The sequence below is a fragment of the Apium graveolens genome, chromosome 5 (genome assembly GCF_009905375.1).
Source record: "Apium graveolens cultivar Ventura chromosome 5, ASM990537v1, whole genome shotgun sequence".
In the NCBI taxonomy this organism is placed as follows: Eukaryota; Viridiplantae; Streptophyta; class Magnoliopsida; order Apiales; family Apiaceae; genus Apium; species Apium graveolens.
In genome coordinates, this window is record NC_133651.1 from 214,641,348 (window position 1) to 214,713,436 (window position 72,089).

General features: G+C 37.2%; 2 protein-coding genes across 2 annotated transcripts; one reads left to right on the forward strand and one right to left on the reverse strand.

Annotated features, from left to right (window-relative positions):
• Positions 1-18,613: 18,613 nt before the first annotated feature.
• LOC141724811 (uncharacterized) lies at positions 18,614-19,383 on the reverse strand. The gene has a single exon (XM_074527086.1). The coding sequence runs from the start codon at positions 19,344-19,346 to the stop codon at positions 18,771-18,773; it is 576 nt and encodes a 191-aa protein (XP_074383187.1). The 5' UTR covers positions 19,347-19,383; the 3' UTR covers positions 18,614-18,770.
• A 30,594-nt stretch (positions 19,384-49,977) lies between these two features.
• On the forward strand, positions 49,978-50,385 carry LOC141660681 (uncharacterized). The gene has a single exon (XM_074467667.1). The coding sequence runs from the start codon at positions 49,978-49,980 to the stop codon at positions 50,383-50,385; it is 408 nt and encodes a 135-aa protein (XP_074323768.1).
• Positions 50,386-72,089: the final 21,704 nt, after the last annotated feature.

Consider the following 72,089-nt stretch of genomic DNA (forward strand, 5'->3'; position numbering starts at 1 on the left):
CTGCCATGAGTGCATGAAATTCATCATCATTATCAGTTCCTGATGAATCCATCCAGTTTCTAATGGATTTTTTATGACCAAAGCTTTTCCGGTTGTCTCGGGGCACTCACTAGCCAGGTGTCCCCTTTCATTACAGTTGTAGCATGTCACCTTGGTCTTGTCAAACTTCATTTCCTTGTCGTACTGACCATCATTCTTTCTGAACCTGTCTTTGCCTTGACCAGAGAACCTTCTGTTGAAACCACCTTTTCTCTGTGGTTTTCCAAACCTCATCCTTCTGAAACCTTTCACCGGCATTGCATCCATTTCAACCACTTGAGGATCATCCATATCAATCTCAGAATCCTCGTCAGTATCTGTGTCAAGATCTAATACATCATCAGTATCTGACTCTTCAACAATGTTCCTTCTCCTTGACCTCTCACTCATCTTTTCCTTGCTTTTGTGAGTCTAAGCATTAAGAGCCACAACCTTCATCTTTTGACCTTTTCTATTCTTTCTTAGCTGGATCTCCAAGTCATGAGTTTTCAACATCCCATACACTTCATCCAGAGTCAGAGATTTAAGATCATATTGATGCCTGATTATTGAGGCATGAGTATCCGAATCTTCTGGAAGAGCTCTCAGAAAATTGGTATTTGAGTCTTCTCTATCATATTCTTTTCCAACCAATGATAGATCATTCAACAGTGTTAGAAATCTATCATATATATCAATAATTGACTCATCATCCTTGGCATCAAATTGCTCATATTCTTGCATAAGAACAACTCTTTTGTTTTTCTTTATTGCCATCGTACCTTGGCACTATGTCTCCAAGGCATCCTACATTTCCTTTGTAGTCTTGCAGGCAATAACTCTGTTTAACATGACATTGTCCACACTGTTGTGCAGAATATTCCTGACTTTAGTATCATTAAGCATCGCAGCTTTTTCAGGATCTGACCACTTTGATTTTTCCTTTATGGCATAGTGTTTAGGAGCATCTAGAATCATAGCCACAGTTTCCATGGGATATGGAGGTCCTGTTTTGATGATATCAACATATGAATCATCAATGGCTTCAAGGAACATCAACATCTTTACTCTCCATGTAGAGTAATCAGCCTTCTTCAGGATGGGAAATTGGGAATTTTCATGCTTTCATACTTACTTCCAAACATCTTGATATTTGCAAATTAACAGTTTAATTTGACCGCTCTGATACCACTTGCTGCCCAGTAAAGTAATTGTTTAAGGGGGGTTGGATATAATTACTAAACAAATCGATGTATTATGAAAGTAAAGTAAGAACAGATGAATCAAATAACAGTTTATATTGATCTTTAATAAATTGTTACAATTCTCTCTCAAGAACGATATTCTTAAGAGCTTCTAGGTTATACGAATACTCGAGTTGTGCACCACACATTGTGATAATCTATTCTGTGTTTATATACTACACAACTACAAATCAGTCCTCTATCAATTATAAGATATGTTACAATATAATTTTAACACTTTACATATCTAAATCAACTACGATCCTATAAATCAGCACCTTCTGATTTATCTTGCAGTCTTGAGTTATCATCCAAGTCATTATCAATGGATAGTCTTGATCAACGGATAAACCCGAATTTTTCGGATTTTGTAAAACATTTGATGAATAGTAATCTTGATGATCGGGGAAAACCTTTTAGCCCACACTATGTTATGCGTGAAAAATTTAGTTTCCAAGACGATATTGTGATTATACGTACCAAATGAGTGTATTTAAAAGTCATTAGTATTCGAAGAAAACCAACTTCGTAAAACGACCTTATCTTACGAACTATCAAAGAATATGAGAAATTCTATTACAATCACGAATCTAGAATTCTACAAATTAAAACCCAAGTACAAGATCATAAAGCATAAAGGACTTATAAGAAAAGGATTTATCCTGCGAATCGCTTACGAGGATTTATCACGATAACGAATAAGCGATCAAGCGAATACGTAAACGAATAAATAAACGTATCAAGCCCATACAACTTCCCATGCAAGCCATGCAAACTAATTAGTATTAAATACAACCAAGGATTGGTAATCAAATAGTAACCATCTAAGAAGCATAGTAACCTAGTTGGAGTGAATAGTAGCAAGCATGTAGTAGTAGTACTTGGCTAGGTTTTTAGCATTTGATAAAGGTTATACTGCTTGATTTGATTCAAAGATATGCATATATAATTATATACACCAAATCAACCAACATTTATCCAATAATCAATTAAACAAGCAATAAAAACCTTTCTCCCTCTTCCCCACAAGCACCATTCGGCTTTTTTGAAGAAAACCAAGAAACCAAAATCAAATCATCAACTTCTAGCCATGGATAAATGCTACAATTAATTAATAAGTTCCTCATCATTAAAATAAGGTAAGATAAATCTTTTATAGCATTTCCTTGAGGTTTTAATGGTAAAATAAAATGATAAAAGTGATGATGAATGGTGTTAAATAGTGACTTTTGTTGATTTCTTGAATTTCTTGGAAAGATCTAGGTTTCTTAAGCACACCAAGGACTCGCCAAGTATCATACATCAAGAATAGAACCTCACAAGCTATCAATAAGGGTATAAACCCTAATCCAAACTTTGTTTAAGCTTTAATTTTCAAGAAAAGTAAGGATCTTGGATGTAAACCTAGTTTTGGTGATTGTTTTGTGATTTCTTGAATATTAGTTAGTTAGATGCTAAGGTTGATGTTGTGGCCTCAAGAACTTGATGTTCTTGAGATGATTAAATAGTTAAATGTTGTAATGATGATTGTTGGTTGGTAATTAGTAGTTTAGAGTAAAAACGAAATACAGATCGTAAACGTAACGACGATTAAACGACCGAATCATGATATTAAATTTTTTGCAGAAATACAAAAAGTTTAAACTGAGTTTTCTAGAAAAATAAGACTTGATAATGATATATCTTGTTTTAAGGATTGTTTAGGCGCTTGAATCGCTTAATTTCGATTTATGGTTCAAAAGTTAGGTCCGTTTTAGTGAAAATGATTTACGCGACAAAACTACTATGAGTTACGAACTTTGAAAGTACAAATGATCAACTTAAATTTATTCAAAAATCTTAAATTTACTACTACGAGTAATAAATGGAGTATACTAACTGGCATAAAACATTCAAGTGAAAATATGGATTTTTCAATTTTATAAAAATGTCGGGGCCGAGATCGCGCGAGTAGAAATCTATAAGAATCGTGAGAGGAGCCGAGTGGTAAAGGCGAACGAGAATAATAGACATAAAGGATCATGAAAATAAAAGGTACTGGGGAGACTACTAATTTAATTTCCGCATGATAAGGTACCATGTGTACTGAAGGACATGCGAAGTATGCAAAATATATCTGGGAGTTGGGAAGCATATATGGCCCAAATGCGGCTAGCGTGACAATCGGGTGTAAGGAAGTCGTCCTTCTACACGTAGAGAACAATAATAACATTCTTCTATACGACTGATCATCGTATAGTAGGGCTCCGATGAATGGCCTATTATTCCAATTGGAATTAAGATGTGATACCGTAACCCAAGCCTATGTGTTGGGTTTACCATTAAGGTATTTGCAGATTGATAAGTAAATCAAAAAATTATTTTGAAAAGAGATGTGTATCACCAAGAAAACTTACTTTTATTAAATTTATATCCATATATGGATTCAGATATAACTTCTTGTACAGTCTTTTCATATTGTCAATTATTATGCTGGGCATTATAGCTCACACTTGCTTTATTAAAATGACACAACGCAATAGTGAACCAAGATGCTGGTCAGAAAGCTCGCAGCCCGGAAGCGAGTATGAAATGACCAGTTTTTCCGTAGGTTGTTTGGTGCAGTGCCACAGTTAGACCACATGAGCTGGATTAGTTTTCAGTTATTTTTAGTCCGGCTTATATATAAGTATGACTTATGTAAGGTAGTAAGGAATAAACATATAGTTTGGCCGTCGATCTAACCTTAAGTAAATGTTACATTTATGGTAAGACATAATTAATTTTGGTCTGTAATAACTGTCCCCTTGCAGATTTAATAACTCTAGTAATGTTTTGTTCATTTCTAATACAATAACCTGTAAGTGTGTGTGTGTGTGTGTGTTAATATGTGTCGGTTTTTAGATGCGTGAGTATTTATAAAGTTGTGTAATTATAGGAATGACACATTGCATATAATTGTTAAAGACAATTTCAAAAAGAAAAATGTAGGTCGTGCTGAATATGAATTCATTCGGTTTACATCTCCAAACATTAAGACTTACATCTACATGATTAACTGATTTCTGGATTTTAGTGAAATTCTCTTTGTTGATACATTATATTAGTGAACTGATAACAAAAATCCTACTTTTTCTTTATACAGTCCTTATTTTTTTTATACAACTTTGTAAATTACTCAAAAAGAAACCCAAACCCTAGAATGAGTCGCCGCTTATAATTTCAAGCATTGTTCTCTGATTTTTGAAATATGATGTTTCAAATATTCACTTCTAATCATATCTTGTATATTCGGTTTGAAAATCCACTTGTCTGAGTATTTTTAAAATGACATTCTTTTACTAAAATATTTCATTTTATTTTCTACTCATCAGATTGACAAATTATGATATCAAACCCATAGAACTTGACATACATTGTCGAACTATTATTTTTAAATATCTATAATTATCATATTTATAATTAAAAAATATAAAATAAATGGTACTGTTGCATTCACATATAAATATAATACATTTATTGCACATGTCATCTTTCATTTGAAAAATGATATTCTTAAAATTTAAAATTATTTAAATAATTATGATAATAATAATAACGTACAAAAATTTAATAGATTATCAAATATTTTTATATAAAATAATATATATATATACACATATGTATAGCTACTTTAACGAGACATTTTTTAAAGTTAGAACTTAGTATAAGCTTAAAAATAGGCCCAATAGACCAAAAGCATGGCGATCAAATACACGCAAAACATCTATTTCTCCATTACTCACTTTTCTATGACAATCGACACATTATAGTTATTAAAAAACTTACAACCAATAATTATTATCATCATCATCGCCTACCCCAGTATTGCATATATGATCCTTCATGATACAGACATACCCACCTTCGCTTTATCACAGCCATTACAATTTAACATATTTTACCACATCTAGCTGTTAAAAAATCGTCATTTGATCGCTACTATTCCAGAATCACCAAATTTATGTCTTAATCACAAAATAATTCAATACAAATAACTGAATTTCAATATAAATCACCTAAACTTTGAAAGCAAATCACTGAATTTTAATACAAAATACTAAATATTCAGCGCAAAGCACCTCAAAATACCACCAAATTTTAACATAAAGCACATAAAAATTAACACAAAACACCTAAAACAAGACCACAAAATAGATAAAAACTAACATAAAGCATCTCTCTTTCAACCTCTCTCGTTTACTACCCCTCTACCTCCCCCATCCCCCGATCTTTTCTCATTGATATCTCTCGTATTCTCAGTGACTCGTGCGAAATAAATTCACCAAATAAATACAAAAAAGTACAAATTATAGATATAATATATGTATGCAGTGTTAGAAAATGGAAAGTTTGAGGTATGTCTTAGACATGTTCTTGATACAATTTCCTCACACTAATGGTTGTAGGTTGTTCCTTGTAATGAGGACTTAAACTTTCATGTGTGGATCTAAGTCATTTTTTAGTGTAATCCGTATAGAAATTGAGTTGAAATTAGTAGTTTGAAATGAGTTTGTGGGTTATGTCCCACATTGATTAAGTGAAGAAGAATTTTACTTAATATTTAATTAAAATATTTAATGACTTATTATATTGTTTAATGATGAATATTGAATATGTGTAACAGTAAAGATTTATTAAGCAACATTTGTTGATGCACAGAACTCAATATCCGTTGATGGATATCCGTTGAAGTACAATGTAAATTTATCCGTTGAAGTTCAGTGTGGATTATCCGTTGATGGATTGATCATGTGCATTATCTGTTGATGGACAGATTCTGACGTGCCTACATTAAAATTTGCTGAGTGCAAATCCTGATGGGCTGGCTGTTACGTTTCTGAAAATATTCATTAAATGCAATTTAAGTCTGAATATTTATTTTAATTAATTTAATATATTCAGTTACGTTTTGGGTTATATATTTATATATATATACTACAAAAATGTATGGAATAGATAGACTGATATTGTAAACATAGAATCATGAAACCCTAGCTGCTACATATCTCTATTTCTATCCTCCATAATATACAAAATATAACATATGTTTTATGGGCGAACTGAGGTACAAGTCGTTGTTGAGTACTACGTATCTGTGGACGAAGTACTCTGAGTTGTTGTATCCTGGAAGTGATATTGCTGCAAACCAACACAGCGTAAGTGGGGCAATAATTTCTTCAAGAACAGTCTAGACTTCTTGAAGGCTAGGCGCCTCAATTGTTCATAGTTCTTTCAGACTTGATAAAGTTTCTGTGAGAGTTAAGTGTTCTATTCAATCTTTGTCAATTCAGTAACTAATTTATTTTGTTGTTTTGCCTTAGTATTTTTTTCGTTATTTGGTTTAATTGCCTATTCTTATTATACCTTATTATATAAATAACTCGTTGTTGAGCGTAATGTAGTATTATACCCAACATGTAGGTATATGTATATACCATGTGACGCCCTCAATCTCGGGGTTAGGAAATGAGGACTCACACACCTTTAATCTAATAATTAAATAAGCATAAACCCCGATTAACTACTAACCAGATCAACAGGATAAAGTATGAGACAAGATTACAACTACCAATCATAAAATATAACTTACACCCCAAAATATTATTAAATAAACAATATCGATTCCATTTCTCTCCACCACGACTGCGCTTTAATCGGGTCTGGCAAACCTAAGAACTCTGGGGGATGAACAAATTGAAAGTGTTTGAAGTTTCCAACTTTGGGGGCCACAGGTTATTGCAAAAGCTGAGCAAGTCTGCTCATCATGGTGGTTTCTGGGTTTACTTCTGGGTCTTGGGTGGGAATTTCTTCTTCTTGGTGATCTGGTGAGTTGGCCATTTCTTACAAACCTGATTGAGCGATTATTTAGCAATACGATGGCATGGCATATATATATAACAATAGTTTTTTTATAAAATCTCTTTTGCGGGTTTTAAGCTTTACCCAATTTGCACATGCAATCCTATTACTACATAATTCTCATATCAGTGTTGTTTTAATATGGCACAAGGTAGGGTATTATGATCTTTAAACATGGTTATACGAAAACATGGTTATATAGGAACATGATATTGAGTACGGTTTATGAGATATTTAAGGTGCACAATGGAAAACAAGACAATGGATTCATTTAAACAAGGGTACATAAAGATAGTTCTGGCTATCACAGGTTCTGAAATAAGGTACAATAATATAGCAGGGTTAAACAGAGGAAAAACTGGAAAATATCCCCCTATCTACCCCTAACTTCTAACAACTACTGTTACAACACGGTTCTGAAATACAACAAAATAAATGAAAAGGGATCCCGGCATCTGACCAAGTATCCCAAAGCCTACCGGCGCTGAAAAACAACAATCTACGGGCTCAACCAACAGTCCCGTCTAATCATCTAGAATTTCTCTCAACACAACCAACATCCAGCGAATGATCTTATCCAGCCTCCGGGCCTCAGCATCAGCATCACTAGTGGATGGTCCCTCATCCAATCTCCTCCTGGCAACCTGCTCTACCATCTTCACCCGAACTCGCCACTCATCTTCCATAACTGAAGCACTCTACCTAGACTCTCTGGCTAGCCTATCCACCAAAGCTCCTAACTCAGGAATGCGGGAGTAAACAAAGTCTCGATCCTGGGCTAACTTGCCACCAACACTGACAGGTACAGTCTTAGGCATCTCAGACTCTGGCTCAGGGGAAGGGGTCTCTGAATCTGGCCTCAAGGGTGAAATCTGCATAGGGATCTCACTACTCTCATAAGGGTCCTCCTCTGGGTCTGAACTAACATACACAGGCTCCTCTGGAGAGGGTAGAATGGGGTCCACTGGGGTACCAGTCAAACTAATCTCTGAGTCTGAGTCACTACCACTACTAGGATCCTGAGAGAAAACACAAAACAGCAACCAAGAAATAATATTAGGGTTAAATAAAGCTTTCAGCTAACTCACACCCTAACTCTAGTTTCCACTTCACCAATAAACACTTTCCTTATACTATACCTAAAAGTCTAACTCAACTCTATATGAGTCGAACTCTCTCGCGATATAGATATATACCCAAAATACCCCTTTTTATTCCTAACTTGTCTCAGGGACTAGATCCTGTAGCTCTGATACCAACTTGTGACGCCCTCAATCTCGGGGTTAGGAAATGAGGACTCACACACCTTTAATCTAATAATTAAATAAGCATAAACCCCGATTAACTACTAACAGGATCAACCGGATAAAGTATGAGACAAGATTACAACTACCAATCATAAAATATAACTTACAACCCCAAAATATTATTAAATAAACAATATCGATTCCGGCTGGGAACCGACAGATAACTCATTGTATCATTAAACATTTCCTTCTAGGCGCGTGCTCACTCAAAAATACCACTACCTGCTCTGGTAACCGGAAGCCCTCAACACGGTAGGGACCACCAGGTACGCTCTTACGAGCAGTGCGCCTAAGCCTGGCCATCTTCTTGCTTAACTGCCATGGTTAGATTAAAACAAAACATATGAGTATAAAACTCAACAAGTAACTATAAAGCAGTTCTATGATATCAAATCACAATATACTTTACCAAACTCAGGGCATTCTACTTTATTTGTTCTAGGTGGCAGATTTCCAGCTTTTGGGTTAAGGAAAGGTTTTGAAGGATAATGTAAGGCTTTCAAGGAACAAGGCTCAATGCAGGACGAAAGCCGACATTCATCACAAATCATTAAAGGATCAGAATAGATCTTTCAAAAGAGGAAAGCAACAGTATTTCAATATATGGAATCAATCATATGATCAACAGATTTAAGAATCAGGGTTCTCGAGCTTTAAGCTTCACATTAACATAATCAACTCTTTTCAAAACAATATAAACCATTTTCATTTTCAAGAATCAATTTACTGAACAGAAAGTTTCAGTTCCCTTTTAAATAATCATTTAGAACCCTTGATTGGATCACTTTATCTTTCCATTTCATTATAATACGGGTGATCAGCCCGTACCGGCCTCCATCCGGTCTTTAAGGTACCAATCGGCATAATTTCAGCCTTAAGTTGGACTAGCCCCGCTAGCCTCTTACCATGACTGGACTAGCCCCGCTAGCCTCTTACCATGACTGGACTAGTCCCACTAGCCTCTTACGTCCCAATCCAATCCATCAGGAATTCGTTTGGAAAACCTTGAGTTGGAAAAACAAATAGGTTTTCTAAAATCCATTTTATCATTACCAAGAATATGAAATCATTCAGACTCTTTCGAGTTGAAACTCATTCTTAAGTCAGATTTTAAGAAAACATGTTCAGTGAGCGATTCAAGGATAAACAAGGAACAATTCTTAAGGATTTTGTATCAAGGATAACAAGGCATTTAAGTTAGAAGGATCAACATCTGTCTAGGGATCAATAGGGTGATCAGGAAATAAAGTATCATTAAACAGGGTTCACAAGGATAATTATAGGGTTCAATACGATTCATGGCTTAATAAATAACTTGAACAGAAAGGACAGTTTGTCAAAGGGTTGAAGCAGTAAGCTTATCAATAACAGTTTATCAAAATCAAAGGCAGGGTATCTCAAATCAATATCAGGGTTTCACAAGTTAAACAGTTCCATACTCTACATGGTATGAACAACATTCTCTTTATAATCATTTACACAAGTAATCAGAGTTACTTGCCTGAATTTGCTTTCCTGAAGGTTGAACTACTGCCACCTAGTATATCCTTTCCTTTCCTAGCCTGAATGCCCTCACGCTCCGAATCTACAATAAAACCAAAACCTTAATCAGTTTCTCAACTCTCGTTCCCAAAACGATCACTCATTACGATAACTCGATTATATCCTTGACTCGAGTATACGAATATAGCTTATACACATAAGCACATAGCACATAGCACATTCCTTTCTCGTAACTTTTATATCCTTATATACTTAACAAACGAAGCGCACTTGCTTAACCTTAGCTATTTCTCAAATCACACTAATATAACTCTTACGAGTACATTATTTATTCACAACCAAACCTTTACGACCATAACTATCACTTATAGCTCTTTTTAATAACAAACGATTTAATTCCCTTTTTCTTTTATTCCTTAATTCGAACCATAACAACAACCAATCACACAAATGAATCACATATCTCCTAGGATTTCACATGCAATCATTTAACAAGGTTTTGGAACCAAATCAGTCGCTTTTCTACTTATATATCATTCGACCATACACATAAAACACAACCATGTATATTCAATTTCAATCTCATATAATCAAACACAACTAATGCAAATCACAAGAGTCATTTACGCACTTAAACTTCATCTCTTTTTAATCAAAAATCCGAATCATAATCAAGTTAAGAATCGAAATCAACGCTTTCTTTTAATTATAAAAATTCGAACATAAACACCACCCAATCTTTGTCATGCAATCAAGTTCTCACTAGCCACTAAGATAATTGGCAAAAACCAACTTAATTCCTCTTTTTAAACCTAAGACTCATTTGGGTTTTCCAATAATCATGCATGCAAGGATAAATTTTGACATGCAAGGTCTTAAATTACATTCCCAACTTGCTTTAAACCTTTACTAAGTCATTCAATTCATTTAAACACCAAAACCAAGCATCACCTAGTGACTCCAACTTTAATTAACTCATTTAATCAACATGCATTCACTTAATCATCAAGCAAATCTCTTCTAAATCCATTTTCTATTCGGCAAAATCAAGATCCACAACTCAAGGATTAAACGTTGACATGCATAACTTGTTCTTCTTTAAAACTAACATGCAATCACATTTTTCACTAATTAGGCTTAGCATTTACTAAGATCAAGCCATCAAACCCAATTTCCTTTTTAATTAGCACAAAGCCGAATTATAAACCCAACATGCAACCTTAAATTTTGATTTCCTAAACATCAAATGACTTTTACACACATCAATAATAAAAATAAACCTATTTCCAATCACATATTCAAGTTTTAAAGGAATTATCAACAACTCTTTTGATCTTTTCAAAAACCAAACATGCAAGGCTTTAAAATTCAAATCAACATATCGTAAAAACTCTACCGGCTCTCCTTGGATCATAGCCGGTGGTGGTTGAACTTAAGAGAGCCCGCAACGGGTCTTCTCTCGAGTTTATGACCCCAAAATCTCTTGGATTCACTCTTATAATTTTGTAACAAGAAATCAATTTCCTTGAACACAACCATAGTGATCAATCATCAAAACACTTATACAACACTTACATGCAAATGGAAATTGAGATGTCTACCGAAGATAGAGACTAAAGAGAGTAATATCTTTCAGTTTGAGTGAGGTTTGAGTGTTGCATGCAAGAGAGAGAGATGAGAGATGGAGAGAGCCGAGAGGAAGGGAGTGAAAAAGAAAGAGAAGGGGAGAGTGGGGTGCACGGGGAACAAAAGGAAAAAGGGGGGGAGAAAGTGAATTTATACACCACCAAAATAAGGGCAAATTTGTACTTTACTAATTCCTTTTATGCTTATTTGTTCCTTTCTTTTTATTCAAATGTAACAAAAATCAAATATAAAATATATCTCTCTCGGAAAGTCGGAAATTATTGCAAGTGAAAATTTTAACACGTAGATCTCGAAATTAGCTTTTTAACCATTACTCATAGATTTTTGAGCGGACGGTTGATTTTATATGAATTTCGCAAGCTCGTCTTAATAATAACATTTTTCCACATAAAAATCAATTTAAAATGCAAAGACCTCCAAATAAATCCACTCATCATTTTTAAAAAGTCTCTAGGACTACTATGAAGATAACAAAACAAATCCCATGCTTTTATCTTACTCGGATAATTTTATAATAATGCGCGAAGGTTATATAAACCTTTATTTAAATCACATAATTCCTTTATATTCATAAAAATGTCACAGAGCACATAGTCATGCACACAGACAAGCACTCACACATATACGATCACATAACAACTCAGGTCTGATCATAGAATTTGTCCATCTTTAATCTTTATCCTTTTCTAAGTGTATTGGGTCACGTTCAGCCTGACGGCCCGACGCTCAGCGTTTCGATTACGCTTCTCATTATCTTTACCAATCGACACGTCACTTAGGACGAAATACTTTATTTACACATCCATTTCATTTAATCACACATAATTCACATTTTATATTCTTTAATTCCTTATTAGGACGGGTTCGCTTCTACCTGACGGCTCGACAACACAGCTTAACTTCTAAGCTGACTCTTTAAATTGGAACGTTTTTATTTACGCTCCTATATTCTTATATATAGAAAAGACAATTAATCAACACTTAGTCACATAATTATAATCACATCACATAAAGCATACTTTATTCACTTAATTACGTCGTAAAATTCTCAATCGTCACATACCAGGTGATTATTTGAAAGTATATGTTCAACCTTCTCTAATTCTATTAATCATAGTTTCGATCTATATAAAAGTATGTAGGTGGAGGGAGAGAGAGGGGGGTAGAGAGGAGAGAGATGGATATTATATATATATATATATATATATATATATGCATGCGCAGGAGATAGAAATGAAATGGGTGGGTGAAAGTATGTGTGGTTGAGATGAGGTCTAAGTTCTAATTTTAAGTATATATATATATATATATATATATATATATATATATATATATCATCATAACACGCCTACTCAAGTTACAATGTTTACTTTGCATGGACAAATGGAGGCTACCTTTTGTCTTAGTGAAAAGTTTCAATGTACAGTTATGATTTTATCTTAATCAACTCATAATGTTATAAGAGCTTAAAGTCTCTCATACGACAGTCTTGTGCATAATAGTTATAGAATAAATCAATTTGGTAAAAATTCAATGAAGATTGTTTAAGAAGCAGATTGAAGATAGAAGACCAATAAAGTTGCAAAAATTCTCTATGTCTAATATCGTGAAGTCTAGATATCGGGAAGTTATATTAGAGTTTACAACCATAAGTCTATCAGAGTTTACAGCTATATCGAGAAGTCCAAGTTTGGCCTATGTCGAGAAGTCCAAACTTAAACTAGATCGAAATGTCTAAATCTGCACTACACCGGGAAGTCTAGAAATATGCTAAACGCTGAAGTGCAGAATTGTTCTACATCGAGAAGTCCAAAATAAACTGGATAGAATAGTCAAGTCAAATGGAGTTCACGATATGTTCATTTGACGTCTTCGCAACATGACAAATAAAGGTACAAATTACCATAAATGAAAAAATAGTTCACTACAGTATTTTGTACATGGAGGTGGTCCATGTACATGTGTCAAGCCTACGACCAAACTTGGAGAGAAAGAAAACAAAGCACGCGGCAAAATATCAAGAGCGAGTAACGGATTGAAGGGGTTCTAACAAAGATGTAACGGTCCCCTAGCAGGATTAGATCGTTTTGTTGTCAGTGAATGTGCATACTAAATAGTAGAATGTTGTATTAATATTGTGCACAAGTTATCTTTAAGGTGAAGGACAAATTTAGCCTATTTTTACACAAAATTGACAAAAATAACCAATTTCTGAAAAGTTGGCCAACTTTGGCCGATGGGATACCCAACTGTCAGTGGAGTATCCACTTTATATAAGATACCCAACTGGCAGTGTGGAGTATCCCATATATGAAATACCCAACTACCAGTGGAATATCTTATACAAATTGGGATACCCAACTGACAGTGGAGTATTCAATCGGCCAAAATTGGCTACTTTTTTCAGAATGGCTATTTTTGTTAAAATTTTTCAAAAATAGACTATTTTTGTCATTTTTTCTTATCTTTAGTTGTGCGAAAATATTAAGTATAAACTAACTGTAATATTCTCACCGTAAACCAACTCAAGAATCTGTTCTCTATGTTTTTGTCCCCCTTTCTTCTTCTTGTTATTTTCTTTCTTTTTGATATCATCTTCGTCATCATCCGTTTGATCATCGGTACTACCATCACTAACATCATCATCATCAGAAGGCGGGGAAGGATCGAGAGCAGCAGAATCAATAACCCAACGAATCACCTCATCAACCTCATCTCCATCATGACCATCATTAATTTCCATTTGTTCATTTTTGTTGGAATAAGAAGGAAGTGTAGACTTCAAAGCAGCGAATCTCGCAAACAAATCATCTCCATCATCCTCATTAACTGATAACACGGGTGAAATCTTAGAACTAACATAAACATCCTTATGCCTTTTAAGAATAAAGTAACCGCCTCTTTTAGGCATAAGTAACATCACTAGTGATCTCGACTCTGCCAATCTCTCACACAACCTTCTTTTTTGCAACAACTTTCCTTGGTAATTGTTGTCCTGTGCTAAATTTAGTCCAGGCTGACATGTGAATTAAGGAGTTATTCCTCCTTTGGACACTCACCTCTCACAGGGACTTCAATAATAGTGTTTCACATTAAACTCCTTCTCTCTTTCAATTTTCCTCAGGGAAAGAGATACCGACAAAGATGATAATAATGGAGACACAAGTTTATATGGCGCCGTTCAGATCTATTTATGTCTTGAAAGAGATACCGACAAAGATGGTAAGCTCAATTTTAAAGAATTCTTCCATGGCATGGGCTATTGCATCTGGTACGAAACTATGAAGAGGAGGGTCATAATTTGTCAGAAGGGCTTGAAGACACCAGGGACGCTCCAGCAAAGAAGTTGTTTGCAGAGCTTGACAAAGACAACGATGGGTATCTTTTAAATTTGGCAGTATTCTTTTATCAACTGATTTAGTTCTTTTGGAATAATGTAATCTTTTTTTTTGAAAGCAATTCATTAAAAACAAACCCCTCCGATTGTAGCAGGAGGGTGAAGTACACACGACACTAACACACCATTGAACCAGATGCAATAAACATAGAAACAAAGACACCAAGCATACTGGAGCAACTACATAAACTGGAGATTATAGACACCTTTAAACTAGTAGAAAACATAGCAGGCATAAAGTGCAAGGAATAAACGGCTATGTGAAGTAAGCCACACAAAACCAAACACAAGGGAAATGAATCCTTAGAACCATTTTTCTATTGAATTTTTCCTCTCTCTCTCCCTTTCTTGGATAAATAATCTGCTTCTTGATTCCATTTACGATTTAAATGAACTATCTTAATATTAAGACAACACTCAACCACGTTTTTTATCTCCTCAAAACCCACTCTTTCATCACTGATACCACCTTTTGCTTTTTCGAACATCTCCTCCAAATTCTTGGAATCTACACACACCACTCCTCTTCCTGTAGCGGTATTTGTTCTACTGCCCATCGACATGCAAATAAATTTGCATGCTTCTATCTCCACCTCCAATGCACTCTTCTTTGATGCTGGGCCACATAATAAATATATAACAGCAAGATTTTTTGAATAAATGAAACCTCCAATGCCTCCTTTGCCTTGTTGTACTGACCATGATCCATCACTAAAAGCAACTACTTCAAAATCTTTAACGAGATTTGAAATAAACTGGGATTTATTGGAAATGTTGTACTTCTCTAAAGCTGCGCAGGGATCATGAAACCATAGAATAAACTCTTTTTGGGAAATCAAATTGTTGTTGTGGCAATTCTGCAACACCTCTCTTTTGACCACTGATGGCAGAAATTTAATATGCAACTTGCTTCCTCTGAATTTCTAATTTTCCACACATTCCATAGCACAAAGACTAATGTTATATGCCATACTTCTCTCATCAGGACTTGGTTAGAACCGTTGAAGAAATTTATGAAAAGGTTGTTAAGATCAAACTGATTCCCCAACTTAATATTCCACCATATCTCGATTTCTTTCCATGCATCTTTGGTATAATGACATTCCCAGAAAATGTGGTTTACTGTTTCCTCATGACTAAGGCAAAACGAACACATCTTATTCACGTCCTTGATAAACTTACCGAGATGACTTCTTACAGGGAGCAAAGAATTTGCCAATTTCCATAAGAATATTTTGATTCTTGTTGGAATTTTAAGTTTCCAAATTGTATGCCACTGACCATCGCTTCTATTATCACGAGACAGTTCCTTATAGAGGTCTTTAGAGCAAAGATCACCATCAGTCACTCTCCATTTGACTTTGTCTTTTTTATTTGAGAGGGATATCTGATCAATAATCTCCCCAAGGCAAACTTCATCTATTTCCCAACCTCTCAATCTCCTTCAACAATTAAAATCAGGAGTACCCCATGAGGGTTTCATTTCCTTGACACTACTGTTCTTATCCAAAGCTAGATTGAACAGTCTTGGAAATTTTATGTTTAAGGCCTGTGTGTGTCACACCAAAGGTCTTTCCAGAAACGGACAATTTTGCCATCACCTATGATCCACTTGAACATCTCATTAGATAGTAACGATTGAGCATTTGTATTGTTCTTGCAGTTCCAGATTTCTTTGAACATTAGAGACAAAGATTTGTTATCGATATGCCCATATATAAAGTCTTGACCATACTTATTTTCCACAAATTTATACCAGGCCCTGTCTCTCTCATTAAGGAACTTCCACCACCATTTCAATAGAAGAACTCGGTTTCTAACATCCAACTTGGATAAGCTAAGACCAACATTACCTTTTTCCGAACAAATGAGATCCCACTTGATATAATGGAGTTTCCTCTTACTGTCACCATTATTCACAATCTCACCCCAGAAGAACTTTTTCCTGAAGTTTTCCAGCTCTTTGCAAGTTGATTTAAGGTAAGAGATGAAGGCTGAACCAATAATTAGGAATGCTATCAACAGTTGATTTCAGTAAAACTGTTCTTCCAGCCATGTTAAGATAATTGCACTTCCATCCTCTAAGCTTCAAACTAATCTTTTCTTTTAACGGTTCCCACAGCTCGAGATTTCTTCTCCATCCCTACTACAGCTCCGAGATATTTGAATGGGAGTTTTCCAAACTTACAGTCGAACAGCTCCAAAGCACTCTCTACTGAATCACTTTCATTAGACACATGATAAATTTGACTTTTGTTAAAGTTGATGGACAGTCCAGAGGTTACTTAGAAAAGCATCAGCAGCTTCTTGGTATTACGAATCGATCTTTCATTATTTTCAATAAACAAAATCGTATCGTCTGCATATTGTAAGTGAGTAATCTCCTCTTCATGAAAAGGAAAGGAATACCAGAAATGATACCTTTTCTCTGAGCTAATTTGATCAATTTACTCAAAACCTCTCCAATGAGCAAAAAAAAAGATATGGGGCTAATGGATCACCTTGACAAATGCCCCTCTTGGGCGCGAATTCCTCCATAGGGGATCCATTAACAAGTATCGAAATTCTTGTCGAAAGAAGGATGTTTTTAATCCACATGACCCACTTCCGAAGTTTATGCACTCAACAATATGTAGGCAGGACCAATCAACTGTGTCATATGTTGCTAGCTTATATGTTGCTAGCTTCAATTTTACAGATATTTGTCAGGTCCAGAACTGCCAACTATAACTGGAAAACTTCATCCACCTGAGCATTAATATGCTAAACAACAGGCGGACTTTGTCATCCAACAGGTACTTAACTGAGTTAAAATTGACAAGGACCTTGTCAAATTTGGAATAAACGTATACAGGCTTTTCCGTAGAATTTGCACATTTACGTCATATATGACTGGGAGCAATGCACTCTGAGTGTATAGACAAGTTTCTTAGTCAATAATAAGCCTACCATTACTTCTCTCCATGGCTCGGGATATTATATATGTTTGTAAGCAACCACCAAATGTTATCATATGAATTGCTAATTTACTATTACTACCAATTAAGGTTTCTTATTATTATATAATTCTAAACTCTCCAGAATATAGTTTACTTAATCTGAAAGATGGGGCATCTATGCAGAATTTAGTATGGTTAACTGTCACTGGCGAGTATGTTTAGTTTCCAGACATTTGACATGTAGTTTTAAAATAGCTAACTCCGATTCTGCAGTGCAGGCAGAGTTAGAATTACCTTTACATTTCATTATTTTTCGGGGAATTTTTTTTTTGTGTTCTTATGGTTCTGTCTCTTTATTTGTATTTGCTATTTGATTCCGAGTTGGGGTTGTACATAACTAGGTAACACTGGTAATTACGCTTGCATATAATCTTATGCTCCGCACTGTTGCAAACCCATGTTTAGTACAATCAGTCTACTCAGCTGGAAGAAGTATCCACTTGGGAATCAGCATTGTTTTAATTTACTAATTTATTAGGAATCAGGATTAATAAGAATGCTTGGGTATTAGCGGATCTTTTGCTACTTTCAGGGTCTCAATTCTAATTTTAATTTTATGGGTACCATGAATTTTTTTTTTTTTTTGCTAAATAGGTACCATGATTTTAAATCCATTGATATTGAAATACTGAATAATTATATATAAATAGAAAGCAGGTATGAAGCAAAAAAGTAAGGAAGATCTCAGATACATTTCCAGAAATATTATATGAAATTGCAAGTAGCATTTCACTGAACACTCCAGAAACCTTGCAAACAAAAATCAAACTTACACTCATTTTTGTCCCCCTTTGTTCTTCTTCTTGTTATTTTCTTTCTTTTTGATATCATCTTCGTCATCATCCGTTTGATCATCGGTACTATCATCACTAACATTATCATCATCAGAAGGCGGGGAAGGATCGAGAGCAGCAGAATCAATAGCCCAACGGATCACCTCATCAACCTCATCACCGTCATTAATTTCCACTTGTTCATTCTGATTTGAATGCGAAGGAAGAATAGACTTCAAAGCAGCGAATCTGGCAAACAAATCATCACCATCATCCTCATTAACAACAGGTTCCTTGTTTAATATGGTATCAGATATAACACTGGTGGGCTTGGCAATAGATGCGGGAGGCTTGGAATTGGATTTGGATGATGATCGGAGAGCTTGGAATCGACGGTCAAGATCTGGATGGATAATTTGAGAAGAAGAGCCACGAGACATGTGAGAATCAACGCTGAGCTTGAGTAGTATATCATCTTCTGTTGCTCTTAAAAGCTTATCCACTTCGTCCTCTTCATCTTGGCGTTGTTTTCTTCTGGTGTGCTGCTTTTTATTAATTCCACCCCGTCCACTACTCATCCCTCTTTCTTTTTCCACCCCCTGTGTCTTCCTTTCATTTATATGTATGCCAAAATTTGTAAGTTTGATTTAAATCTAATTACTGTAAAATTATTTGAATAAATTTGATTTTTCACACATATCATTTTAGAATATCTTTTTTTTTTGGAGTTTATAAAAATTACCCAAGTTCTAAATTTATACTTCCTTTCTATTTAATCTTCCAGGAAATTTCATAAAGTTATTTGGTTTACAATAACGGGTACTAAACTTTGTAGGAATTCATTTACAATTTCTTTATTTACTTATTTCATTTGCTTATAACAATTTGATATGAAATAAAATAAAACCCTGATTGCGTAATTAAATATCGCATTAATTATGTCCGGTTTGGACCGACAATAAAACTCATTAGAAAGGGTCAAAACCCTGAATATTAATTAATTTCGTAATTAATTAATAAGGGGTAATGTTAGATATATTTGAGATGTCATGTCTAACATGATTCATGTTTAGTTTTCAGATCTTAACAAACAGGTTATATCAGGACTTACTGGAAGTCTGAATTTAATATCAGAACTTAAGGTCATATCAGAACTTAAGTGCGGGAAGACTTTCATATAAGGAAGGAAGCTGATTTACAGTTGAAGATCGAGACTAAAACAAAAGAAGATATGCATAGAAAGAGTTTGAAGACTGGAAGACTTGTAGAAAATATCTGATTGATATATTTTAGGAAACAGAATTATATTCCATATCAATTAGAAGTTATCTTGTAATTGTGTACTATATAAACACAGACATAGAGTTTACACTATAACCCACAGTCGATATGAGACTATTAGGGTTCTCATACTGAGACCTTCTGAGTATCCCATATGGAAAGTGAAGATGGCTATGTTTCTGGAAGCTACAGATCCAGAATACCTTGATAGAATTAATGAAGGACCACATAAGCCTACCAAGCTCTTTGTTGTAGTTTCTAATCAACCAGCAAAGACCATACCAAAGGAGAAAGGTGAGTACACAGCTGAAGACATCTCATCTATTACCAAGGATGCAAGGGTAAGACATTTGCTGCATAGTGCCATTGATAATGTCATGTCAAACAGGGTAATTAATTGCAAAACTGCAAAGGAGATATGGGATGCTTTGGAGACAAGATTCCAGGGAACTGATGCAATCAAGAAGAACAGGAGGACTATACTCACTCAAGAATATGAGCACTTTGACTCAAAAGCTGATGAGTGTTTAACTGACTTATATGACAGGTTCGTCAAACTCTTGAATGATCTGTCACTGGTGGACAAGGAATATGATCTTGAAGATTCAAATCTAAAATTCCTTTTAGCTCTTCCTGAAAATTGGGATTTGAAGTCTACTACCATAAGAGACAACTATGACCTTACTGAAACTACTCTTGATGAAATTTATGGTATGCTCAAGACTTATGAACTTGAAATGGATCAAAGGAGCAAGAGGTATGGAAGAAAGTTAAGGACTGTTGCTCTTAAGGCTGAGTAGGAATCTCCTAAAATGGCTGCCTTAAAAAGGGGCAAAGAAAAGGCTCCCATCATAAAGTCTGATTCAGAGTCATCATATTCTGATGATGATGATTCAGAAACTGAAAGTTTACCTGAAATAGATGTTGATGGAGAGAAAAAAAAATGGTGTGCTCTTATGGTAAAGGGTATAACAAAGATAGCCTACAGAAAATTCAGAAAAGGCAAGAGGTTTTCCAGGAAAAGTGGAAGTTCTGATAAGAAAGGGTTCAGAAAGTCTGAAGGCAAGGGAGGAAAGTCTGACAGAGGAGACAACTCAAATGTCAAATGCTACAATTGTGGTGAAAGAGGCCACATATCTCCTGACTGTAAGAAAGGAAAAAGTGACAAAGGCAAGGCACTTGTTATAAAGAAGAAAAGCTGGACAGACACTTCAGATTCTGAACATGATGTGAACTATGCCCTGATGGAAAATGCTGACAGCAGCCCTGAAACTGCTGAATTGAAGGTACCTCAAATAACTTATGCCTTCCATATTGATGATATTACTGAGTTGAGATTATATCTTAAAACCATATTTATTAGTTATAGAGATCAGACTTTAACATGTGAAAGATTAACATCTGAAAATCTTGCTTATAAAAAGAGAAATGATTATTTTGAAAAGGAGTTAGTTTTTCTTCATCAAACTAAGAAAGAAAAAAATGATGCTTTATATGTTAGAGATGAAGTGTTAAAATTGAATGAATCTCTAAAAGTTGACTTAGAAAAGGAAAGAGATATTATCAGAACTTGGACTAACTCTGGCAGAACAACTCAGAATTTATTAAGTAGTGGAAACTGGAAAGAGGGCTTAGGTTATGGAGATGATAAAAGTGAAAACGGAACTGAACAAATTGATCCAATTATTGTTAAACAGACTGCTAAGCCAAAGGTAAATCATGTTAAGTTTGTAGCAAAAACTGTAAAGTCTGATTCTGAAAAGATGAAAGAGTCTGTGAAGAAGTAAAAGAAAAATCAACTTCTGACAAATTAGAACAGGATAAACCAGCTGAAGTCAACATATGCCTAATGACAAAGAAGTAGCTTAAGCATAAGCTGAAAGAGATTAGGAATGTCAACAAGGTAAAGGAAGCTAGAAAAAATAGGAATGGAAAGGAAGGTGTGAATAAAAGCAATAACTATATGCCTGTTCCTAATACTCCTAGAAAGAAATGTTATAACTATGGAAACTCTAACCATCTTACTTCTTTTTGCAGGAAGAATTTCTAAAGAATAAAGTTTTGTCAACAGTACCTCTTGTGAAATAATTTTTTATGAGAAATTTTGACAAAGTGTCATACCGGGCTCTAGGTGCTTTTTTCAGTCCATAAAGTGCTTTCAAAAAATAGTAGACATATTCTGGAAAATTTGGATCTTCAAAACCAGGAGGCTGACTGACATAGACTTCCTCCTCCAAATCTCCATTCAGAAAGGCACTTTTAACATCCATTTGATAGACCTTGAAATTGGCATGGGCTGCATAGGCTAAGAAGATTCTGATGGCTTCAAGTCTTGCAACAGGAGCAAAGGTTTCATCAAAATCTATTCCTTCTTGTTGACAGTATCCCTTAGCAACCAATCTAGCTTTGTTCCTGACTACTATGCCATTTTCATCCATCTTGCTTCTGAATACCCATTTGGTGTCTATTAGACTCTTTCCTTTAGGCTTGGGCACCAGCTTCCATAATTTGTTCCTTTCAAATTGGTTTAGCTCCTCCTGCATAGCTAAAATCCAATCAGGATCCAACAAAGCTTCTTCTACCTTCTTTGGTTCTTCCTTAGAGAGGAAGCTGCTATATAGACATTCTTCTTGAGTTGCTCTCCTTGTTTGAACTCTAGAAGATACATCACCAATAATGAGCTCAAAGGGGTGATCCTTTGTCCATTTTCTTTGTTGAGGTAGATTAGCTCTAGATGAAGAGGCCTCATAGTTGTCTTGATGTGTGATTGAGTTTTGATTATTAGAAACTCCCCCTGAGTTTAAGGATCTTTGATTTGAGAAAGGGGAACTTTCTGTAAGTGATATATTCTGACTTTCAACTTCTTTTGATGACCCAATGGATGGTGAATTTTGAATACCGACGGATGAAGCTGGTTGTCTTCCGACGGATAAAGCAGATTGTCTCCCGACGGATGAAGCATTTTACAACTCGACAGATGTTGAATTATGTGCTTCATTGGTAGTAGATTTTTCTGTATTATCCTTTGATACTGTTTCTTGATCACTTTCATCATCACTGTCATCACTAATCATCTCCACATTGTCAAATTTGAGGCTCTCATGGTAATCTCCATCTTATAGTCCTTCAATATTTTTATCATCAAACACAACATGTATTGATTCCAAAACAATGTTGGTTCTCAGATTGTAGACTCTGTATGTTTTACCAACAGCATATCCAACAAAAATTCCTTCATCTGCTTTAGCATAAAACTTCCCATTCTGATCAGTTTGATTTCTCAAGATATAACATTTACAGCCAAAGACATGAAGAAAATTTAGAGTTGGCTTCTTGTTCTTGAACAATTGGTAGGGAGTCATGCATTTTTCTTGATTTATCAAAGAAATATTCTGTGTATAGCATGCAGTATTTACAGCTTCAGCCCATAAATATGTTGGTAATTTTGATTCTTCAAGCATTTTCCTTGCAGCTTCAATAAGTGATCTGTTCTTTCTTTCTACAACTCTATTTTATTGTGGAGTTCTTGCTGCTGAAAATTCATGCATAATCCCATTCTCTTCATAGAAGATTCTCATAACAGAATTCTTGAACTCAGTTCCATTGTCACTCCTGATTTTTTTAACTTTGAAATCAGGATGATTGTTGACTTGCCTTATGTGATTGATGATGATTTCACTAGCCTCATCTTTAGACTTAAGGAAATATGTCCAAGAGAACTTTGAGAAATCATCTACAATTACTAGGCAAAATCTTTTCCTAGAGATGGACAACACATTGACTGGTCCAAACAAATCCATGTGTAGCAGTTGCAAAGGTTCTTCAATTGTTGAATCAAGCTTCTTTCTGAATGATGCTTTAAATTGCTTTCCCTTTTGGCAAGCATCACACAGTCCATCCTTAGAAAACTCTACTTGAGGAATGCCTATTACCGGTCCTTTCTTTACTAGTTCATTCATGGTCTTGAAATTTAGATTGGATAGCTTCTTGTGCCACAACCAACTTTCATCTTGACTTGCTTTACTGAGAAGACAAGTAACAGATTCTGCATTTAATGAGTTGAAGTCAGCTAGGTACATATTTCCTTTTCTCACTCCAGTGAGAACCACTTTGTTGCTCCTCTTGTTTGTCACAACACAGGCTTCTGAGTTGAAGGTTACTGAATTGCCTTTATCACAAAGTTGGCTGATACTCAACAAATTGTGCTTGAGACCATCCACTAAGGCAACCTCCTAAGTGATGATATTGTCTTTTGATATCAAGTCATATCCCACAGTATAACCCTTGATGTGGTCTCCAAAAGTAATACTTGTGCCAGCTCTCTCCTTGAACTCTGTGAGCAGGGTAGAATCACCAGTCATGTGTCTTGAACAACCACTATCCAAGTATCACAGATTCTTTCTGTTTCCCTGCACACATTAAAATCAAATCAAGTTGATTTTGGTACCCAAGTTTCCTTGGGTCCTGCCTTGTTAGCTTTCTTCTTCTGTTTCTTAGGTTTGATCTCATTTGAATTGGGGATACGAGATTCATCCTTAGTCATTTGAGTTGGACCTTTGAAACCATTCATTAAAACAGAATTATCATGCACATTTTGATTAACAGGAAATGGCATGCTATTAGGAAACATGTTATTCCAGTAGGGCATGCTAAATGGCATTTGAGGCATACTAAATACAGCATAATAAGGATTAGGTGTAAATGGCATATTAGCAAATTGTGCATTCATACTCTGTGTAGACATAGCATTCATAGGCATAGAAGGCATGGCATTTATGTTGGGAAAAGGAGGTGGCACAGATATGGAAGTAGGCATAGTAGTTTTGCAATTAACAGACAGATGATTTACACTACCACACTTAACACAGATTTTTCTTGGAGCATACTTATCAGGTGTGTAGTTGTTATGTTTGTTAATCCCTACTTTACCATTTCTATTGTTTTTCCTTTTAGCCTCTGTTTTAACCTCAGTCTATTCTAGTCTGTCATTCAATCGCTTGATAGACATATGACCAACATTTACATTATTTTCCTTCTTCACTTGACTAGATTCTCCTGAAATGAAGTTTTTGGAAACTGATCCATATTTTTCATTTAACTTAGCAAGTTTGGCTTTACTCACAGGTTTGCTTACAGCCGACGGATGAGGATTTATGTCACTTGACGGATAATCCTTTTGGTTATCTGACGGATGGCTCTCATCATCCGTCGAGTCCACATCTGTTAGCAATCCTTCAACCAAATTGGATTCCAGCTTCTCCTTATTCTTCTTCCAGGATGCATCACAAAAGGACTCAATACCTTGAACTTTGGTGATTTGAGCATGAACATCTCTAGATGTTTTCCATGCCTTAATCACCTCATGTTCTCGTTCAAGCTGCTTCTTCAAAATCTCTTCTTTCTTCAAGGACTCAGTTAATTCATCCTTACCAATCTTACATTCAATTCTCAGTTTTTCAAATTCAATAAACTGAGACTCTAGCACATTATTTCTCTCACTTAAAAACAAATTATTTTCTTTGATTTTAGCATTTTCCTTAGTGAGGGACTTAAGTGTAACACGCAAATGATATAATTCTGTAGACATATCATTTATTGCATCATTATACTCAGCTTTAGATAAATGTGCAAGGTTAGTGGTGATTACCTGATTACTTGAAGAACTTGTCTCTGTTTCATCAGACTTGGCCATTAGGGCTAGATTAACATAGCTGACATCCTCATCCTCATCCAGACCATCTGCTGCCCAGTCATTTTCTTGTGTAATGAAAGCCCTTTCCTTTTATCTGAGAAACTTAAAATATTTATGTTTATAATCCACAGTCTCAAACTTCTTCTTGCTGAAATCTGACTTTCTACACTCACTGGCAAAGTGCCCTGCCAAGCCACATTTGAAACATTTGAATTTTGATTTATCCACCATGTTTCTATTTGGCTTAGCTGCTCCAAAGTTCTTCTTGAACTTGAGCTTGGCAAATCTTCAGGAAAGAAATGCTAGATGTTCATCAATGTCATCCATATTATCTTGGCTCAATGAATCTTCATTTTCTACTACCAGCCCCTTGCCCTTGTTTTCACAGACCTTTGAAGTAGATTCAACAGCTTCTATCTTCATCTCCTTCTCTTTCTCTAACTCAGCAACCAGTGCAATGGACCCTCCTTTCTTTCTCCCTTTTTTAATTCTTTCATCTTGCTCTATTTCAAGCCCATAAGTCTTTAGAATGCCATACAGTCTCTCTAGTGTAAACTCCTTGTATTCTTGTGAATTTCTCAAAGAGACTGTCATTGGTTTCCATTCTTTTGGAAGGGATCTCAGAAATTTGAGGTTAGAATCATTGGTTTGGTAGATTCTTCCATGCAGCTTCAGAGCATTTAGTAGCTTTTGAAATCTACTAAAGATATCAGTGAGTGTTTCACCTTCTTCAAAGTGGAAATGCTCATATTGCTGAATTAGTAACTGCATCTTGTTTTCTCTAACTTGTTCAGTGCCATCACAAATTATTTGAATGGTGTCCCAAACCTCTGTGGCTGTCTTGTAATTGATGATGTTGTCAAACATGTCACCATCAACTCCATTGAATAGAATATTCATGGCCTTCTTGTCTTTCCAGACTTGTTCAATATCAAGATCTGACCATTCATGCCTTGGCTTAGGAACTGATGGCTCATTTCCAGTTGCAGCTCTCATTGGTACATGAGGACCTCTCTCTATATAATCCACAAAGGCCTCATCTTGAGAAAGTAAATGGAGATGCATCTTTACCTTCCAGTGATGGTAATTATCTTTTTCCAGAAAAGGAATCTTGACTCCAACAGCCTTCTTGTTCATCTTGTTGTTTGTTGTGATCTTTAAACTCTTTGTTCTTCAAGAGCTTGCTCTGATATCAATTGTTAGTCCCTAACAATGCAACAAGAATTACAGAAGGGGGGTTGAATGAAATTCTTGAAACTTTTTCTAAATTATAAAATGTTCTGACTTAAAATATATATGTCGGTGTTTTGATTTGCAAAGTACGGAATGACAAGTTAAATATGAATCAAAACACAAAGTAATAAAAACACAAGTCTTTAAAACTTTCTGGTGGATTTGAATGTATCCACCAGATATATATATATATATATATATATATATATATATATATATCAAGAGAACTCTGTGAAGCTTGAATAGCTCACAGCTGCTTATAAATAAGAAAAACTAAACTTACAGAGAAATGCTAAAGGATTCAACTTACAATTGTTTCTCTGAGAAAAATATTTGTTTAGTCTTGTTGTTGTTCTACTTGCTACTCTTGGTTTATATACCACCAAGATTACACAGTAATAAGACAAGATAATAAAATAAAACCTATCAAGTCTAATACTATGCTACTTCATTACTCTATTCCAGCATCTTTGAATATCTTCATAATAGCATGGAAATGGCAATACTTCTTTGTTCTCAAAAACCCAGTTGAATAGGCTGCCACATTCATTTTGTATACACTCGACGCATGTGACTGTGTTATCACTGTCAACAGATGTTTGAATTGATCATCCGTCGGGTACATTATCATTCGTCGGGTTGCCTTGTTGATCATCCGTCGGGTAGCTATTTGGCACTTGACTCCATTTAATTTGTGCAGAATTACAAAACATCATCTATTTACATTTAATCAACCTATTCTGCACATCTACTAGCAGTCTACATGATTCATAAGCTACTACAGAATCTATACAAAGGTGTTTGCAGAAATGTGCTACATGACTTATTGTTACATAAGCTACTCACTCGATGGATATCAAATCATCATCCGTCGGGACTATATTGAGTCATCCGTCGGGACTATATTCTTTATCCGTCGAGTGCTACATAGTTCACTAAGTTGAATCTACTAAGGTGTTTCGTTAATGAAATCATCAAGTTCACAAATATTCCCAACACCAACCACTTCTCAACCACAACCACAACCTACCATCAGGACATACTTCAAACCAACACAATCATCACAACCTCAACCATCAGCACATACAATCAGACCTTCATCTTCCAAACCTAATAGGACAAAGTCTGTTCCTCAGCCTCCACAAAAGAGAAGGAAAATAATTCTCAGGGATGAATCTGATAGTGAAGAGGAAGCACAGGGTCATGTATCAGAACCTGTGACAGTTGAAGCTAAAACTGTGGATTCTCATAAAGAAACTGCAGCTGAAGGTTCTGATACTTTAAAGAGGAAAAGAACTTTAAACTCTGATGATAAAGCAACTCCTTCATTGGCAAGGAGATTGAAGAAACTGAGGGCTAAGAGGCATTTGGCTAAGCCTCCATCAGAAGATACTGAAGATGCTGAGAAAAGAGATTAGGAATCTCTGATCTCAAAAAAGCCAATTATTATTGAATCTCTGCCACCTCCAGCTAAAGACCAAGACATTGTTCCTAATATAGTGGTTACACCTCCAGTCTCCTCTTTTCATGGAGATATTGCAGTTGAAAGTTCAGGCTTAAGTCCTGAAATTGACATCAATAGGCTGCACATTCCTACTATTCTGTATTTGGAAGCTCCTACAGCAGCTCAGACATCTTCAACTCATTCTCCAATATTAAATGCTGATGCTGAGATACCATCTACACCAATTCTGGATCAAGAACCTGAAGATCGGAATTTAGATGAAATTGAATCAGAAACTCCTATAGCCTCACACACTGTTGTGTTATTAGAGGATAATGAGTCTTCATCAAGCTCTAGAGACAGTGTCTCAGTACATACTCCGGCTCCTGTACTTGGAAAGGAAGCATTGGTCAAGAAGTTTATTGAGCAAGCTGCACCTGTTCCTTGGGATGAAACTCCTAGAGGAGTAGAGTGGACCAAGAAGTGGAATGATTCTGATTTCATTCCAAGCTCTAAAGTTCTAACAGAGCACATTGCTAAAGCTGATGAGCTTGTGATAAATTCTTATATCAAGATATAGCTCAAGATCACTACTCTATCTACCAATAACCTTCAAGGTCTATACTCACAAACTCAAGAAAAGGTTGATAAGCTTCTTGAAAAAGCTGAAAAGCTAGATATGGAGACCAAGCTTGACAAAAAGAGGTTTATCAGACCTATTTCTGAAAAGGTAGAAGCAATTGAGAAAGCTCAGGAGAAGCAACAGACTTAAATCTCTGAGGTCCTGGCTAATCAAGTTTCTCAACAGGCTCAATTGAATGATATTCAATCTTCAGTTGAACTTCTTCTCTCACTCCTACTCTCAGATGATGCCAAAAAGGGGGAGAAGATAGTTAAGTCCAAATGCTCTAATGATCAAATACTGAAGAAAAAAGATGATGAAGCTGATGACCAGGGAAACCCTAGCAAGGGTAGAGGTCAAGTTCAAGGTAAAGAGAAGAGCAGCAAGGTTTCTTCAAGGAAACTAATTACTAATGCAAGCAAATCTTCTACTCAAAAGAAGACAAGTTCTGAAACTGCTCAAACTCAAAATATGATAGGAAATACTGAAACTCAAAATCTGATATCAAGTTCTGATGAGAACAGTCTGATAACAAAGCCTGATGTTCTGATACAAGGTGGAAGTCAAGATTCTCAAAAGTTCATGCAAACTCTGAAGCTCAAGGGAAAGCAGACTACTGTCTACTATAAAGATCCCAAGATTCAGACACTTGATGAGGAAATTGCTAGAAGATTATTTCTGAAACATAATCCAGGAATAGATTTAGAAAATCTCAAGGAGGAAGAAGCTAGATTTAAAGCTGAAAAGACAAATCTAAAGCCAAAAGCTTATGTTGCAAAGAAACCTCCAAGGCCTAAGGTAAAAGGCATTGTGATCGAGGAGAAGTCACATACTGAGGCATCAAAGCCCAAAACAAGATCACAATATGAGATTGATCGCAAAGATAAAGGGAAAGAAAAAGTTGATGAACCAACAAAGCCACTAGAGATGAAAATTCCTCAAATTATGATAAAGCCAGTATGCAAAATGGTTCAAGTTACTGATGATATTCTTGCTAAAGATAAAGATGTTCAAACTCTGAAAAGAAAGAAGATTTTTGAAGAATCAAAGACAACCTCTGACAAGGCTCAAGTTGTTTAGAGTGAAGAACAGCATGTTATAACAGAAACAGCAAGTTCTGATAAAGTCATCAAGTCAACCTCTGATAGTGCTCAAGTTGATTTAGATAAGTTGGAAGTAGCTGATAAAAAGAAACTTCTATGGAAAAATGTCAAACCATCAGATCCAAAGAAAAGCCAATTGCTGTCTACTTTCATGACTATTGGGAAAACCAAGAGACAGGGCTGGACTAGGTTCTGATGAAGCTAAGATTAAAACAGGAGTTGAAGTTGCTACTAGAGATCCATTTTTATTGACTGACAAACCTCTTGAAGATGTTACACAGAAACACCTTGATAAGGTTATCTTTGTTCAAGTGGTACTGGATGCTCATGACAAGCACAATGTCAAGGAAAATATGATTCTATTTCTTGAAGATGGAAGGACATATCTGATGTCAGAATCAGATGTACTGAACAAATCATTGAAAGAACTTCAATAATGAATTTTAGAGGTAAAGTCTGATATTATCAGGAGATGGTCAAACTTCATATTGAAGACCATCAGAGATAAAGCAAGAATTTCTGGTTCAAGAATTACAAAATTCATTCCTAGTATTGTTGAAAATGATGGAAGTGAAACTCCAATGAAGAAGAATTTTGCTAAGCTTGAAGTGTTACTGAATGAGAAATGTCTGTGCTACAATGAAGATTCTGCTCATCCTATGGTAATAAGACTGAATGATGGTTTAGAAAGAAACCATATCTCTGCTTTAAGGACTGTAATCTATGAGTTTGGGAGTCAGAATGAAGAGATGAAGCAAGTCAAGACTACACTCTCTCAAGTCCTGAGGATTAAAGAAAAAAAGCTGATATCAAGCTTTGTCAAGAATCATTATGGATTCAGATTGACTCAGTGAGATTGGTAAAAGCTACAAGGACTGTAAGTTGTAGTTAGTTATCTAGTTAAACTCTTATTTGCATTTGTACTTAAATGTTTTTGACATCATCAAATCTATTAACTTGTATATTTTGCATAATTTATAAGTTGGGGGAGATTGTTAGATATATTTGAGATGTCATGTCTAATATAATTCATGTTTATTTTTCAGATCTTAACAAATAGGTCATATCAGGACTTACTGGAATCAGGACTTACTGAAAGTCAGAACTTAATATCAGAATTTAAGGTCATATCAGAACTTACATGTGGGAAGACTTTTATATAAGGAAGGAAGTTGATTTACAGTAGAAGATCGAGACTAAAACAAAAGAAGATATGCATGGAAAGAGTTAGAAGACTGGAAGACTTGTAGAAGATATCTTATTGATATATTTTAGGAGACAGAATTATATTCCATATCAATTAGAAGTTATCTTGTAACTGTGTACTATATAAACACATACATAGGGTTTACACTATATGTGTTATCATTATCGAGAAGATTATACATTGTAACCTAGCAACCCTTAGTGATATTTGTTCATCACTGAGAGAGAATAACAGTTCTTATTGTAACAGAGTTTATTCAATATACTTGATCTTTGTTATATACTTGTGTTAAATCGATTTGATTGTATTAACAATGTATTCAACCCCCTTCTACAGTGTTGTGTGACCTAACAGGTAAATCAGCTGATAAATAAAGTCCAATTAAGGATATAATTCCTTGGAGATTGGCCTCCAAGAAATCTCATAGGATAGGAAATCAGTTTCCTACTTCCTAGGACTCCAAAGTCCATTCTAATTCAGAAACTTGTCCACCAAGTCTCCCAACTCAAGTTCAATTTAAGAACTCCCAATATTTATATAAGGAGTCTCACCCCATAAAATAGAACTAAGTTTTTTGGCTTGATTCTCTAACTCACAGAGATACGTAGATATCTCGTAAAGGCAGAGTTAAGATATGAAACACGAGAGCAGCCATTAAAGGCCTTGAGCTCCTGAACCTTAGTAATAAATACAATAATTAATATACCCTAGTTTTCAATCTATAACATTTGGCGTCATCTGTGGGAAAGCATAACAACAACCATGGTGAGAACACGGAGAGGAAACAATGCCCCTGAAGGAACACCAGTTGGGACGACCCAAATGATTTCATCAACGGTGGAGATACCTACGCATTCGACCTATGCCGCCACCCAAGAAGGAGCCCATGTAGGGGCAATTGAACCTCAGCCACAAGGGACGATTCCCCCGGCTTCTCAAGGGACGAATTCCTAACTTCAACAGCTACATATACCTGTGAATTCTCGACCCATTGGGTATGAGTATTCAACTGTTGTGACCACTACCCCCTTATGGGATGCCCCTTTACCCCGAGGTTGGAGGAAGTGGACATGTTAATCGGAGTGAAGCACAAGGGCAGATGCCCCAATATATACGTAGTTTGGCTCCTATCCCTGAAGATCAGGAATTTTCTGGTCCTTATACTGAGAGAGACTCTAAATCTTTGGATGATGATGTGGCCCCAAGAAGGAGGCATGCTGGTAAAGAACCGATGCCTGATGGTAACCAGCGTCCGAGGAGCACCCGAGGGACAAATCCCCAAGAAGTGCAGGAGAGAATCAGGGCTCACGAGGCTGAGATTCAAAGGCTGAAGTGCGAATTTGAGGCACACTAGACCTCCAGACCCCCGTTACCTCCAAGGGGGAGAAATCCTCCTCCAATCATAGATCTGGATGGTCCGCTACAGAGAAGGACTATTGTCCTAAGGGCTGATCCAAGTAATCTTCTTCCCTTGGGAGATCCTGATAATCCTACTCCACCATTCACTGAAGAAATAACGAATGCCCATATCTCAAGGAAGTTTAAGATTCCCACCATCAAAGCTTATGATGGCACTGGAGATCCTGCTAATCATGTCAGAACATTCTCTAATGCACTATTGCTGCAGCCCGTGAACAATGCTATTAAGTGTAGGGCATTTCCTCAAACCCTGTCGGGAATGGCCCAAAGATGGTATAGCTGTTTGCCCCCAAATTCTATTGGGTCCTTCAGAGAACTAAGTCAGGCTTGTTAGGAATATGTTGTGAACTTGATGGTAAGTTAAACAAAACATCTTAATAGATTTAACTTAGTGTAATTTGTAGCTCTCGACGGATGATCTAATGTAGTCCCGACGGATGAACTTTATAGTCCCGACAGATGAACTTTATAGTCCCGACGGATGGCAATTTGACATCCATCGAGAATGTAGCTTATGTAACGAATAAGTACTGTAGCACATTTCTGCAAACAATATATTTTAGTCTGCTAGGTTGTGTAGGGTTCTCTAAGTCATATTGACTACTAGATTGATATGTAGAATAGGTTGACTAATTATAAATATGAGATGTCTTGTAATTCTGTATAAGTGAAATAGAGTCAAGTGGAAGATAGACTCCTAATGGATGATCTAAAGGACTCCCGACGGATGATCAACAAAGTTCCCGACGGATGACCAATATAGTCCCGACGGATGATCAAATTCAAAATAGCCACTGATAGTGACAACACAGTCACATGGGTTGGGTGTTTTCAAAGGAAATGTGGCAGCCTGTTAAGCAGGATTTTGAGAATAAGGAAGAATTACCATTTCCATGCAAATGTAAAGATATTCAAAGATGCTGGAATAGAGTAGTGAAACAGTATGGAGTTAGACTAGATATATTTTGTTTTATTATCTTGTCGTACTATCATGTAACTTGGTAATATATAAACCAAGAGTAGCAAGTAGAATATTTAACTAATCAAATATATTTCTCAGAGAAACAGATAAGGCTATACTTGTAAGAATTTCTATGTAGTTTGTTTATTCAACTTGAAAAGTAGCTGTGAACTATTCAAATGCACCAGAAAGTTTTAATGCCTTGTGTTTTATTACTTAGTGTTTTGATTTCAATTATCTTTCTATTCCGCACTTTAGCAAATCAAACACTGTTATATGTATTAAGTTAGACTATTTTAAAATATAGAAAAGAAGACAGAATTACATTCAACCCCCTTCTGTAATTCTTGTTGTATTATTAGGGAATAACAATTGGTATCAAAGCAAGCTCTTGAAGTACAAAGAGTTTAAAGATCACAACAAACAACAAGATGAACAAAAAGAATATTGGAGTTAAAATTCCATTTCTGGATAAAGACAATTATCACCACTGGAAGGTGAAGATGCACCTACATCTTCTTTCTCAAGATGAGTCCTATGTGGACTGCATAGAGAGAGGTCCTCATGTACCAATGAGAGTTGCAACTGGCAATGAACCATCTATTCCAAAACCTAGGCATGAATGGTCAGATCCTGATATTGAGCAAGTCAGGAAGGATAAGAAAGCCATGAATATATTGTTCAATAGAGTTGATGATGATATGTTTGATAACATCATTAACTATAAAACAGCCAAAGAGGTTTGGGACACAATACAAATTATTTGTGATGGTACTGAGCAAGTAAGGGAGAACAAGATGTAGCTCCTAATTCAGCAATATGAGCACTTCCACTGTGAAGATAGTGAGTCACTCACTGATATATTTAGTAGATTTCAAAAGCTACTAAATGCTCTAAAGCTGCATGGAAGAGTCTATCAAACAAAAGACTCTAACCTCAAGTTCCTTAGATCTCTCCCAAAGGAGTGGAAGCCAATGACAGTCTCTTTGAGAAATTCACAAGATTACAAGGAGTTCACCTTGGAAAAACTTTATGGAATCCTGAAAACCTATGAGCTTGAAATAGAGCAAGATGAAAGGATGGAGAAAGGAAAGAAGAAAGGAGGGTCCATAGCACTGGTTGCTGAGTTAGAGAAGGAGAAAGAGATGAAGGTAGAAGTTGTTGAGTCTACATCAAAGGTCTGTGAGAGCAAGGGTAAAGGGCTGGTAACTGAGAATGAAGATCAGTTGTGCCAAGATGACATGGATGATATTGATGAGCATCTAGTATTTTTATCCAGGAGATTTGTCAAGCTCAAATTTAAGAAGAATTTTGGAGCAGTCAAGCCAAACAGAAACATGGTTGACAAGTCAAAATTTAAGTGTTTCAAATGTGGCTTGGCGGGTCATTTTGCAAATGAATGTAGAAACTAGAAATTCTGATTCAAGCAAAAAGAAGTTTGAGCATGTTGATTATAAACAGAAATACTTTGAGTTGCTCAAGCAAAAGGAAAGGGATTTCATCACTCAGGTGAATGACTGGGCTACAGATGGAATGGATGAAGATGAAGATGCAAGCTATATCAACCTAGCCCTGATGGCAAAATCAGATGAAACAGAGACCAGTTCTTCAAGCAATCAGGTAATCACAATGAACCTAGTACATTTATCCAAAGCTGAGTGTAATGATGCAATAAATGATATGTCTACAGAATTGTATCACCTGCGTGTTACACTTAAGTCCCTCACTAAGGAAAATGCTAAAATTAAAGAAAACAATCTCTTTTTAAGAGAGAAAAATAATGTGCTAGAGTCTCAGTTTAATGAATTTGAAAAATTGAGAATTGAGTGTAAGATTGCTAAGGATGAATTAACTGAGTCCTTGAAGAAAGAAGAAATTTTAAAGAAGCAGCTTGAACGAGAACAGGAAGTGATTAAGGCATGGAAATCATCTAGAGATGTTCATGCTCAAATCACTAAAGTTCAAGGTATAGTGTCCTTTTGTGATGCAGCCTGGAAAAAGAGTAAAGAGAAGCTTGAGTCCAATTTGGTTGAAGGATTGTTGACAGATGTGGACTCGATGGATGATGAAAATCATCCATCAGATAATGAAAAGGATTCTCCGTCGAGAGACAAGGAGCCACATCTGTCGGTTGTGAGTAAACCAGTTAGCAAAGCTAAGCTAGCTAAGTTAAATGAGAGATATACATCAGTTTCTAAAAACTTTATTTCAGGAGAATCGAGTCAAGTTAGAAAAGAAAAGAAAGTTAATGTTGGGCATCTGTCTATCAAGCAATTGAATGACAGATTGGAAAAGATTGAGGTTAAAACAGAAGGTAAAAAAATAATAGAAATAGGAAAGTAGGAATTAACAAACATAACAACTACACACCTGATAAATATGCACCAAGAAAATTTTGTGTTAAATGTTGTAGTGTTAATCATTTGTCTGTTAATTACAAGCTTGCCATGCCTACTCCCATGTCTGCACCCTCTTCTTTTCCCAACATGACTGTCATGCCTACCATGCCTATGAATACTATATCTATTCAGAGTATGAATGCACAATTTGCTAATATGCCATTTGCACCTAATCCTTATTATGCTGCATTTAGTATGCCTTAAATGTAATTTAGCATGCCTTACTGTAATAACATGTTTGCAAATAGCATACCTTTTCATGTAAACTAAAATGTGTATGCTAATTCTATTTTAACGTCTGGTTTCAAAGGTTCAACTCAAATGACTAGGGATGAATCTGAAATTCTCAATTCAAATGAGATCAAACCTAAGAAATCAAAGAAGAAAGCTAACAAGGCAGGACCCAAGGAAACTTGGGTACCAAAATCAACTTGATTTGATTTTGATGTGTGCAGGGAAATAGAAAGAATCTCTGGTATCCGGATAGTGGTTGCTCAAGGCACATGACTGTAGATTCTACCATGCTCACTGAGTTCAAGAAAAGAGTTGGCCCAAATATTACTTTTGGAGATGATAACAAGGGTTATACTGTGGGATATGGCTTGATTTCAAAGGACAATGTCATCATTGAAGAAGTTGCCCTAGTGGATGGTCTCAAGCATAATTTGTTGAGTATCAGTCAGCTTTGTGATAAGGGCAACTCAGTTACTTTCAATTCAGAAGCTTGTGTTGTGACAAACAAAGAGAGCAACAAAGTGGTTCTCACTGGAGTGAGAAAAGGAAATGTGTACCTAGCTGACTTCAACTCATCAAATACAGAATTAGTCACTTGTCTTCTCAGTAAAGCAAGTCAAGATGAAAGTTGGCTATGGAACAAAAAGCTGTCCCATCTAAACTTCAAGATCATGAATGAGCTTGTCAAGAAAGAATTGGTTAGAGATACTCCTCAAGTGGAGTTTACTAAGGATGGATTGTGTGATGCATGCCAGAAAAGAAAGCAGATCAAAGCATCATTCAAAAAGAAGCTTGATACAATAATTGAAGAACCTTTGTAACTATTGCACATGGATTTGTTTGGACCAGTCAATATGTTGTCTATCTCAAGGAAAAAATATTGCCTAGTAATTGTAGATGATTTCTCAAAGTTCTCTTGGACATATTTTCTAAAGTCCAAAGATGAAGCTAGTGAAATCATCATCAATCACATAATGCAAGTCAACAATCATCCTGACTTCAAAGTAAGAAGAATCAGGAGTGACAATGGAACTGAGTTCAAGAACTCTCTGATGAGATTATTTTGTGAAGATAATGGAATTATGCATGAGTTTTCTGCAGCTAGGACTCCTCAACAAAATGGAGTAGTGGAAAGGAAAAACAGATCTCTAATTGAAGCTGCAGGGACAATACTTGAAGAATCAAAGTTACCAACATACTTTTGGGATGAAGCTGTGAATACTGCATGCTACACTCAGAATATTTCTTTGGTTAATCAAGCCAAATGCATGACTCTTAATCAGTTGTTCAAGAATAGGAAGCCAACTCTAAATTTTCTTCATGTCTTTGGCTGCAAATGTTATATCTTAAGGAATCAAACTGATCAACATGGGAAGTTTGATGCCAAAGCAGATGAAAGAATTTTTGTTGGATATGTTGTTGGAAAGGCATATAGAGTCTACAATCTAAGAACCAACATTGTTATGGAATCAGTACATGTTGTGTTTGATGATAAAAAGATTGAAGGACTGCAAGATGAAGATTTCCATAAAAGCCTCAAGTTTGATAATGTTGAGATGGTTAGTGATGATATTGATGATGATAGTGATCAAGAAACAGTGGTTAAGGATAATGCAGAAAAATCTACAACTAATGAAGCACATAATTCAACATCTGTCGAGTTACAATCTGACTCATCCGTCAGTAGACAATCAGCTTCATCCGTCGAGATATAAAGTGCATCATCTGTCGAAACAATGAGAGAAGCTGAAAGTCAAAACAGATCACCTACAGAATGTACCCCTTCCTCAAATCAAAGATTCATAAACTCAGGGGGAGTTTCTCATAATCAAAACTCAGTCACACATCAAGACAACAATGAGGCCACTTCATCAAGAAATAATCTACCACAACATATAAAATGGACTAAAGATCACCCTTTTGAGCTTATTATTGGTGATGCATCTTCGAAAGTTCAAACAAGGAAAGCAACTCAAGAAGAGTGTCTGTATAGAAGCTTCCTTTTTAAGGAAGAACCAAAGAAGGTAGAAGAAGCTCTGTTGGAACCTAATTGGATTTTAGCTATGCAGAATGAGCTAAACTAATTTGAAAGGAACAAGGTATGGAAACTGGTACCCAAGCCTAAAGGAAACCAAAGGAACAAGTTAAGCAAGTTAGTGATGGAATATTCATTAGTCAAACCAAATACATTCATGATCTTTTAAAGAAGTTTGATCTAATGAATTGCACATCTACAAAAACTCCCATGGTCACTGCAACTAAACTTGAATTAAACACTACTGAAAAGTCTATGGATATTTCAAGCTATAGGGGCATGGTTGGCTCACTTCTGTACTTGACATCTAGTAGGCCAGATATAATTTTTGCTACCTGTCTTTGTGCTAGATTTCAGGCTGATCCTAGAGAATCTCATTTAATAGCTATTAAGAGAATTTTAAGATATCTCAAGGGAACACCAAAACTTGGCATTTGGTACCCTTAAGATTCTGGTTTTGATCTAACTGGTTATTCAGATGCAGATTATGCAGGTTGTAAAATTGATAGAAAAAGTACAACAGGAACCTGTCAATTTTTAGGAAACAAGCTTGTGTCCTGATTCAGTAAAAAGTAAAATTCAGTTTCTACTTCTACAGCTGAAGCTGAATATATTGTTGCTGGTAGTTGCTGTGCACATTTTATGGATGAAAAACTAATTGTTGGACTATGGTCTACAAGTGGACAGAATTCCTATTTTCTGTGATAACACAAGTGCAATTGCCATCACTGAAAATCCAATACAACATTCAAAAACAAAGCACATAGACATCAAGTACCACTTCATTAGGGAACATGTGATGAATGGTACAGTAGAACTTCATTTTTGTTCCAAGTGAAAAGCAGCTTGCAGATATCTTTACCAAGCCACTTGATGAATTCACCTTTTCCAGGTTGGTAAGTGAGTTAGGTATGCTTAATTATTCTTGAATCCTTTCTGACATTTTTGCAAGTTGCAATGCAGCCAGAAACTTAATTGGTTTTTCTGTTTTAGATAAAATTTTGGCTAAGTCAAAAATTTACATCCCGACGGATGCTCATTATCTATCGAGTTTGATCATCCGTCGGAATAGAATATCTTAATAAAAATCAATTAACTTTCTGGATTATTTCATACCCGGCGGATAATTGTTTTATTTTCATCTGTCAAATTGTCTCAATCTTAGCCGTCAAAACTCTGAACATTATCCATCGGATATACTTACAGTCTGTAAGTATATCACGACGGATAATTGACAGAATTTTGACAATTTATTTTATTTTTAAACGGCTATTTTGGGCTATTCTGATTAGTTACTTTATTTTACTTTATTACTTTTGACAGTTTATTTTTGAGATAGAGCAAATTTCATTCTCATTCTTTTCTTTTATCATTCTCAAATCAATTGCTCTAACTCACTTCTTCTCCAAAGCAAATACTCTCTCTCTTTCAGCAAATTTCCTCTCTTTAACAATGGCACCAGTAGTCAAAATCATGTCTCAGTCTGGATTTATCTATGAGAAGAACAACTTTGTAGCTCTTGTGAACAAGGAAATTCCGGTATCTGTAGATTTTCACAAAATGATGGATTTTGTGAGAGGTTGCAAACTCAGTTATGCGATGCTGGAATCACCCACAATCTAATGTGAAGTTGTGAAGGAGATATGGACAACTGCTGTGTACCAGTCTGCAGACAAAATCATAACTTTCACACTCAAAGGTAAGCAATTATGCATTAACAGTGACACAATTCAAGCATGCTTTAAGATTCCTGAAAATACTGCTACTGTTCCACACACAGATACTAATCTACTTACCATGCTTAATTCTATTGGCTATGCACTTTCTACCTCCAAGTTGAGTGAGATTAGGAGGCTAGGTCTTAGAAAATAATGGAGTTATTTATGTGATGTAGTTACCAAGGTGTTTTCTGGTAAAGTAAGTAACTTTGATTATGTTAACATTTTCATGCTTAACATGTTTTATATGCTAGTTACTGATAAGTACTTTAATTTCAGTGACTTGGTCATGTTTGAGTTATGTTACAAGTTAGAGGAAATTAATAAGAGAGGAAAACGTGTCTATTATGCTAGATTCTTTATGATTCTTGATAACCATCTTATTGAGAATATTGCTATTGAGAACCCAACCAACAAACTGGATTGTTGGGTTCAAGAAAGAAGAATAATTGCAGATCTGAACAGATCAAGTCACCACAAAGAGGTGCCCCTCTTCTACTTTCCAATCATGGAGGGCCCTCGGGCAAGTGAGGTAAGCACCACTGTCTCTACTCTTCCAACCTCACAAATTTCTTTGCCTTTAAGTGTAGTTATGACATCTGTGTCAATGACCCAACAGATGCCTACCCAAGCTACCAAAACAAAACCTTCAAAATCCAAAACAAAGAAAGCCCCCTCTAATTTCTCTCAAAAGAAACCAGTTGCAAAATCTACCAAACCTAAAGAGGGGAGTGTGAAGGGTGGTGAGATAGGTGATGGACAGGGTGAAAATCAAAGAAACCCTAAGGATAAGGTTGGTGAGGTAAGTGTACCCAAGCCTAGCCACACCATGTTTTCCCAACAAACTGTGGTAGTAAATAAGGAAATTAGCACAACTCTAGTTTCATCCTCTCAAAAGGATGTTACTATTGAAACAAGCTCCCAACCAGGAGCACGAGCTAAAGGGTAAGGGACACTAGTTCACCTCAAACCTATGCCAGAAAGAAGAGATCTAAAACCCATGGGGATGCACAGGGAACACACACATTGCAAACTGAAGCTAAAGACTCAGTCACTGCACCATCTCAAAGTCAGTTTAATGTGGCTCCAATAAATGTGGAGTCACAGCCAAAATCTTTAGTAATAGAAGCACCACAAACAGCACACTCTCCCATAAATTCTCTGGATGTGGACATGATTAACACATCAATTCCTGATTCCCCTTCTTTAACACTGTTGGGGAAGCCAAAATCTAGTGCAAGTGAGCATCATCTTTTGGATAATTTGTTGTCTCACTTGCCAATTCTTTCAGGAACTGTTAAAACATCTGTGCCCAAATTTTCATCAATCTACACAGATTCCACAATAGTTTCCACTCCAAACTCATTCATTTCTTCTATTCTGATGGATATTGTTCATCTGTCGGCTCATAATTGTATCCCGACGGATGTGCCTAACAGCAGTCTCCGTCGGCTATCCTAACTACTACCCCGATGAATGTTTCTCATTCATCGGTACTCTCTACATACACTAAAATTTCAACAATTGTTACAAGTGTAGATGAGTTAGTAGTTGTACAAACACTCTTTCTACTGAGGGAAGGGAGTGAAATGAGTGAGAGGCTGGGTTGCTCCCAGGAAAAAGGAGAGGAAATGAGTGAACTCATGCAGGCTATTTCTTCCAGCCTGGAAAAAGAGAGTGAGAGGAGTCCCACCTTAGAAGGTGAAGGTGAGGGTGTAAGGGTGGTGAGCCAAGGGGAGCCCTTGATGCAACAAAAGAGAGAAAATGAGAAAAATGCAGGTACAGGAGTTTTAAGGATGGAAACCATTGCTAGTGAGTCAATGAATGTCAGTGATGTAGAAAGGGAGAGACTATTTCAGCAAGAATATCAAGCTATCATAGATTCTCTCTCCCTGAATGTTGAGACATTTACTCATCCTGTTCCAGCTTATCAAACTCTAGCTGGATAGGGCAATGAGGATGCTGAGAAGATGCTGAACCTAGTGCATACAACTGCTTCTCTACAAAGGGCAACGGATGCAATCACTACTATGCCATCTACAACTTGCAGTGATCCTGAATTGGCTGAAGACTCTTTTGGGAATGATGGTGAAGATATGGAGGATGATAGCATGAGCATAGGGGGAGATGCAGATATTCCTTCCTGAATGATGACTAAGGAATATTCATATTCACATCTCCAATCCACCCTATTCAAGATGATTCATGACACCGAAACAGTAATTCAGGCATCCACAAGTGCCAGCACTAAAAGGTTACTCATAGCACACCTTGAAGCTCTCCAACTGCACAAGATTCAAGCTCTCCAACACAGTCAAAGTGTGGATGAAATGAAGCAAGAAATTTTTAAAGTCAAATAAGATCTTGTGGCAAGGTTGGATGCTAGACTTCTAGGTACCACCATGATTGAGATAGCTCAAAAGCTCAGGAAAGAAGTTGATCTAAACAGAAAGGTTGAGGCCATGGACTCTAGGTTGTCTAATATAGAGAAGTTTGTGGCCAACATACTTGCAAATCAGGAAGCTCAAACTCCTCTGCTCCAACAGTTGGTGGCTGCACAACTCCCTTCTTCTCAACAATTTGATGCTAACAAAAAGGGGGAGAAAGACTCATCAAGCGAGGGGGAGAAACTGCTCAAAATTCAAGTCAGCAAAGTAATTGTGCCAGCAATTGCTTTCACTAAGCCACCAGCTATGGACAATATTGATCTCATCAATCTAGCAGCAGAAAAACTGAAATCAAATAACAAACTGACAAAGATTGATGTAGCAGCAGATGAGAAGGAGCTAGATGATAAATGAAAGAAGATTGATGCAGACATTCAAAAGAAATTTGGTCATATACAGAAACCAGACAAGACTTTTCATCACCACTCACAAGTCACACAAATCGTAGTGAATAAAATGAGTCTTGGTAGCTTGGAAAAAGGCCAAACTTCATGCATCAAATCTCCAAAAGCCAATCTGATTCTGAAGCCTAAAAAGAACTATCCAAAGTCATGAGACAAGAATCCCTTGAATCTCATATTTGAGACTCCAAAACCAGATGAAAAGAAGCTGTTGGCAAGGTCCATAGCATTTTACAAAGATCAATATGATTCATTACAAAAGAAGAGAATTGCCAAAATTTATAGGAATGGAAAATAGATCTGTGTGGTGGCTGGTCACCCCCTGTTTGTAGAAGCTAAGACAGAAGAAAAAAAAAGGATCAAGCAAGAAAAGAAGCAGTCTGCTTTAGATGCTAAGAAGCTCAAACAAAAGAAGAAGCAAGCTGCTATCTTGGCCAAACTTCAAGCTGTAAAATCTACAACTGAGATTTCTGAAAAATCAACTGTGAAAACTGAAACTCGGGATCAAAAAGTGCATAATGAACCTCAACAGGCAAAGAAACCAAGATATAAGCAAAGAATCAAGAGAAAATTGGACTTCAGTGATGAGGAAATGGAAGACTACATTCCCAAACAGTCTACAACTTCAACTCAAACATCCAGGCCCTCAGTGGCAAATGAGGAATTCAAGGTGGACCCAGCAAAGAACTTTCATGGTGAGCCTATTATTCCCAATGATGAGCCAATAGACTGGGAAAGTATGCCAATTTCTGAACTAAATTTACCTATCTTCAACAAGCCAAAGAAAATAAAGACTAGAGCAATCAAGAAAGTGAAGCCTGTAACTCTTAGATCCAAGACCCTAACCAAATCTCAACCTACAGTCAATAATGGAGATCTCTTATACATCTGTGATATCAAGGAGTTTACTGAAATAAGCCTCTACTTGGATAAATTGGAAGAAGTAAGAGGAATTGATTCTCATAGACAACTTCTTGGAAGGCTAGTGTTCAAGTATAAGGGAGGGAAAGAAATCACATGGCCACTTCACATGATTCTTCAAGAAAGCCAATCTATACTGATGAAGGTCTACTCATCCTTCCAGAAGAACTTTGGATTCAATGTGACTGCAAGGAGATTAGTCCTAAAGAAAATAGAAGATCTAAGGAGCAATAGAACCAAAGATGCACTCCCAAAAACTCTATCAATTCCCTTCACAGGAAAAAGAGTGCATTTGAGGCCTTATTGGCTGATGGAATTCATGGATGTTAAGGGTGTTAGAAGATTCTTCAGATTGGATGACCAATTGAGTATCTCTAGCAATAAGACTCTATTGGAAATGCAAGAAATGCTGAATCTATCTGAAGCTTATGAACTTGAATTCCACAGACAACTCCAGAATCAAATAGAAGAAAACAACAGGAAGCTTGGGAAGAATCTAGACAATCAAGGAAATAGTATCATCTGCTCAGACTAGAGGAGCACCTTGATTATGATTGTGAGAACTCTTTGTACACTTTGTTTTGCTTAATTTTCAATAAATTTGTAGCACTTATCAGATTTATCTACTACTTTTTAATCTGTATTTTTAGGGTGTTTTGTTATCATCAAGTTTCTCTTAATTTATGGCTACAATTCCAGTAGACATAAATTGGGGGAGATTGTTAGGAATATGTTATGAACTTGATGATAAGTTAAATAAAACACCTTAGTGGATTTAACTTAGTGTAATTTGTAGCTCTCGACGGATGATCTAATGTAGTCCCGACGGATGAACTTTATAGTCCCGATGGATGGCAAGTTGATATCCATCGAGAATGTAGCTTATGTAACAAATAAGTACTATAGCACATTTCTGCAAACAATATATTTTAGTCTGATAGGTTGTGTAGGGTTCTCTAAGTCATATTGACTACTAGATTGATATACATAATAGGTTGACTAATTATAACTATGAGATGTCTTGTAATTCTGTATAAGTGAAATAGAGTCAAGTGGCAGATAGACTCTTGACGGATGATCAACAAAGTTCCCGACGGATGACCAACATAGTCCCGACGGATGATCAAATTCAAAATAGCTGTTGACAGTGACAATACAGTCATATGTGTTGGGTGTTTGCAAAAGGAATGTGGCAGCCTATTAAGCAGGATTTTGAGAAAAAAGAAGCATTACCATTTCCATGTAAATGTGAAGATATTCAAAGATGCTGGAATAAAGTAGTGAAGCAGCATGGAGTTAGACTAGATATATTTTATTTTATTATCTTGTCCTACTATCATGTAACTTGGTGATATATAAACCAAGAGTAGCAAGTAGAACATTTAACTAAGCAAATACATTTCTCAAAGAAATAGATAAGGCTATACTTGTAAGAATTTCTATTTAGTTTGTTTGTTCAACTTGAAAAGCAGTTGTGAGTTATTCAAAGCTTCACAGAGTTCTCTTTCTGATATATATATATATATATATATATATATATATATATATATATCTGGTGGATACATTAAAATCCACCAGAAATTTTTAAAGCCTTGTGTTTTATTACTTAATGTTTTGATTTCAATTATCTTTCTATTCCACACTTCATCAAATCAAACACTGTTATATGTATTAAGTTAGAACATTTTAAAATCTAGAAAAGAAGACAGAATTACATTCAAACCCCCCTTCTGTAATTCTTGTTATATTGTTAGGGAATAACAAGGCTTTTATTAAGCAATTCATTAGTGGGAGAGTGCATGAGAAAAGTTCGGCATCCCTCATTAGCATTGTGCAGGGAGCGAAGGAGTCCTTGAGAGACTATCTGAATCGTTTCACCAAGGAAGCTTTAAAAGTCCCAGACCTTGATGACAAGGTAGTTATGATAGCACTGCAACAGGGAACTAGGGACGAGTTCTTTAAGATGTAATTGGCCAAGCGCCCCCCCCCCTGAAAGTATGTTACAGCTCCAAGATAGGGTCGGGAAATACATCAAAGTGGAGGAGAGCATGAGGAAGACAATAGTGAATAACTAGCCCGCTGGTGGCAAGAAGTGAAAGACTGATCTGGAATATATTGCTAAGGACAAGTATCCTATAACTGAGCAAAACACAGATTTGACCCCGAAGAAGGGAGAGCCTGGGAAAAAGTTCACTGAATATGCTAAGTTAAATGCTCCTAGAAGCCAGATCTTGATGGAAATTGAGAAAGATAAAGATATTCGTTGGCCTAAACCCCTGAAGGCTGATCCTACTAAGCTAGATAAGAGCAAATATTGTAGATTTCATAAGGATGCTGGTCATGACACCGATGAGTGTACATAATTGAAAGATGAAATAGAGTTCCTCATTCGAAAAGGAAGGTTGAGCAAGTACACTGAAGATGGAGGAGATAGGAATAACAATGGGAGAAAGAACTTTGATGATCGTAGGAGGGACCAAGACGATCAGGGGTGAAATCCCCAGCCTAGGGTACCGGTGATAAATGCAATCTTTGGAGGACCGCGACCAGGAGGGCCTGTGATAAATATGATCTTTGGAGGACCAACTGCTGCAGGTTTATCCAAAAACTCAAGGAAATCATATACTAGAGAAGTTATGCATATTGTTGGGGAAGCCCCGAAGAGGGCTAGGACAGGAGTGACAATGGCATTTGATGATTCTGACTTGGAGGGTATGAAATTTCCTCATAATGACCCGTTGGTCATAACACCGATAATAGGGAATAGCCCGGTGAAGAGGGTCCTTGTAGATAATGGTGTTTCGGTGGACATCTTACTCCATGATACCTTTTTAAGGATGGGTTACAATGATTCTCAATTAACCCCGACCGATATGCCGATATATGGATTTACAGGAGTGGAATGCCCCGTGAAAGGGATAATTAAGTTGCCAACGACCATAGGTCAGGAACCAAGACAAGCAACACAGATGTTGGACTTTGTGGTGGTGAAAGCTAGTTCAACTTATAACGCAATCATGGGAAGAACGGGAATATATACCTTCAAGGCAGTCCCTTCTTCCTACCATTCAGTGATAAAGTTTCCCACCCGGAATGGGATTGGAGAAGAGAGGGGAGATCAAAAGATGGCAAGGACTTATTATGTGGCCTCTCTTAGGGCAGATAGAGTTAGGGGCAGGTTCTGCCTATTGAAGACCTGGATATTCATGAGAATGATGAGAAAAGAGGGAAGCCAACAGAAGACTTGGTTCCGATTCCTTTGGCTCCCGAGGACCCTGAGAAAGTGACTTTAATTGGAGAAACACTAGAGGATCCCCTTAGAGGGAAGTTGGTGAAATTTTTATAAAAATATAATGATGTGTTTGCATGGTCGGCAGCTGATATGCCAGGCATAGACCCGGAACTAATCACTCACAAGCTGAATGTGGATCCAAATCGAAAGACTGTGAAGCAAAAGAAGAGAAACTTTGCTCCAGAGAGACAAGAAGCTATTAAATAAGAAGTAGAGAAGCTCTTAGAGGCTGGTTTCATTGAGGAGATACAATTTCCGAAATGTTTAGCAAACCCTGTGATGGTAAAGAAGGCTAATAGAAAATGGAGGATGTGTGTGGATTTCACCGATCTGAATGACGCATGCCCTAAGGACTGTCTCTCATTGCCAAGGATAGATACGTTGATAGATGCTACTGCTGGTCATGAGATGCTGAGCTTCATGGATGGATTCAGTTGATACAATCAGATCAAGATACACAAGGATGGCATCACAAAGGTATCATTCATTACTGACTTTGGTGTTTTTTGTTATCTTGTCATGGCGTTTGGTCTCAAGAATGCAGGAGCCACCTATCAAAGGTTGATGAATAAGATTTTCAAGGGCCTTATAGGCAAAACTATGGAATTTTATGTTGATGACATGTTAGTCAAGAGTCTAGTGAAGACTGACCACATAACCCATTTGAGGGAAGCTTTTGAGGTTCTGAGATATCACAAAATGATGCTAAATCTTGCAAAGTGTGCTTTCGGAGTGGGGTCTAGAAAGTTTTTGGGATTGATGGTCTCCAAGAGAGGAATCGAGGCCAATCCTGATAAAATAAAGGTAATTTTGGACATGGAGCCCCCAAAGACTATCAAAGATGTTCAAAAGCTCACTGGAAGGGTTGCTGCGTTGGGGTGGTTCATCTCCAAATATGGGGACAAGTGCTAGTCATTCTTCAAATACTTGAAGAAGGTTAAGGATTTTGTATGGACTGAGGAAAGCCATAAGGCATTCGAAGAATTAAAGAAATACATGGCTCAGGCCCCGTTGTTGGCCAAGCCAGCTCTGAATGAAACTTTATACTTGTACTTGGCCATTTCAAAAAATGCCTTGAGCGCTGTATTGGTTAAGGAGGAACTTAAAATGCAGAAACCCATATACTATGTTAGCAAGATTCTGCATGGAGCTGAGTTGAATTATTCAACTATTGAAAAATTTGCTTTAGCCTTGGTGATGGCCTCGAGGAAGTTGCGCCCTTATTTCTAGGCTCATAAAATTGAAGTGCTGACAAATCAGCCGTTGAGAAATATTATTCACAGTCCCAAAGCTAGCGGAAGGATGATTAAGTGGGCAATAGAATTGGGAGAATTCGATATCAAATATAAGCCACAAACGGCAATAAAAGCCCAGGCATTGGCTGACTTCATGGTGGAATGTACCATACCCAACCAAGAAGTCGAGGCAGGAAGATAATATACTTCAAGACATAGAAGATGATAAAGGAGGCAAAGAAAAGGATGTTAAGGAGAAGGAATATTGGGTTCTCTATTTTGATGGAGCATCAAAAACAAGTTCAAGCGGAGCAGGGCTAGTTTTATAAAGCCCAGATGGTTTCCTGATTGAATATGCTATGAAGCTAGACTTCCCAACTACAAATAATGAAGCAGAATATAAAGCTCTGATAGCTGTCCTCGGCTTAGCAGGAACATTGAGAATCAAGAACTTAAAATTCTGTGGAGACTCAAAGTTGGTCATATCCCAGGTCAAGAGAGAGTTTGAGGCAAGGGATGATACAATGGCTAAGTATGTCCACCTAGTAAGGGCTGTGATGACTCAGTTTGATGAATGTCATGTTGAGAACATTCCAAGGGAGGAAAATGCTAAGGCAGATGCGTTGTCTAAGTTCGCTTCATCAGAGATAGAGAAAAGTTCTGGAAGCGTATACTTCCGTGTTTAAAAAACACGGAGCATTGATGTTAAGCTTGTAGCCCCTATAGGGATGGGGATGTCATGGATAGATCCCATTAAGGCCCAGATTCAAACTGGTTGGCTCCCGAATGATGTAGCTGAAGCTCGAAAGTTAGCCGTGCGAGCACTAAGGTATTCCTTAATTGACGGAATTTTGTATAAGAGATCTTTTGTAGTGCCTTACTTGAGATGTCTTAGGCCAAACGAGGCCCGACTTGCTCTAGAGGAAGTACACGAGGGTATATGTGGCCAACACTTGGGGGGGCAGAGCCTTAGCCCACAAAATCACCCGCTTAGGCTTCTATTGGCCAGAGATGATGGCTGCCGTCAAAGACTATGTGAAGAGATGTGACCATTGTCAAAAACATGCCCTGTGGTAAGGCAACCTCCTAAAATGCTAACTTCCATAAACTACCCAATCTCCTTTGCTATGTGGGGAATGGATATCCTCGGACCGTTCCCTATGGCAACTGCTCAAATGAAGTTCTTGATTGTAGCCATAGATTATTTCACTAAGTGGATTGAAGCCAAGCCGTTGGCCAAGATCACAACTAAGCAGGTTGCACAATTCCTGTGGGAAAATATCATGTGTCGATATGGAATTCCCCGTATCTTGGTCACCGATAATGGAACACAATTTAACAATGAGGAATTCAAGAAGTATTGCGAGGAGAATGAGATCGAGTTGTGATTTACCTCCGTAGCTCACCCGCAATCCAATGGGCAAGCGGAAGTGGCGAATTATATAATCCAGGATGGACTGAAAAAGAGGATCGAGAAATCAAGGAATAACTAGGTGGATGAAATACTGTCGATACTTTGGGCTTATAGAACTACATGTAGAGTTACTATAGAAGCCACACCATTTATGCTAGCTTACGGAGTAGAAGCAGTTGTTCCTGTGGAAATATCCCACTCGTCTCCTAGAATCCAAGCATACAATGTTGAGGAAAACATGGAAGGGCAAAGGTTAGCTTTGGACTTGATAGATGAAGTACGTGATGCAGCTCATGCCAAGATAGTAGAATATCAGAAAAAAGCCTCATTTTACTATAACCTAAGGGTGAAAGAAAGATTCTTTAAGCAAAGAGAGTTGGTCCTAAGGAATGTGGAAGCTTCCGGAGTTGGACAGAAGGGAAAACTCGCCCCAAATTGGGAAGGTCCATATAAGGTTAGGAGTGTTCAAGGAAGAGGAACTTACAAGTTGGAAACCATGGAAGGAGAAGAAATACCTTGGATTTGGCATGCTCAAAACCTGAAAGCTTACTACCTATAGTTTACATATGCTATAGTGGTAACAAGGTGGAATAGCACCTCGAAGCTTTGCTTTCTTAGGATTTTATATGTTATTAGACTATTATTTCAAATTCTAGTTCTACAAAAAATTATGTAAGGGATGGATCCCAGGAGTTTACAATTACTAAAGTTTTCAAGAACTTATCTTAGAGTTGTTTAATTCAGAATTGTCTGGAATTCAGTTTGCATATCTATTCAGTACAAGTACGAAAAAATGAGAGGGAAAGCTACGAAAAGGCAAGAAAACTATCTAACTCCCATAAATAGTGCAAGTACTTGGAAAAAATAAAAGGCAAATAAACAGCTGGAAAATGACATAAATAAATCCCCGAAGGGAATGAGTTCGAATTACAATAAGTTAAGAAATAACAAACATGAAAAACTAAAAACATTACTCCTCTATGTGGGAGCCTTCCTTCCCCTGCTCCTTCTCAGCACATCCCTTCTCAGCATCAGCAGAAGGCTCAACATCATTCGCGGGAGAAGCAGGAGGAGAGGTAGTACTGAGATCCAGAATACGATCATCAGGCTGAGGAGAGTCGAAGAGAGCATCCAAACTATCCTCCGTCTCTGGCTATTCAGGACTTATAAAGTCCTTAGGATCTATTAAGCTAGGATGCTTCTCCGAAACTGCCTTCACAGCCGCATCACATCCCTGGGTAAACTGCAGAGAATAAAGACCCTCATCATGAATTTCCGTGAGATTCTTAAATTTCACAGAATCCATATAATCATCAATGATGGTTTCCTTATCACTCTGAAGCTTAACCAGCTCGGAATGAGCCTTAGACAGCTCTTCCCCTTTGGCTGACAGCTTCTTCTCCAAAATCTTATCCCTCTCTTTCCGCTTTTTCATCTCCCTCTCGAATTTGTCCGAGTTCCCCTTCCAGGACCTAGCTTGGTGAAGGGCCGCCTGGAAGTAGGTGTTGCTCTGCACAAGGAAGTATAACTTAATACAGTTCTATAGAAAGGAAGAAGAAAGAGAAAGAAAATTTAGAATTAAAAGGGGGAGAAAGGAATGTTACCATAGCTTGGGCCTGAGATCCTGATAAGTGGCATTTTATACCACTTAAAACGTTTTATAATGGCTTGAATTGATGTCTTGAAATCAAGTATTTTGTGTATTTGATGCATTTTTCTAGTGTTTGTTATTTCAGGGTATAACTTGCGTAATTAGGGAGATTTCATCACAATAAGCCTAGGGAAGTAATTGGAACCAGTTGGGGGGAGTTGTGCGAAGAATTCAGCAAAATCAGGAGTAGAAAGTGGGATTTTCCAGAAGCTGTGCAGGCGCTCGCCTGGGAGATGCAGGCGCCCACGTGGGAATTGAGGCGGTCGCCTGAGGTCGTAATTTTAGAATCTGGATTTTCTAATTTGAGTTCTACTGGGCTTCTGACGGTGTTGTTTCTTGTGGACTTCTATATAAGTAATCTTGAGAGATGTTTCATAAAAATAAGTATCAAATAAGAAACAAGTAAGGAGCAAGGATATAAGATTAAGAAGACCGTTTTAGCACACCACAATGAAGAAGAGGAAGCATACATTATCTTGTGATTCTTTTTATTCGTTGTAACACTGGATGCTAGTTTTCTTTACTTTGAACCTTAATACTCTTGTGACGTACTCTGGTTTTATTAAGTATTTTTATTAGTTTATATCGTTGTGTTATTATCATGTTTTCATATGAACCCATGGTGACGATGAGTTCTATCATGGGTTAATCGTGATCATGGTGTCGTAGCGGATTTACTATGGATTTCTTTAGTTAATTGTTTAATACCTTGGTATGTGATGATTATATGATATCTAGCATATGTTGTGCTTATTCGTCTTATGTGCGTCGCGAAGATAGCCTATTAATCTCTTATGAAGTGACAGTGAATCTTGAGATTTAGAATTTGCCATGCTAGCATAGGTTCATGTATTGTATGCATGATTAGTGGGTAACTCTAACCATTTTACTTGTCCTATGTAATCATAATGAATAACTTGCGCTTAAATTGTTATGTTGTCAAATTCTGTAGACATATAGGGTCTCAACATAATTGATGCTTATTCAACTTCTATCTTAATTGTGGATGCTTGGTAGAATGGTACTTGTGCAACAAAAGTTGGCTTTTATCAGTTTCGTGTTGTTCGATTAATATCATCATTGTTACATGCTAAGGGTAATAACAATAACTATTGAATGAAGTAGTAATGAAGTTATGATCTCATGTGTGTTTAATATTGTTAATTCAAGTATTAATTTAAGTGTTTAATTCTCGTAGTTAATAGTAGTTAATAATTAGTTAATCAACCTTAAGTGTTATTGTCTTGACATTGAGAAGTAATCATACATTGGTGAGTAAGTGTTAATTGAACATAATTAGTCAGAGTCTTTGTAGGAAAGAACTAGAAATCATTCTATATTACTTGTGAACGCGTATACTTGCGTGTATTATTAGCGCATGCTTTGTTCCTAACAAGTTTTTGGCGCCGCTGCCGGGGACTCGGTGTTAATTTGTTTAGTTTATGTACTTGCCATCAGTGGTCATTAGGACTCATTGATTAAGACTTGTTACTTATTATTTCCGGTTGTGTTTTAGGTACTCTAGCGAGCATTTATGCAAACACATTCTCGCATTTGCAAGAGGACTCTAGATACGGCTGAGGAGATAGATTCACTTCTTGACATTCCGGAGAAGTTAGATTTTGAAGATTCAGATAAAGAGAGTGAAAAGAAAGAACCGGTAATCATGGGTGATCATATAGTTTCAGCAGATCCAGCTCTTATGGACTTTTCTCGGCCTAAAATTGATGACATTTAGTCAAGGATCATTCATCTGGCTATTCAGGCCAATACTTTCGAAATCAAGTCGGGCACTATTCAGATGGTGCAGAATTCTGTTTCTTTCGGAGGTGCTGCGACTGAAGATCCCAACATGCATATCAGGAATTTTGTCGAGATCTGCAGTACTTTCAAATATAATGGTGTTACTGATGAGGCTATCAAGCTGAGGGCTTTCCCATTCTCTCTGAGGGATAAAGCTAAGGACTGGTTACATTCTCTACCAGCTGGGTCCATCACTACTTGGGAAGATCTTGCGCAAAAGTTTCTGGTAAAGTTCTATCCAATGGCCAAGACTACAGCTATGAGGAGTGCTCTTACTCAGTTTGCGCAGCAACCGACAGAATCTATATGCGAAGCTTGGGAGCGCTACAAGGAGATATTGAGAAAGTATCCACATCATGGTATGCCTGACTGGATGGTGATCACTGGGTTCTATAATGGTTTGGGGGCCCAATCTCGGCTCATGCTCGACGCAGCTGCTGGAGGTGCCTTGTGGGCCAAAAGCTATATTGAGGCCTATAATCTCATTGAAACTATGGCTGCAAACGACCATCGAAACCCAACTCAAAGGATGATGCCTGGGAAAGTAGCAGGTATTCTGGAAGTTGATGCAGCTACAACTATTGCAGCGTAGCTCCAAGCGCTGTCTATGAAGGTCGATTCTTTAGCCAACTATGGAGTCAATCAAATAGCTATTGTCTGTGAGCTTTGTGTGGGCTCTCATGCTACGGATCAGTGTTCTCTTGTTAATAAATCTGTTCAGTATGTGAACAATTATCAGAGATCGCAGCAGCCTGTGTCGGCTACTTATCATCCTAATAACAGAAATCATCCCAATTTCAGCTGGAACAACAATCAGAATGTTGTTCAGCAACCATATCAGCAAGCTGTAAGTAAACAGTTTAATCCACCTGTATTTCAGCAACCTCAGAAATATGCTCAAAGGCAATCATATCCTCAACAAGGAGGTGTTGTTCCACCTTCTAGTGCTGATTTCGAGGAACAAAAGTTGTTATGTAAAAGTCAGGTTGTTCTATCAAGACCTTAGAGAATCAAATCGGTCAAATAGCCAATGACGTGCTCAATCATCAACTTGGCACAATTCCCAGCGATACTGAAGTGCCAGGCAGGAAGGAAGCTAAGGAGCAAGTCAAAGCTGTTACCTTAAGGTCTGGAAAAGTTGCTGAAGCTGAAAAAGCAAAAGATGGAGAAGCTGAAGTTGTAGATGAAGAAGAGAAGCAAAAGAAGAAAGATGGGGAACCAAGCAAGACTAGTGTTGAACACACTCTACCTGAGGGTAATACAGGGGAGAAATAGCTCTATCCTCCACCACCTTTTCCTAAGCGATTGCAAAAACAAAAGTTGGATAAGCAATTCGGTAAGTTTCTGGAGGTGTTCAAGAAACTTCACATTGTTGTGGATATGTTGTGAACATGATGATTTTATTAACAAAACATGTTAGTAGATTTTACTTAGTGAAAAATATAGCACTCGACGGATAAGGAATATAGTCCCGACGGATGACTCAATATAGTCCCGACGGATGATGATTTATTATCCATCGAGTGAGTAGCTTGTGTAATAATAATTTTGTAGCACATTTCTGCATACACCTTATTTAGATTCTTAGTAGCACTCAAGTCATGTTGACTTTAATTAGATATGTAGAATAGGTTGATTAATTGTACATAGATGATGTCTTGTAATCCTGCATAAATGAAATGAAGTCAAGTGCCAGATAGCTACCCGACGGATAAACAACAATGCCACTCGATGGATGATCAACAAGGCAACCCGACGAATGATCATGTACCCGACGGATAATCAATTCAAACATCTGTTGACAGTGACAACACAGTCACATGCGTCGAGTGTATGCAAAATGAATGTGGAAGCCTATTCAACTGGGTTTCAGAGAACAAAGAAGCATTGCCATTTCCATGCTATTATGAAGATATTCAAAGATGTTGGAATAGAGTAATGAAGTAGCATAGTATTAGACTTGATAGGTTTTGTTTTATTACCTTATCTTATTACTTTGTAATCTTGGTGATATATAAACCAAGAAGTAGCAAATAGAAAGACAACAAGCAAGAACAGTATCTCAGAGAAACAATTGTAAGCAGCATCCTTAGCATTTCTCTGTAAACTTAGTTGTTCATATTTGTAAGCAGCTGTGAGCTAATCTTGCTACACAGAGTTCTCTTGATATAATATATATCTCTAGTGGATACATTCAAATCCACCAGAAAATTTTTAAAGACCTGTGTTTTTAATTACTTGTGTTTTGATTTTACTAATTTCTTATTCCGTACTTTGCAAATCAAACACTTATATATTATTAAGATAGAACATTTTATAATTTATGAAAAATGTTCAAGAATTTCATTTAACCCCCCTTCTGTAATTCCTGTTGCATTGTTAGGGACTAACAATTGGTATCAGAGCAAGCTCTTGATAAACAAAGAGTTTAAATATCACAACAAAACAGCAAGATGAACAAGAAGGATGTTGGAGTCAAGATTCCTTTTCTGGATAAAGATAATTACCATCATTGGAAGGTAAAAATGCATCTCCATTTACTTTCTCAAGATGAGGCCTATGTGGATTGCATAGAGAGAGGCCCTCATGTACCAGAGAGAGGCCCTCATGTAGCAATGAGAGCTGCAACAGGAAATGAGCCATTAGTTCCCAAGCTAAGGCATGAATGGTCAGATCCTGATATTGAACAAGTCAAGAAAGATAAGAAGGCCATGAATATCCTGTTCAATGGAGTTGATGGTGACATGTTTGAAAACATCATCAATTACAAAACTGCCAAGAAAGTTTGGGATACTATACAGATTATCTGTGATGGAACTGAGCAAGTAAGGGAAAATAAGATGCAGCTACTCATTCAGCAATATGAGCATTTTCATAGTCAAGAAAGTGAGTCTCTCACTGACATCTTTAGTAGGTTTCAAAAACTACTAAATACTCTGAAGTTGCATGGAAGGGTCTATCAGACGAAAGACTTCAATCTTAAGTTCCTTAGATCTCTTCCAAAGGAATGGAAACCTATGACAGTCTCATTGAGAAACTCTTAAGATTACAAAGAGTTTACTTTGGCGAGACTATATGGCATCCTGAAAACTTATGAGCTTGAAATAGAGCAAGATGAGAGGATGGAGAGAAGAAAGAAGAAAGGAGGATCCATTGCACTAGTTGCTGAGTTAGAGAAAGAGAAGGAGATGAAGATTGAAGTTGTTGAATCAACTTCAAAGGTCTGTGAAAATAAGGGCAAGGGGCTGGTAGCAGAAAATGAAGATTCTTTGAGCCAAGATGTTATGGAAGACATTAATGAACATCTAACATTTATTTCCAGAAGATTTTCCAAGCTCAAGTTCAAGAAGAACTTTGGAGCAGCTAAGCCCAAATAGAAACATGGTGGATAAATCAAAATTCAAATGTTTCAAATGTGGCTTAGCAGGGCACTTTGCCAGTGAGTGTAGAAAGTCGGATTCCAGCAAAAAGAAGTTTGAGCATGTGGATTATAAACAGAAATACTTTGAGTTGCTCAAACAAAAGGAAAGGGCTTTCATTACACAAGAAAATGACTGGAAACGAAGACAAATTCTTCAAGTAATCAGGGAAACAGAAAGAATCTATGGTACTTGGATAGTGGTTGTTCAAGACACATGACTGGTGATTCTACCCTGCTCACAGAGTTCAAGGAGAGAGCTGACCCAAGTATTACTTTTGGAGATGACAGCAAGGCTTATACTATGGGATATGGCTTGATTTCAAAAGACAATATCATCATTGAGGAGGTTGCCTTAGTGGATGGTCTCAAGCACAATTTGTTGAGTATCAGCCAGCTATGTGATAAAGGCAATTCAGTAACCTTCAACTCTGAATCATGTGTTATGACTAACAAGAGGAGCAACAAAGTGGTTCTCACTGGTGTCAGAAAAGGAAATGTGTACCTAGCTGACTTCAACTCATCAAATGTAGAATCTGTTACTTGTCTTCTCAGCAAAGCAAGTCAGGATGAAAGTTGGTTATTGCACAAGAAGCTATCCCATTTAAACTTCAAGATCGTGAATAAACTTATAAAGAAAGAACTGGTAAGAGGTATTCCTCAAGTGGAGTTTTCTAAGGATGGATTGTGTGATGCCTGCCAAAAAGGAAAGCAGATCAAAGCATCATTCAGAAAGAAGCTTGATTCAACAATTGAAGAACCTTTGCAACTGCTATACATGGATTTGTTTGGACCAATCAATGTGTTGTCCATCTCAAGAAAAAGATTTTGTCTAGTAATTGTAGATGATTTCTCAAAGTTCTCTTGGATATATTTCCTAAAATCTAAAGATGAGGCTAGTGAAATCATCATCAATCACATAAGGAAAGTCAATAATCATCCTGATTTCAAAGTAAGAAGAATCAGGAGTGACAATGGAACTGAGTTCAAGAATTCTGTCATGAGAGCATTTTGTGAAGAAAATGGGATTTTGCATGAGTTTTCAGCAGCAAGAACTCCACAACAAAATGGAGTAGTATAAAGGAAGAATAGATCACGTATTGAAGCTGCAAGGACAATGCTTGAAGAGTCTAAGTTACCAACATATTTCTGGGCTGAAGCTGTAAATACTGCATCCTACACTCAGAATATTTCTCTGGTTAATCAAGCAAAATGCATGACTCCCTATCAATTGTTCAAGAACAATAAGCCAACTCTAAATTTTCTTCATGTCTTTGGCTGCAAATGTTATATCTTGAGAAATTAAACTGATCAGAATGGGAAGTTTGATGCTAAAGCAGATGAAGGAATTTTTGTTGGATATACTGTTGGTAAAGCATATAGAGTCCAATCTAAGAAACAACATTGTTGTGGAATCAATACATGTTGTGTTTGATGATAAAAAGATTGAAGGACTGCAAGATGGAGATTACCATGAGAGCCTCAAATTTGACAATACGGAGATGGTTAGTGATGACAGTGATGATGAAAGTGATCAAGAAACAGTATCAAAGGATAATGCAGAAAAATCCATTAGCAATGAAGCACAAAATTCAACATCTGTCGAGTTGCATAATGCTTCATCGGTCGGGAGACAATATGCTTTATTCGTCGGGAAACAACCAGCTTCATCCGTCGGTACTCAAAATTCACCATCCGTCGGGTCATCAAAAGAAGCTGGAGGTCAGAATAGATCACTTACAGAAAGTTCCCCTTTCTCAAATCAAAGATCCATTAACTCAGGGGGAGTTTCTAATAATCTAAACTCAATCACACATCAAGACAACAATGAGGCCTCTTCATCTAGAGCTAATCTACCTCAACAAAAGAAATGGACAAAGGATCATCCTTTTGAACTCATTATTGGTGATGTATCCTCTAGAGTTCAAACAAGGAGGGCAACTCAAGAAGAATGTCTATACAGCAGCTTTCTTTCTAAGGAAGAACCAAAGAAGGTAGAAGAAGCTTTGTTGGATCCTGATTGGATTTTAGCTATGCATGAGGAGCTAAACCAATTTGAGAGGAATAAGGTATTGAAGCTGGTGTTCAAGCCTAAAGGAAAGAATCCAATAGACACCAAATGGGTATTCAGAAACAAGATGGATGAAAATGGCGTAGTAGTCAGGAATAAAGCTAGATTGGTTGATAAGGGCTATTGTCAACAAGAAAGAATAGATTTTGATGAAACATTTGCTCCTGTTGCAAGACTTGAAGCCATCAGAATCTTCTTAGCCTATGCAGCCCATGCCAATTTCAAAGTCTATCAAATGGATGTCAAAAGTGCCTTTCTGAATGGAGATTTGGAGGAGGAAGTCTATGTCAGTCAGCCTCCTGGTTTTGAAGATTCGAATTTTCCAGAATATGTTTATTATCTTTTGAAAGCACTTTATGGACTGAAGCAAGCTCCTAGAGCCTGGTATGACACTTTATCAAAGTTTCTTTTAGAGAATCACTTCACTAGAGGTACTGTAGACAAAACTCTTTTCTTTATAAATGTTAATGGCTCTAGTATACTTGTTCAAATTTATGTAGATGACATTATTATTGGCTCTACAGATGAAAAACATTGCAAAAAGTTTGCCAAATTGATGCAAAGTAAGTATGAAATGAGTATGATGGGAGAACTAACTTACTTTCTTGGTTTTCAAGTTAAGCAAGTTAGTGATGGAATATTCATTAGTCAAACTAAATACATTTATGATCTTTTAAAGAAGTTTGATATAATGGATTGCACATCTACAAGAACTCCCATGGCCACTGCAACTAAACTTGAATTAAACACTACTGAAAAGTCTGTGGATATTTCAAGTTATAGAGGCATGATTGGCTCAATTCTGTACTTAACAGCTAGTAGGCCAGATATAATATTTGCTACATGTTTGTGTGCTAGATTTCAGGCTGATCCTAGAGAATCTCACTTAGTAGCTATTAAGAGAATTTTCAGATATCTCAAGGGAACACCAAAACTTGGCATTTGGTACCCTAGAGATTCTGGTTTTGATCTAACTGATTATTCAGATGCAGATTATGCAGGTTATAGAATTGATAGAAAAAGTACAACAGGAACCTGTCAATTTCTAGGAAATAAGCTTGTGTCCTGGTTCAGTAAAAAGCAAAATCCAGTTTCTACTTCTACAGCTGAAGCTGAATATATTGATGCTGGCAGTTGCTGTGCATAGATATTGTGGATGAAAAATCAATTGCTAGACTATGGTTTGCAAGTTGAAAGGATTCCCATTTTCTGTGATAACACAAGTGCAATTGCCATCACTGAAAATCCAGTACAGCATTCAAGGACAAAGCACATAGACATTAAGTACCACTTCATATGGGAACATGTAATGAATGGTACTGTGGAACTACATTTTGTTCCAAGTGAAAAGCAGCTTGCAGATATATTTATCAACCCACTGGATGAATCCACCTTTTCAAAGTTGGTAAGTGAGTTGGGTATGCTAAATTACTCTTGAATCTTTATAGATTGTTTGCAAGTTGTAATGCAGCCAGAAATTTAATTGATTTTTCGGTCATGGATGAAATTTTGGCTAAGTGAAATTTTACATCTCGACGGATGATCACTATCCATCGAGTTTGATCATCCGTCGATATACATTTTGTTAATAAAATCAATTACTTTTCTGGAATATTTTATGACTCGACGGATAACTGATTTATCCTCATCCGTCGAATTGTCTTATATTTAGCCGTTGATTCGCTGAACATTATCCATCGAGTATACTTACAGTTTGCAAATATAACACGACCGATAATTGAAGGAATTTTTACAGTTTATTTTTAAACGGCTATTTTGGGCAATTCTTATTGGTTACTTTATTTTACTTTATTATTTTTGACAGTTATTTTTGAGATAGTATAAAAGCATAATTCATTTTCATTACTTTTTTTATCATTCTCAAATCATCTTCTCTAAATTATCTCTTTCTCAAAAGCAATTATCATCTCTATCTCTGCAATTTCCACTCTCTAACAATGGCACCAGTCGTCAAGATCATGTCACAAACTGGATTTATCTATGAGAAGAACAACTTCACGGCTCTAGTAAACAAGGGATTCAACCGTCTGGTGACTACCACAAAATGATGGATTTTGTGAAGAACTGCAAATTCAACTATGCCATGCTAGAATCATCCACCATCTTCTGTGAGGTTGTTGAAGAAATGTGGTCAACTGCTGTGTACAACTCAACTGATAAGACCATCACACTCACTATTAAAGGTAAGGAATTCTGTATTAATAGTGATGTTGTTAAAACATGTTTCAAAATTCTTGATAATACTGTAACTTCACCACACACAGACACTGACATTATTAACATGCTTAACTCCATGAACTACGCACTCTCTACTTCTAAGTTAAGTGAAATTAGGAGGTTGGGTCTTAGGAAGGAATGGAGTTATCTATGTGATGTAGTTACTAAGGTATTCTCTGGTAAAATCAGTAATTTTGATTCTGTCAATATCTCTATGATTAACATGCTTTACATGCTTGTAACTGATAAGTACTTTAACTTTAGTGATCTTGTTTTGTTTGAGTTGGGATTTAAGTTAGGAGAGTTAAATAAAAGGGGTAAAAATGTTTATTATGCTAGATTTTTAATGATGATTGATAACCACCTCTCTGAGGATATTGTGCTTGAGAACTCAACCAACAAATTAGATTGTTGGGTTCAAGAGAGAAGAATTATTGCAGATTTGAACAGGGCAAACCATCACAAAGAGGTGCCACTCTTCTATTTCCCTGTAATGGAAGCACCTCAGGTAAGTGAGGTAATTTCATTTGTCTCTACTCTTCCAACCTCACAAATTTCTTTGCATTCTAGTGTAGTTATGGCAACTGTGTCAATGACCCAACAGTTGCCTGCCCAAGCTACCAAATACAAAATTTCTAAATCCAAGTCAAAGATAGCCCCCTCTGGCATATCTAAAAAAATGCCAGTTGCAAAATCCACCAAATATAAAGAGGGGAGTGTGAAGGTGGGTAAGGTAAGTGAGGGACAGGGTGAACATAAAAGAAACCCTAAGGATAAGGTTGGAGAGGTGAGTGTTTCCCAGTCTAGCCACACTGCAGTTTCCCAACAGACTGCAGTGCTTGATAAGGAAATAAGCTCATTACTAGTTGCATCCTCCCAAAATGATGTGACTATTGAACAAAGCTCTCAGCCAAGAGCACAGGCCAAAAGGGTAAGGGACACAAGCTCACCCCAAACCTATACTAGAAAGAAGAAACCAAAAACCCTTGGGGATGCACAGGGTTCACACACTGTGCAAACTGGTGCTAAAGACACAGTCACTGCACCTTTTCAAAGTCAGTTTGATGTGGCTCCAATAAATGTAGAGTCACAGCCAAAATCTTTAGTTATAGAAGCACCTCAAACACCGAATTCTCCCACAAACTCTCTGGATGTGGATATGATCAACACATCAACTCTTGATTCCCCTTCTTTAACTCTGTTGGGGAAGTCAAAATCTAGTGCAAGTGAGCATCATCTTTTGGATGATTTGTTGGCTCACTTGCCAATTCTTTCAGGAACTGTTGAGACATCTGTGCCAAAATTCTCATCAATCTGCACAGAGTCCACAATAGTTTCCACTCCAAACTCATTTATTCCTACTCTCTCGATGGATATTGTTCATCCGTTGAGTAGTGATTATATCCCGACGGATAAGCTTAACAGCAGTTATCCGTCGGATAGTCAAACTGCTAACCCGACGGATATCCCTTATCTGTCGAGTGTCTCTGCATAGCTTCAAATTTCATCAATTCTCTCAAGTGCAGAAGACTTAGTGGTAGTATAATCACTCCTAGGATTGAGGGAAGAGAGTGTTATGAGTGAGAGTCTGGGTTACTCCCAGGAAAAAGGAGAGGAAAAGAGTGCAAATATGCAATCCAGTTCTTCAGGATTGGAAAAAGAGAGTGTGAGGAGTCCCACCTTAGATGGTGAAGGTGAGGGTGTGAGGGTGGAGAGCCAAGGTGAGACCTTGATGCAATAAATGAGAGATAATAAGAGAAATTCAGGTACAGGAGATATAAGGATGGATGTCATTACAAGTGAGTTAATGAATGTCCAGGATGCGGACAGGGAGGGACTATCTCAGCAACTTCAAGTTGTTATAGATTCTACCTCCCTTGATGCTGAGACATTTACTCACCCTATTCCGGCATATCAACTTCTAGCTGAACAGGGAAATGACAATGTAGAAAGGATGCTCAACTTGGTGCACACCACACAGTCAGTGCTAAGAGCTAAGGATGCCATCACAGCTTTACCCTCTACAGCTGGTGATGTTGATTATGAGACTGGTGGTTCAGAAGAATTCTTTGGAGGTGAAGGTGGAGATAGTGAAGAAGAGCCATTAGACGTAGGGGGAGAAGTAGGTTCTAGTTCAAGATCAGGCATGCCATCTTGGGCATTTTCAAAGCACTATGATGAACACTACTTTAATACAACCCTGATTCAACTCATAAATCAGAAAAATTCTACTCTTCAAACCATCACAAATGCCAACACCAAAAAGCTCCTTCAAGCACATCTTGCTTCTCTGCAACTATAATAAATCCAAGGTTTTCAACATGCTCGAGATGTCAATACTATCAAAGGTGATATTGATGAAATGAAAAAGGCCATTTCTGACAAGATAGACTCTAAACTTCTAGAAGCTACAATGCTTGACATTAAGAGACAGCTCAGGAAAAATTTTGATCTTTCCACAAAGATAGATTCCTTGGATACAAGAATGACAGCAATGGAAGCATCTCTTACAGCAATTCATCTACACCAAGCTCAACAGACAGACTTGCTTCAGAAACTGGTGGCTGCACAAACCTCCTCCTCCACTCATCTTGATGATAATAAAAAGGGGGAGATAGAGAGTTCTATGAGTGGTGGGAGCAAAAAGTGCACAACATTCAAGTTAGCAAAGTAATTGTGCCTACAATTACTATCTCGAAGCCACCAGCTAAGGACATCATTGATCTGATAAATGAAGCAGCAACCAATATAAGAGCAGCTGAAAAGGAGCAGTTGAAGCCAATCAACTGGGAGAAAATTGATGAGGATATTCAAAAGAAGTTTGGGCTAGAAAAGAAGCCAGAAAAGTCAGCCATTCATCACTATCAAGTCAGGAAAATCTCTGTGAATGAAATGAGCATGAACTATCTGGAAAGAGGACAACCATCCTGCATCAAATCTCCAAAGGCTGAAGTACTTTTGAAGCCAAGGGTGAACTATCCAAAATTATCACTAAAAAACCCTTTGGATACAGTGTATGAGACACTAAAGCCTGATGAGAAGAAACTGTTGTCAAGATCTATTGCCTTCTACAAGGATCCAGCTGATTCAGCTTTGAAAAGGAGAATTTCTAAAGTTTTCAGGAATGGTAAAGAAATTTGTGCGGTGGCTGGACATCCTCAATTTGCTGAAGCAAAGAGAGAAGAAAAGGCAAGATTGAAGCAAGAAAAGAAGCAAGCTGCTCTAGATGCTAAAAAGGCTAAACAAAAGAAAGAGCAAGCTGCTATCTTGGCCAAGCTACAAGCTGTGAAACCAACACAACAAATTCCTGCTCAGCCATCTGACATCACTGAATCTCAAGATCCAAAGAAGCAATTTGAACCACAACAGAAGAAATCTCAAAGATACAAGGAATTGGCCAAAAGAACCAAAAGGAAATTGAACTTTGTTGGTAAGGAATTGGAGGATCAGTTTCCCAAGGAATCTATTCCAACTGCAACTCAAGCATCAAAACCCTCAGTGGTATTTGAAGACATTAAGGTGGTGGATCCTTACAGGAACATTCATGGTGAACCTATTGTGCCTAAGGATGAACCAATAGACCGGAAAAGTCTACCAATTCCTGACTTCAATTTGCCAATCCTTAACAAGCCAAAGAGAAGAAAGTCAAGAGCAGTCAAGAAAGTGAAGTTGTCCCCTCTCAAATCCAAATCTCTAATCAAAGCTCAATCCAAAGTCAACAAGGGAGATTACATGTACTTATGTGACATCAAAGAATTCTCTGATCTAAACCTCTATCTAGATGAACTGGAAGAAGTTAGAGGGATTGATGCCTACAGGAATCTACCTGAAAGGTTAGTTTTCAAGTACAAGGGAGGAAAGGAGATTCAATGGCCACTTCACAGGATCCTTCAAGAAAGCCAATATCTGCTGATAAAGGTTTATTCATCATTCAAGAAGAACTTTGGATTCAATGTAACTGCAAGAAGACTTGTTTTAAAGAAGATTGAAGAACTGAGGAGTATTAGAGCTAAAGATGCACTTCCAAAGACTCTAACTATTCCTTACACAGGGAGAAGAGTGCATCTAAGGCCCTACTGGCTGATGGAGTTCATGGATGACAAAGAAGTTAGAAGATTTTCAGATTAGAAGACCAATTGAGCATCTCTAGCAATGAGACTCTTTTGGAAATGCAAGAAAAGCTAAATCTCTCAGAATCTGATGAACCGGAATTCCACAGAGAGCTCCAAAATCAGATAGAAGAAAACAACAAAAAGCTTCGAAAGAGATCCAGACCTTTAAGGAATTAGATTGATCTGCTCAGGCTAGAGGAGCACCTTGAAAATGACTGTGAGCTAATCTTTGTGTATTTTGTTATTTGAAGCACTTTACAGTTTTATCTACTTACTTTTAAAGTTGTACTTTTAGGGTGTTTTGTTATCATCAAGTTTCTCTTAATTTATGGCTACAATTCCAGTAGACATAAATTGGGGGAGATTGTTGTGAATATGTTGTGAACTTGATGATTTCATTAACAAAACACCTTAGTAGATTTTACTTAGTGAAAAATGTAGCACTCGACGGATAAGGAATATAGTCCCGACGGATGACTCAATATAGACCCGACGGATAATGATTTAGTATCCATCGAGTGAGTAGCTTGTGTAATAATGAGTTTGTAGCACATTTCTGCTTACACCTTGTTTAGATTCTGTAGTAGAACTCAAGTCATGTTGACTTTAATTAGATATGTAGAATATGTTGATTAATTGTACATAGATGATATCTTGTAATCCTGCATAAATGAAATGAAGTCAAGTGCCAGATAGCTACCCGACGGATAAACAACAATGCCACTCGACGGATGATCAACAAGGCAACCCGACGGATGATCATGTACCCGACGGATAATCAATTCAAACATCTTTTGACAGTGACAACACAGTCACATGCATCGGGTGTATGCAAAAGGAATGTGAAAGCCTATTCAACTGGGTTTTAGAGAACAAAGAAGCATTGCCATTTCCATGCTATTATGAAGATATTCAAAGATGCTGGAATAGAGTAATGAAGTAGCATAGTATTAGACTTGATAGGTTTTGTTTTATTATCCCTTCTTATACTTTGTAATCTTGGTGATATATAAACCATGAAGTAGCAAATAGAAAGACAACAAGCAAGAACATTATCTCAGAGAAACAACTGTAAGCTGCATCCTTAGCATTTCTCTGTAAACTTAGTTGTTCATATTTGTAAGCAGCTGTGAGCTAACTTGCTATACAGAGTTCTCTTGATATAATATATATCTCTGGTGGATACATTCAAATCCACCAGAAAGTTTTTAAAGACCTGTGTTTTTAATTACTTGTGTTTTGATTTTACTAATTTCTTATTCCGCACTTTGCAAATCAAACACTTAAATATTATTAAGATAGAACATTTTATAATTTGTGAAAAAGGTTCAAGAATTCCATTCAACCCCCATTCTATAATTCTTATTTCATTGTTAGGGACTAACACACATCAACATACCTTTCGCTGAGGCTCTGGAGCAAATGCCTAGTTATGCGAAATTCATGAAAGGTATTCTTTCAAGGAAGGTGAAACTGGATGATCTTGATATCGTTGCTCTAATGGAAGAGTGCAGTGTTGTGCTGCAACAAAAATTACCTCCAAAGCTTAAAGATCTAGGTAGCTTCACCATTCCTTGCACCATTGGAAAGTTAGCATTCGACAAGTGCCTTTGTGATTTGGGAGCAAGCATCAATCTGATGCCGTTGTCTATCTTCAAAAAGCTGAATTTGCCTGATCCAAAGCCCACCTACATGTCTCTACAATTGGCTGATCGTTCTATTACATACCCACGAGGCATCGTGGAGGACGTGTTAGTAAAGATCGATAAGCTCATCTTTCCTACAGAATTTGTCATTCTGGATTTCGAGGAAGATAAGAAGATTCCCATAATCTTGGGAAGACCTTTCTTGGCTACAAGCCGTACCTTGATAGATGTGCAAAAAGGTGAACTTACTATGCGGGTGCAAGATCAGGATATAACATTCAATGTATTCAATGCAATGTAATTCCCTACAGAAGATGAGGAGTGCTTCAAGGTGGATTTGATTGATGTTGTAGTAACTTCAGAACTTGATCATATGTTAAGGTATGATGCCTTAGAAAAAGCCTTATTGGGGGAATTTGACAGTGAAGATGAGGAAGGCAATGAGCAACTACAATATTTAAATGATTCTCCTTGGAAGCAAAAGCTAGACATGCCACTTGAATCTCTTAGTAATACTGATCTCAAGAATGCTGAGGGAAAGCTCAAACCATCTATTGAGAAAGCACCTACTTTGGAGCTTAAACCATTGCCTGAACACTTGAGGTATGTTTTTTTAGGTGATGCATCTACTTTGCCTGTTATTATTGCATCTGACCTTTCAGGTAGTGATGAGGACAAGCTTTTGAGGATATTAAGAGAATTCAAATCGGCCATCAAATGGACTATAGCAGATATAAAAGGGATCATCCCTTCGTACTGCATGCATAAAATTCTGCTAGAGGAAGGTAGCAAGCCGACTGTTGAGCAGTATCAAAGACTTAATCCTATCATGAAAGAAGTGGTGAAGAAGGAAATTCTAAAGTGGCTGGATGCAGGAATCATATATCCTATTTTTGACAGTTCTTGGGTGAGCCCCGTGCAATATGTACCTAAGAAAGGAGGTATTACTGTGGTAGCAAATAAGAAAAACGAGCTCATCCCCACTCGAACAGTCACAGGATGGAGGATATGCATGGATTACAGAAAGTTGAATAAAGCCACGAGGAAGGATCACTTCCCTCTTCTATTTATTGATCAGATGTTTAACAGGTTGGATGGTCATGAGTATTATTGTCTTCTGGATGGCTATTCGGGTTACAATCAGATTTGTATTGCACCAGAAGATCAAGAAAAAACTACTTTCACTTGTCCATTTGGCATATTTGCTTTTCGCAGAGTTTCTTTTGGCTTATGTGATGCACCTGCCACTTTTCAGAGATGCATGATGGCTATATTCTCTGATATGATTGGAAATAATGTCGAAGTTTTCATGGACGACTTCTCCGTCTTTGGACATTCATTTGATGAATGTTTGAATAATCTCCGTTCGGTGCTAAAAAGGTGTGTGGAAACTAATTTGGTGCTCAATTGGGAAAATGTCACTTCATGGTGCAACAAGGCATCATTCTTGAGCATAAGGTCTCTAGTAAGGGCCTTGAGGTGGATAAAGCCAAGGTGGGAGTCATTGAAAATCTTCCGCCACCTATTTCTGTTAAAGGAATCCGTAGTTTTCTTGGTCATGCAGGTTTTTATCGACATTTCATCAAAGACTTCTCTAAGTTATCTAAGTCGTTGTGCAACTTGCTCGAGAAAGATGTGCCTTTCAAATTTGATGATGAATGTTTGGCAGCATTCGAGACTCTCAAGAAGAGTTTAATAACTGCACCAGTTATTATGACACCTGATTGGATAGAACCTTTTGAAATGATGTGCGATGCAAGTGATTATGCAGTGGGAGCAGTTCTTGGGCAGTGCAAGAATAATATCTTCCATGTGGTCTACTATGCTAGTAAGACACTAAATGGAGCTCAAATGAACTACACCACTACTGAGAAGGAGCTCTTGGCTATAGTTTTTGGTTTCGAAAAATTTCGATCTTATCTACTTGGGACAAAGGTGACAGTATTTACTGATCATGCTGTCATTCGCTAGCTGGTCTTAAAGAAGGATTCGAAGCCTAGACTTATTTGTTGGGTACTCTTGCTACAGGAATTTAAATTAGAGATCAAGGATCAAAAAGGTACTGAAAATCAAGTAGCTGACCATCTCTCTAGATTGGAGAATCCCGATTCTACTTCACATGATAAGACATTGATCAACGAATCTTTTTCGGATGAGCAGTTGTTCGCAGTTCAAGAGGAACAGCCATGGTTCGCAGACATTGTGAACTACCTTGTTAGCAATATAATGCCTCCTAATATGAATGCGGCTCAAAAGAAGAAGTTTCTGCATGAGGTGAAGTGGTATATGTGGGATGAACCATATTTGTTTAGACAAGGAGCTGACCAGATCATCAGGAGATGTATCCCATTCTGTGAGACAGAGGGGATATTACGAGACTGTCATTCCACAGTTTATGGTGGACATTATGGTGGTGAAAAGATAGCAGCTCGTATTCTTCAAGCAGCTTTTTCTGGCCTACGTTGTTTAAGGATGCACATCAGTTCATTTTAAGGTGTGATCGCCAAAGAGTTGGGAATCTTACTAGAAAGGATGAGATGCCTTTAAATGTGATGCTTGAAGTTGAGGTCTTCGATGTTTGGGAAATCAATTTCATGTGACCATTTATCTCGTCCTGCAATAATCAGTACATCTTGCTGGCAGTCGATTATGTCTCGAAATGGGTAGAAGTCAAGGCTCTACCGATGAATGATGCAAGGGTAGTGCTGAGCTTTCTTCATAAGCAGATATTCACAAGGTTTGGAACGCCACGAGTTATCATAAGTGATGAGGGGTCGCATTTCTGCAATCGTAAGTTCACTTCTATGATGCAGTGCTACAATGTGAATCATCGCATCGCTACTGCCTATCATCCGAAACTAATGGTCAAGCTGGAGTGTCTAATAGAGATATCAAGCGCATTCTAGAGAAATTTGTTTGTCCGTCAAGGAAAGATTGGTCTTTGAAGCTCGATGAAGCTGTTTGGGCTTATAGAACAACATACAAGACTCCACTTGGGATGTCCCCGTTTCAACTTGTCTATGGTAAGGGATGTCATTTACCTGCGGAGCTTGAGCATAAGGCTTATTGGGCATTGAAGAAGTTGAACCTTGAACTAGATGCAGCTGGAGAGAAGCGAATGCTTCAGTTAAATGAATTTTGACTTCAAGCGTATGAGAACAACAAAATGTACAAGGAAAAAGTAAAGAGGTGGCACGATAGGAAATTATCTCCTAAGTTATTTGTGTCGGGGCAACAAGTTCTTCTACTCAACTCTCGTCTCCGACTTTTGCCTGGAAAGTTGAAATCAAGGTGGTCTGGACCATTTCTCGTCAAAACTGTGTTTTCACACGGAGCGGTGAAGATTTTTGAGAACGATCTGGGCCAAGAATTCAAAGTAAATGGTCAGAGATTGAAGCACTATTATGGGGATACGGCAAACCGGGAAGTGGTTAGTGCCGTGTTATTGTCAACTTGATCGAACTACTATACGTCAAACTAATGACGTAAAAGAAGCGCTTCTTGGGAGGCAACCCAAGATATGAGACCATAGGAACCCTTAGAATTTAGTACTCTATTTAAAAACCCAAAATAAAATCAAAAAAAAATGGCTGATTTTTTTTTCCAGGAACCTTTCAGGCGGCCGCTTGCTGGCAGGCGCCCGCCTGCTGGTTCCAGGCGACCGCCTGTGGCCCAAATTTTTGAAAATTCGTTTCAGCTTATAAAAAAATAAAAAAAAATACAAAAACAATTCCACAGTACTACAACCCCATTACCAATGATTTTCTTCTTCAAATCAACCACAAACCCCACTCCTAATATAATTCCAACCCTAATTTTACCCTATATATACACACAACCTCTCCATATACACTCTCATATACTTTCAACTTACAAACCCTTTCCTACACACAAAACACAACTTTACAACTCTTATTCTCAGTTTCAATGGCCCCAAAGAGATCTTGAACTATCGATAGCAGCAGCACTATTCCGACTACTGATTCTTCAAGGGGTACTGCTGCGAGGTCCCGATTGGTGGATAGGGCAGCTGAGGAGGAGTATGTTAGGTTTCTGACTAAGCCGATTCTGAAGGAGAGGGGATTTTTGCCATCAGGGAGAGATGGTGAGTTATTGCCGATGATTGCAGAGAAGGGTTTGATTACTTTTTGCGAGTCATCTGAGGCGGTCCCGATGAGTGTTGTTCGCGAGTTCTATACGAACGCCAAGGCCGACAAGAATGGGTATTCTGTTGTTCATGGGCATACTGTTGATTATCAGCCAGAGGCGATTCGCCTTGTTATTGGGCAGCGATAAAGAAAGCCCCAGGAGTAGAACTGGAATGAGAAGACCCCTGAGGATTTTGACTCAGATTTGATTATTGCTACTCTCTGCCAGCCGGGCACGGTGTGGAAGTTTAAGACGGGATCCAACGAGTATCGTTCTTTCCCGGCTGTTGCGATGAACAGTTATGCCCGTGCATGGAATGCCTTTATTTGTGCTAATATTTTGCCTTCTTCGCATGCACATGAGGTTACAGTTGAGAGAGCTATGTTGTTATGGGGGATTCTGAATAAGGAGTATTATGTGGACCTTGGTGAGTTCATCTACCAAGGGATTTTGAAGTTTTTGAGGGGGAGGACGTATAACAACATCCCTTATGCCTCTATTGTCACGAAGCTGTGCAAGGCAGTTGGAGTCCACTGGCCTTCTTATGAGCAGCTGCAGATGCCGGCCGCTCCTATTGATTCATCGACACTGAATGCGATGCATGAGTGGACGGGTGGAGAGCCCGGGGAGCATGGTTTGGGATATCATCTTCCAGGAGGACGTCCAGCAGCTGGTGCTAAGATGGCTCGGCCCATTCAGGCTCATAGTGAGGCAGGTTCTTCTAGAGCCCAGGAGGTGATGGTTCAGGGATGGCTGATGTCCAGTACATGAGGATTTCCAGGAGGATGGATGCGATATATGAGTCGCAGATTAGGTTTGCGCAGGAGCTCACCCTAGCACTTGGGACTGCTTTCAGAGGCCTTGGAGCTGACATTCAGTGGCCCATTTTTGGTGAGGACTGTGCTTATCCGCCTCTTGACACTCCACCCTCTGAGGGTGATGATGATGATGATGATTTCTCTGAGTAGGTATACCATGTGTTCCTTTCTATTACCTTCACTGGGGATAGTGAAGATTTTAAGTTTAGGGGTGGTAGTTAAGGAACATATGTGTGTGTCATGTAGTTGCATATTCATGTTAGTTTAGTTCATATAGTTGCATATTTTTTCCACATAGTTTTATTTATCTATTTATTTCATAGTTTTATCATGTCATATAGCTCATGCATATACCAT

Excerpts from the sequence above, each read along its gene's own strand:
- LOC141660681 (XM_074467667.1), top strand. The coding sequence starts at position 49,978 with ATGCTAGCTTACGGAGTAGAAGCAGTTGTTCCTGTGGAAATATCCCAC.
- LOC141724811 (XM_074527086.1), bottom strand. The coding sequence starts at position 19,346 with ATGAGTAGTGGACGGGGTGGAATTAATAAAAAGCAGCACACCAGAAGA.